This window comes from Capra hircus, chromosome 24 (genome assembly GCF_001704415.2).
Source record: "Capra hircus breed San Clemente chromosome 24, ASM170441v1, whole genome shotgun sequence".
Lineage (NCBI taxonomy): Eukaryota > Metazoa > Chordata > Mammalia > Artiodactyla > Bovidae > Capra > Capra hircus.
The window spans coordinates 60,908,023-60,978,955 of NC_030831.1; the positions used below are offsets into that span (position 1 = coordinate 60,908,023).

General features: G+C 48.5%; 1 protein-coding gene and 1 pseudogene across 1 annotated transcript; both read left to right on the forward strand.

Annotated features, from left to right (window-relative positions):
- Window positions 14,335-54,089, forward strand: TNFRSF11A (TNF receptor superfamily member 11a). Its single transcript, XM_018039366.1, has 11 exons — window positions 14,335-14,476; window positions 15,019-15,080; window positions 16,203-16,284; window positions 17,848-17,973; window positions 24,627-24,770; window positions 28,147-28,240; window positions 30,150-30,241; window positions 31,701-31,814; window positions 34,477-34,529; window positions 36,261-36,984; window positions 51,486-54,089. The coding sequence occupies exons 1-11, from the start codon at window positions 14,335-14,337 to the stop codon at window positions 51,809-51,811; spliced, it is 1,959 nt and encodes a 652-aa protein (XP_017894855.1). The 3' UTR covers window positions 51,812-54,089.
- Window positions 19,244-20,063, forward strand: LOC106503554 (annotated as a pseudogene).

The window sequence follows — 70,933 nt, forward strand, 5'->3', positions numbered from 1 at the left end:
GTACATTTAAGCAGCAGGCCGGGGAGCTTCCCTGGAGGTCCAGTGGGGACTTCACCTCCCCGTGCAGGGGGTACAGGCTGACCCCTGCTCAGGAGGCTAAGATCCCGCACCCTGTGGTGGAAAACCCAAAACGGAAGGCAGAGACCACATTGCAACAAGCTCAAAAAACACTTTAAAATCTGTCCACATCAAAAAAAAAAAAAAGGTAAAACAGGAATTGTTTTTTAAAAAGGAAGCAGGCCAGGGCAGTCTAGCCCCTTCCCTGGCCCCTTTGGGAGCTAAAGGCCTTATTAGCCAGGTGCACTCCCACCATGGGCTTCCCTGGCGGCTCAGCTGGTAAAGAATCCGCCTGCAATGTGGGAGACCCAGGTTTGACCCCTGGTTCAGGAAGATCCCCTGCAGAAGGGAATGGCTACCACTCCAGTGCTCCTTCTGGGAGAATCCCATGGACAGAGGCTGCAGTCCACGCGGTCACAAAGAGTCAGACGTGACTGAGGACCGACACGTCACTTCCCTCAAAGAGCAGGGTGGAGCCGCGCCCGGCCCTGGGCGCCCAGCAGAGCAGAGCAGGGCTGAGCAGCACAGGGGTCAGTAACGGCTACTGCAGGGAAGAGGGGAAAGGAGCTCTCCTCTCAAATGAATCAAAGTTAAAACAAAAAATTCAAGAATGGCAAAGAAAAAAAACCCCTCCACACTGGGAGGATAAAGGGGGCATTCACAGGAGCCTGGGCGTGAGGACAAGTCACGGTCCTAGTCGCGCTGTTTAGGAAACAGCCCTTCCCGCTGTCTCAGGTAGCGCACAGCTGCAGACTTGCTTCACCCCTCATCTCCCAGAAGACAAAGACACTTGCAATTAAAGTTTTGAAATGCAAGGTTATTTCTTCATTTTCCCTCGGGCCATATGTTTTCTAGGAGCAGAGATAATACATGCATTGTGAGCAGAGTAAGAGAGATGAGCAGAAATCAATAGACCTTTGATATGCTCTTGTCTGAATAAGACTTTTTTTTTTTAATGAGCTTATCTGGAATCAAGGTGATGGGGGAAAGAAATGCTGATGAGGCCTAAAAGCCAACTTTCGAGACAGCTCATGAAGTTGCCTGTGCTGCCTGCTAGGTCGAAATGGTGACTATGCCAAGACTTCTGAAAGGCCACTGTTACTCTACATTTTTCCGGGGTTTTTTTTCCCCCGATTAAATTTGACCTGAGTCAGATTTTTGTTTCTGTGTGCAGTATCTATTTTTTAAAAATCTCATAGCAAAATGGTTAAGATAGTAAATTGTGTTATGAGTACTTTATCTCGTTTAAACTTTAAAATTAAAAAAAAACTTATGACAAATTATTTCCTCCCTGATGATAAAAACAGCATGAAGTGCTCATTATTTAAAGTGTTGCATCCACTGTGAACCTGCAGTCAGCGTCACAGAGCCCTGAAGCTGCAGGGACGTCTTAACTCAGGATGTGGATAAATCACGCCACCAGTTGTGTGAGTCTAGACGTCCCATTAGCCTGACTTGTCCCCTCACTTCATGCAGGTCTCCACTCAAAAGTCACCTTATCAGTGAGGCTCCCCTCATCATTCCATCGCCTTATCCTGTTTTACTTTTTGCGTCGTGATCATTCCAGCCAGATTCCGTTACATGTCTGCTTCCTGTCATTCCCCTCCCAAGGACCATCAGCAAGGACTCTCTCTGGCTAACATCTACCGTGTCCACAAAACTTAAAACTGTCTCTGGCACATAGGGTGTGTTCACTTAACATTTGGGGAGTAAATGAATGCAATTTTAATTCATTCCACTTTTAGGTTGTAAAGTGGCCAAGCACGTCTTACTTAAATGCTAAACCTCCTTGATTATTTTCTGGAGAACCATGCAGTGATGCTGTTTAGATTGGGAAAGTTTTTCTACAATAGGAAGATCATGGATTTCTTTCAAGATGGAGAAAATGAATCCAAGGGTCCTACAGCCCTCTGGTAACCATCCTGGTCCTATATAAAGAGTCAGTGCTGTTGACAGCTAAGTCTAGTCCTGTGCACAAGTCTGGGCAAAATGAAATCACCCCATAAGAATGGATAAAGGACTTGGGCAGACATTTCTCTAAAAGTGGCCGATAGGCGCATGAAATAGAGACTCAGCGTCACTCGTCGTTAGGGAAATGCAGCCACAGGCACGCGGAGTGGGCGGCGGCTAAGGCTCGGTGCTCCCGATGCAGGGGTCCCAGGTTCGGTCCCTGGTCAGGGAACTAGATCCCGCATGCCGCAACTGACAGCTGGTGCTGCAGATACCCAAGTTAATTAATTATAAAAAGCCACACTCGTTAGGATCACTATTACCGAAAGAAAGGAAAAATAACAAGTGTTGGCAAAGACGGGGAGAAATTGGAAGCCTCATGCGTTTCTGGTGAGAGTGCTAGTTGCTCCGTCGAGTCCATCTCGGTTTTGACCCCGTGGACTGTAGCCCTGCAGGCCCCTCAGTCCAAGGAGTTATCCAGGCAAGAACACTGGGGTGGGTGCCACTCCCTCCTCCAGGGGTCTCCCCGACCCAGGGATTGAAGCCTGTGTTTCCTGCGCTGCAGGCAGATTCTCTACCCGCTGAGCCACCAGGGAAGCTCTGGTGCGTTTCCGGTGGGAGTGGATTAAGGTGGTGCAGCAACCACGGGGGGAATGTCTGGTGGCTCCTCAAAGAGCTGAACGCAGAGTGACTGCGTGACTCAGGCGTGGACTCCGGAGAACTGGGAACAGGAGCCTCAGCAGCTTCTTGTGCGCCAGTATTCACTGCCGCTCACAGCAGCCCCGTTCACAGCAGGGGGACGGCGGAAGCAACCTCGCGTCCACCCACAGACGGACGGCTAAGCAAACTGACGCGTTCATACAGCCGGGCATCATTCTGCCGTCAGGGGGAACGAAGTTCCCACGTGCGCAACAACATGGACGAACCTTAAGACCATGCCAAGTGAGATAAGCCAGACGCAGAGACAAGCCCTGCACGACCCCACTTTCTCGGGCGCCTAGAACAGTCAGGCTCACAGAGACAGGAGGCAGGAAGAGGCTGCCAGGTGCTGGAGGAAGTAGGCACTGTTCTGTAACTCCAGGGTTCCCAGACAGCGCCGAGGAGTTACTGTGTAGTGCTTAAGAGAGTTTCTGTCTGGGGTGATAAGAATGTTCTGGTGAGGCCGTAGTGATGGCTGTACGACATCATGAGTCTAATTAACGCCACTAACCGTATACACTAAGAAACGGCTCAGATGGCAAATTATGTGTATATATACATGCTTTTTAAAACATATACATAAAATTTTTACTTTTCAAAGGGCTGACGTGAAAGAGCCAAATTCAGTGTTTCCAGATGGAGACAGCCCTTTCTCCCCTCCCTTAAAAAGAGCCTCTTTCTTTGCCCCCCTCCACGACCGAGATTCCCTGCCTCATGCACTCACACCTGCTCTTGGCCTGGCCGTTCCGTCCCTGAGACGCTGGTCATCCCCCCATCGGACACTGTGCATCCTCAGAAGGAGCGTGTGCCTTCTTCTCGGCCTTTCTCACGCCACCACTCTCTGCAGTGTGCTCCGAGTGTGAGCTGCTCAGGCGTGTCTGACTCTTTGTGCCCCCGTGGATGGCAGCCCACCAGGCTCCTCCGTCCATGAGATTCTCCAGGCCAGAATACTGGAGCGGGTTGCCATGCCCTCCTCCAGGGGATCTTCCCGACCCAGGGATCAAACCCTCGTCTCTTGCACTGGCAGGCGGATTCTTTACCGTCTGAGCCGCCAGGGAAGCCCCAGGGTGCTGCTAAAAAGGCCCCCTTGCTTCCGCAGCTGCTACGTCCTCCCGGCCCACTCCCTGGCCCCCCAGCCCCGGGGCCCACACCCCTTAGGGTCTCCCTCCTCCTCTCCTACGCCTGCCCAAACATCCTTGGCTCCTCTGCCCCTCGCCCCTGCCCCCCAGCCTTGGGGTCCTCCTGCTGAGACCCCTTCCCTGTATCCCAGGCCGGGTGCCCTCCCCTTCCTGTCCCTGTGACCAGTGAGGGCTGCGTCCAGGCACTTCCTGGAACCTGATCTTCGGCAGACCAGGCCCTGCGCCGTTGCAGGGTCCCCGCCTGCTAGTTCGCTCTCCTTGGTGCCTGTGGGGTCTGGCGCTACATGCTTTGAGACGGTGGGATGGGCCCACAGCCTTGTCCCACACAAGCCTGTCCCTTGCTCGGGCACGTGAGAGCTCAGGAAAGGTGTCCTTGAAGGTGTGATGATAGCAGTGCTTTTTAAGAGATGGGTGCTTTCTGTCATTAAACCCTAGACCAAGCTGAAATTCGCCTTCTGGTCATACCACATGAAAAGTCACTTTACAAGGTAAGGCAGATGACTCAGGCAGAGAAGTGACTGGCCTCACTCTGCTGTCTGCAAGTGAAGAGGTCAGCTCCCAACCCCTTTATGGGGAGTGGTCTGTATGGGGAGGGGGTGGATTCCTATTAGTGGTTTTCAGTGAGCCTAGTAGTTGACCAGCCCTGATGAATGCTTTCAAGCTGGAGTTTTGAATACTCTTTACCGCTGGAAACACATTCATAAAACGCACTTTAGAATGTCCTAAATCCCTCAGTAGCAGCTCAGTTATTAATACATTATCAATAGTAGTCACGATATCATCCTTTTCTTCACCTTCTTTTCAAACTAGACACATCTTTTCATGTACCAATCAGAGAATAGTTGAGCCTCAATTTTAGCAGCAGAATTTTTTTTTTTCAAGAGTCGTATGTAAAATATGTTTCTGTAAAGGCGACTCTGGCCTCCCTGGTGACCCTTCAGTAAAGAATCCACCTGCCAATGCAGGAGACGTGGATTCAGTCCCCAAGCTGGGAATATCCCTTGGAGAAGGGAGTGACTACACACTCCCATCTTCTTGCCTGGGAAATCCCCTGGACAGAGGAGCCTGGAGGGCACAGGGTCTCAAAGAGTCGGACACCACTTAGCCACTAAACGACAACAGCGAAGGGAACTGGAGTATTCTAGACGTCAGGGAGCTTTCTGCTTGAACCCCCTGATTCTCTGTGTTGCTTCACGACTTGGACCATGCACCTGGCTTGTATAGTGCGGGGTCTTCACACAACTCAGTGGTCTTCCAGGGAGTGCTTAGGGTGATCTGTTGGGGTGCACGGTTCAGTTTAGTCGCTCAGTTCAGTCGTGTCCGACTCTTGGCAACCCCATGGACTGCAGCATGCCAGGCTTCCCTGTCCATCACCAACTCCCTGAGTTTACTCAAACTCACATCCATCGAGTCAGTGATGCCATCCAACCATCTCATCCTCTGTCGTCCCCTTCTCTCCCGCCTTCAATCTTTCCCAGCATCAGGGTCTTTTCCAATGAGTCAGCTCTTCACATCAGGTGGCCAAAGCACTGGGGTGCACAGGAGATCCCCAGAGGCTGCCTGTTTATTTGCTTCGTCTCTTTCATCAGTAACATACCATCTTCATAGGTGCCTGTGTAATGTTCTGAAGTATGAAATGTGAAGCTTGGGTTTGTGCAAAGAAAAAGTGTGAGTTTTCCTCTGTAAACCGTGAGCTTGAAGTGCTGTCTGTTGAGTTTTTTAAAGTGGAAACGTCTAGCAGGGCGTTTGGACATCCCTCAGTTCTGTCCTGGTTGACAGCAATCCCTGCAGGATCTCGCAGCCCCTTTCTCAGCAGAAGCTTGGAGTCAGCTCACCCCGCACCCAGCTCCCACCGCCGTCACCGACTGAAGCCCCAGACAGAAACCACCGCAGTGGCCTCCCGCCACGATCTCAGGCCCACGAGAAAGCACTGCTTTATGTGAAGTCAAACAGGCTTTTCAAAAATGAACGTTTTCAATTAAAAACATGTTTTTTTCTGGGAATTCCCTGGCTGTCCAGTGGTTAGGTCTCTGCACCTCCCACTGCAGGGGGCGCAAGTTCGAGTCCTAGTGAGGGAACTAAGGTCCTGCATGTCTTGCAAAGAGGCCAAAACCCGCCCCCCCCCCGTTTCCCAGTCACCAGAAACACTCTGATGTCAGCTTTTGTGATCACAGGCAGGTTAAAACTAAACAGGAAGGTGCGTCCAGAAGCTGGCAGGGCTTCTGGATGTTCCTGCAAATCCCTACCCTTCTGCACCCTCTTTCCTTTTCCTGCCAACACTCCTTCCCCTCCGTTCCCCCATCAGGGCATGATCTGATAGAAGGAACCCAGGCTCCCTGATTCCGCCCAGGGGCGCAGTTAACCCTCCCTCCAGCGGCCGCCAGCCAGGGTGCGCAATCACTGACAGTAACTGCCCCACCTCAGTCCCCCAGCTACTGGCTGGAAAGGTCCTTGGCCTCAGCGGGAGGAAGCACAGGCTTCGTTCTCGCTTGCCATTGCTGCCTTGCCAGGCTTCCCTGGTGGCTCAGTTGGTAAAGAATCTGCCTGCAACATAGGAGACCTGAGTTCAACCCCTGGGTCTGGAAGACCCCCCCGGAGAAGGAAATGGCCACCCACTCCAGCATTCTGGCCTGGGGAAGTCCCAGAGACAGAGGAGTCTGGCAGGCTACAGTCCGCGGGGTCGCAAAGAGCCAGACACGACTGAGCAACTGAACCAGCACACGGCTACCTCATTTGCACAAGCTGCCCCATCGCGTCTTCACTGCGGTTCGCCCCGTTTTACAGGCGAGGAGACAGCGACTCAGAAGTGGCCTATCCCCACTTGTCCTCAGGGTGTAGAAAAGCAGACAGCCTTATTAAAGAAATGTAGACCGGCCTGGACGTTCGGTTCTGAGAGCTGCCCTGGAGGGAAGAGCCGGAAGGGGAAGCCCGCCCCGCCCTTCCTGGCCGGGGCAGCCACCTGGCCAGGCGGCGCCTCTGTCCTCACCGGCGCCCTGGTACCACTGCCCTTCCTTCTCAGGGGCTCTCCCCACCCGAGCCTCTGCTCTGCTAAATCCTTACATTCTGGCTCCTCAGACTCGACTTCAGCTAGTGTTTCATTTTTCTATGGAAACCTGCCTTATCTGATCGGCAAGCTTAAAATGACTCCTATGCATCCACTCCCAGGTCTGAACTGTTAACCAGGAAGTCTGATGGTGGATGCTTTCTTTCTGGTAACAGACATATACCTGTGCCATATTCGAGAATATAAAGCTGGATCAAAGAGAGGAGGGGCTGGAAGCTTCTAGAGAAAAGGGGATAAGAAAGGGACCAAACTAAGTAGGTCCCCCAGAACATCTCAGTTTCAAGGGTCTGTGTTTGGACTCACCAATTGAAATGTTTAGAGGGGAGGACTTAGGCCTTGTCTCTGGCCTGACTTCCCAGCCAGCGGAGCGAAGAAGTGGACAGGAAGGCGCCTTTGTCTCAGGTCTGTGGCTGAGCCTCTCCCGTGTTTGCTGTCTACTGGTCTCTGAAAACGAAAAGCTTCTCTCCGAAAGGCTTCAGAGGAAAAAAATTCCCTGGCATGAAATCCTCATAGTAAAGCCATTTTCTTGATGTTCTGGGGAACAGGGCTCTCTAGTAGTTGATTTCTGGGTGAGAGCACTTTCAATTTTGACTTTCTTTAAGGATATTTTTCTCAAGGGCTGTAAGACTATTGAGCGTCCTTTTCACGTTCAGTAGTTCCCTCTCTTAAGAAAAACCACCTCTTTCAGTTCGACTGTAACAATCAGAAATGTGATACGATCTTTGCTTAATTTACAGCCAGATTCTCGAGTACAGTCATGGACGAGATTTTATAAAATAAAACCTGTGGAAAATCCCTCATTTATTCTTCTAGGTTGAGTGCTTTTCTTCTTGACTTGACAGAAGGAGCCGAGCTTCCTTCTGTTTTGTTACATGTCAGCATGAATTTTCAGTAGAGCAGAAAAGTAATTTTAGGATTCATAATGCCTTTTGGTACAATTGGGTTGATTTAACTGCACGAAAAATAAATATTTAAGTCAATCTTCCCTGCAGGATTCCAAATACAGATCCTCCAATCTCTGCCACTCTGCTCAGAGAAATGTTTTGTTTCTTCAGCTTGGAGTTTTTCAGGATTAGACCCAACACGGCATTGCACTGGGAAACAAATCCAATAACTCCACAGAGCTTTTAAAGACAATTTTGATTTATAATTTATTATCTCCCAAAGCCTTGCATAGACTGTAGACATGCTTATTCCAGAAGAGTCTGTCAGCTATTAAAATTAAATACCAGCCTGTATGCCCTGAAACAAAAATCGACATGACACAAAACACAGAAGAAAGTGAGGCAGCAGATGGCCAATACGTTAGGTGTTTGTCTTAACTTCTTTTTTAATTTTAATTTTAACTTCTTTTTTTTAAGACTGTCCAAGGAATGTATATGGGCAGGGGAGAAGAAAGGGGGAAACAGAAAAGGTATTTGCTGTAAACAGACCTTAGGGTTCCTTCTCGGAGAAGGCGATGGCGCCCCACTCCAGTCCTCTTGTCTGGAAAATCCCATGGATGGAGGAGCCTAGTGGGCTACAGTCCATGGGGGCGCTAAGAGTCAGACTCGACTGAGTGACTTCCTTTCACTTCACTTTCGTGCATTGGAGAAGGAAATGGCCACCCACTCCAGTGTTCTTGGCTGGAGATTCCCAGGGACAGCGGAGCCTGGTGGGCTGCCTTCTCTGGGGTCGCACAGAGCCGGACACGACTGACGCGGCTCAGCAGCGGCAGCAGCGTCCCTTCTGCGCTCAGGAGCTGTCTGTTAGAAAGCAGAAGTTAGTCGATGTAAACTCTGCGGGCCAGATGTTATTTTTGTAGTTTATTTATTAAGACCTGTAGTAGGGCCCTGTCAGCACATGAGTGGTTTTTACAAGACTTCTAAGTACCCTGAATCAAAGCGCATTCCCCAAAACACAAGTGCTGCACCAGACCTGAGGCTGGATTTATGTGACCACACCTTTTATTCCATAAATAGTTTAGAAGTCGCTCTGCTTTATTTGTTTAATGAAAACAAGGAGGGGTCAAAAGCCCTGTTGCTTTAGAGGGAAACAAGTCGATTCTGAAGGCAAATGAGATAAAATGTAGATAACTAGATGTCTGTACTGCTCAAGTTACCAAAGGCCTCCTGTCACTCCGTTTTGGGCAGAGACGAGACTGGAGGTGGTTGAGAAAATCACCCCATTTACTGAAAACCTGCAGCCTTATGCTGAATCCCGGCTCCCACTGCTCGCCACCCCGCCCCCCCATTCCCTGGGAGACTGCTTCTGAAATACTTAACCAGGAGCGTGTTTTCATCTAATTTCTGCCTTCCGAGGACTGCTACCAATGATGAGAGCTGCCATCTTTGGTTCCAGGGGAAGACTGTTTTCTAGTCGCTGTGTCTGACTCTTTGTGACCCCATGGACTGCAGCACGCCAGGCTCCCCTGTCCTTCCCTGTCTCCCTGAGCTTGCTCAAACTCATGTCCGTTGAGTTGGTGGTGCTGTCTAACCATGTCATCCCTTGCCGCTTCCTTCTCCTTCTGCCTTCATTCTTTCCCAGCATCAGGGTCTTTTCCACTGAGTCCACTCCAATCAGGTGGCCAAAGTACTGGAGCTTCAGCATCAGGCTCACATTCTGAGCAGCGGGAGGAAAGGGCCCAAGGACCAGAAGGAGCTTGAGAGGCCTGAGGGCTCTCCCAGCGCTGGTGAGATGAGGGATGTCAGAACTAGAACCCGAAGGAAAAAGGAGGGGTTGGACTGGGAGGGGTTGAGGGCATCCACTCATTCACACCAGAGATGCCCTTCTGTGGATGTGGGCCATCAGGACAGAGGCTGGTATCCAAAAGATCCAGCTCTGGCTCACCGGAAACCAAGCCGAAGAAGGTGGGGTTTGGGGACGTGGGAGCAGGGAGGCCAGAGGCAGAGCTGGCCTGGCCTGCAGCATCAAGGGACAGGTCCCCAGGGGGTCAGCGAGAGCGACAGGCCAGGGCGTTCAGGGTCTAGATTTCCCACTGGTTACAAACGCGGGGACTGCAGGGCAGAGGGAGAGCCGAGGGGTCCCGGACTCGGAGCGTGGGACCGGAGTGAGACCAGCACAGAATGAAGCGAGTTTTACGTGCTGTGTGAGCCCCAGGGAGCCGCAAATCCTCTACTAAGAAGGTGCATCCTAGAGCTGCAAGTGGAGGAAAAGAAGCAGAGCTTCTTGGAGGCAAGGAGCAAAGAGCAAGGGTCAAGTGAGTTCAGTGGCTCAGTCGTGTCTGACTCAGTGCGTCCCCGTGGACGGCGGCACCCCAGGCCTGCCTGTCCATCTCCAACTCCTGGAGCTTACCCAAACCCATGTCCGTCGAGGCAGTGATGTCATCCAACCATCTCATCCTCTGTCGTCCCCTTCTCCAGCCCTCAATCTTTCCCAGCGTTAGGGTCTTTTCCAATGAGTCAGTTCTTCCATCAGGTGGCCCAAGTATTGGAGTTTCAGTTTATTCAGGACTGATCTCCTTCAGAATGGACTGGTTGGATCTCCTTGCAGTCCAAGGGACTCTCAAGAGTCTTCTCCAACACTGCCGGGGTCCAGCCCCAGTGGATCCAGGGAATTCGAAGGGTGGACAGAGTCAGCGAGGAAAAAACTTATTTATTTATTAATATAAGATTAGATTAGATTAGGAAGAAATAGTGTAGTAGGAAAATTAAGTGGAGAAAGAGGGCTGAATAACTTGGATTACATGGAAGACCAATAAAATTCCAGACAAGGAATTTGCACCATCTACATTGGGCCACCAGCGCTCGCTTGAATATCTAAGGGTGCCTCGCCTTAGGCTCCCTTTTGCACGGGTCTATACAGCCAGGGCAAGTAAGTAGACTTGGCGAGCCTCCACGCACCAGATGGGAATTCAGCCTGAAATTAAAGTAAAGAGGAGAGGGAGGGAAAGGGAGAAAAGGAGAGAGAGACACGGGGGAAACCAGTCCAGCGACTGGCTCCGTCCTCTATTGTTCAGAAGGCCTTTTACACTTTTGATAAAACATGGAGATCAATGGGTAACACAAAGTTATGCAGCGTTAGCAGTCCAGAATCTTATCAAAACCAGGCTTTTCTCTCTACATACCTAATTGTATACACAAGTCTTAGGTAATTTACATCATCTTCTGGCCAAAAAAGGGCCAATTAACATTTTACAGCCTTTTTTCTGATAAGGGTTTGTCAACCAGAAGACTTATTTGTGTTGATCTTTCCAAAGTCTGGTGCCACTCTCAGAAAGCACTAAATAAAGTTACATTCTTACATAGCAAGGACACAAGAGGAGTGCAAACAGAAGTAATTAACTCAAAAGTCTAGTGTTGCTAACATCAACACTACTATATATCTTTTTCCATATCCCGTTTACATTGATTAACATCCTCCCAGGTGCCTAAAAGATAAAGAATATGGAGACCTGGCAGCAGTCATTGAGTCAACAGTGAAAACCCTCCACCAATATAATTTTTAACTCTTTAGAAAAGGCTCTGTATCTTTAAGATGCTTTTAAGCTTTGTACCTCTCGCAGTTGTGGGGCTGTAAGCAATTCACAAGCTGTAAAAGGTCCAGGGGAACCTGTTAGGTAAGCTAGAGAGTTATCAGAGGGGGTTTAACTGAAACATCCCTTTCAAATGCAGAAGGCTAAAGCCCTGAGTTGACTTTTTCCAGAGAATATTAGAAGAGTGGAAAAGCAGGCAGATTCTTATTTTTGGGGGGGGTGGATGCTCAGGAAATTCCAGGGGGACCCCTGAAGTCTGATCATAACCTTGCGTATGTCAGCTTCCTTCCTCATGACCTTGTCACGGGCGGGATTCCTCACACTGGCTTCAGGCACAACACCAAAATTCAAAAGCATCAATTCTTCGGTGCTCAGCTTTCTTCACAGGCCAACTCTCACATCCACACATGACCACTGGAAAAACCATAGCCTTGACTAGACAGACCTTTGTTGGCAAAGTAATGTCTCTGCTTTGTAATATGCTGTCTAGGTTGGTCATAGCTTTTCTTTCAAGGAGCAAGCGTCTTTTAATTTCATGGCTGCAGTCACCATCTGCAGTGATTTTGGAGCCCAAGAAAATAAACTCTGTCACTGTTTCCATTGTTTCCCATCTATTTCCCATGAAGTGATGGGACCAGATGCCATGATCTTAGTTTTCTGAATGTTGAGCTTTAAGCCAACTTTTTCACTCTCCTCTTTCACTTTCATGAAGAGGCTTTTTAGTTCTTCACTTTCTGCCATAAGGGTGGTGTCATCTGCACACCTGAGGTTATTGATATTTCTCCTGGCAATCTTCATTCCAGCTTGTTCTTCATCCAGCCCAGCATTTCTCATGAGGTACTCTGCATAGAAGTTAAATAAGCAGTGTTGACATGCTCCTTTCCCGATTTGGAACCAGTCTGTTGTTCCATGTCCAGTTCTAACTGGACCTGCTACAGATTTCTCAGGAGACAGGTCAGGTGGTCTGGTATTCCCATGTCTTGAAGAATTTTCCATAGTTTGTTGTGATCCACACAGTCAAAGGCTTTGGCATAGTCAATAAAACAGAAGTAGATGTTTTTCTGGAACTCTCTTGCTTTTTTGATGATGCAACAGATGTTGGCAATTTGATCTCTGGTTCCTCTGCCTTTTCTAAATCCAGCTTGAACATCTGGAAGTTCACAGTTCACGTACTGTTGAAGCCTGGCTTGGAGAATTTTAAGCTTTACTTTGCTAGTGAGATGAGTGCAATTGTGTGGTAGTTTGAGTATTCTTTGGCATTGCCTTTCTTTGGGATCAGAATGAAAACTGACCTTTTCCAGTCCTGTGGCCACTGCTGAGTGTTCCAATGTTGCTGGCATATTGAGTGCAGCACGTTCACAGCATCATCCTTTAGGATAAGAAATAGCTCAGCTGGAATCCGTCACCTCCACTAGCAAGGGAGGAAAAAAAGAACAAGGGAGGGGAAAACAACAAAGACAACGTATATCTGGTCTTCTCCGGAAGGTGCAGGCCTCCTCCAGAGAGGTTTCTAGATTCTTTTTATTTGCCCTCAAAGCACATTTCCTTGGGGCTTCCCTGGTGGCTCAGATGGTAAAGAACCCGCCTGCAATGCGGGAGACCCGGGTTCGATCCCTCGGTCGGGAAGATCCCCTGGAGAAGAGATAGGCTACCCACTCCAGTATTCTTGCCTGGAGAACCTCATGGACAGAAGAGCCTGGTGGGCTACAGTCCTTGGGGTCATAAAGACTCAGACATCACAGAGAGACTCACACACACACACGTATTTCATTAACCATATCTATGTACGTATGTTGCCTTATAAGTTGTATGTTGACTGTCATTTTGAAAGTTTGAAGGTGTGCTGCAAAGTATCTAATGTAACTCAGGAATGAAGTAGGGATCAGTCTAAGTTCTACCTTAAATTAGATTAATACCAAAATTGTCTGCCTCACCACAGTCAGTTTTCCCAGTAGCAGAATTACTGATGTAACTTGAAAGACCGGTAATCCTATAGCATGTGAAACAAACATGTCAGTTCTCAGTGATGAAGATATTCTGGAATTAGACAGCAGTGCTGGTTGCATAACTTTTTGAATATACAAAAAAAAAAAAAAAGCCCACTGAATCATAACCTTTGAAAGGGGAAATTTCATGGTATGTGAATTATCTCTCAGCACTTTAAAAAGAAGACATGTCCAGGTGTAAAGTCACAATTAGCTTAGGAGACAGAGATAAATATTCAGGAATACTCTGTGAAAATCTGTTTAAGAGTTAGGACATCTGGTCACCTCTGGAATCACAGCTTCCCTGTTTTTGCCAGGGTTACACTCTTGGGCTAGAGGGCGAATGGACGGAATGAATCACAGCCGTGCGCCTAAATGTGTAAACAAACTGTCCACATATTCGGGCGGCTGATGCTTACCAGAGGCCAGGGTTTGGAGCCCAGCGCCCAGCCCACAGTGGCACGTGACAGAGCTTCCGGCTGCTGCTTCAGGAGGAGCCCTTTTAGCAAATTCCCCTAAAAAGAACCTGTGTACATGACCCAGACAAAGCCGGCGCCTGTCTTACAGAGGCGTGCAGTTTTCTTACCGGTCAGAAGCAATCGGCCTTGATCATCTGAAATACAGTCCAACCGCAGCTTTCTCCGGCTTGCTTTGTCATCACCATCGCAGGGGCGCTCACATGCCATCAGGCTTAAACAGACCCTTCCTGTGAAACAGAATTTGCCTTGACCGCGTCCAGCTTCACCGTTTGCCTCTGCGCCTCTCTCCTCTCTGTGCACACGTTTCGGTGCAGACGCAGAGACACGGGCTCCTATAAAAACAGGGAAAGACCCCAGAGAGCAGAGGCGGGGCGGTTTCTGTTAGGTCATATTTCCCAGTGTCCACGGGGCTCACTGACGGATCCTGTGAGTCTGTCCCGTGGTGGATGCTTGGGGAACGTCGGTCCCTTAACCCGGGTCCGCGGAGATGTCAGACGGCCTAGGAACCAAGTCCAGATACAGCCTTCCCGGCAGCCTGGCTCCAGAAACACGTTCGACGCTCTCATTGACCTCAGAGGAACTGTCCCTGGCCGCAGCCCCCCGGAAGCTCTTTGCCTGGCCCGGGGGAGGTCGGGGAGGCCCTTACTGGCTGCGTCCTGCACGCCCTACTTACTCTTTTCTTAATTTTTACTTTTTGGCCATGCCTCATGGCGTGTGGGATCTTTGTTTCCTGACCGGGGATCGAACCCGGCCCCCTGCGTTGGACGCACAGTTTTCACCACCGGACCACCCGGGAGGTCCCTCTTTTCCTGTTTTAAATTTATTTTTGGCTATGCTGGGTCTTCGTTGCGGCACGGGTTTTCTCTACTCGCAGCCCGCAGAGGCTGCCCCAACTGCGGTTCACCGGGCTCTCTTGCGGAGCGCAGGCTCCGCGTGCGGCTTTGGGAGCCGCGGTTCCCGGCTCTAAAGCGCAGGCTCAGTCGCTCTGGTCCACGGACTCAGCTGCTCCACGGCATGTGGATCTTCCCAGACCGGGGATCGAACCTGTGTCGCCGGCGTTGGGAGGAGGTTCTTCACCGCTGAGCCGCCCGGGAGCCCCGGCTGATCTCTGCCCTGTGAGCTGGTGCTCACTCACAGCCCTGAGGACACCCCCAGACCCCCGTGCACGCAGGGAGGGCCCGCTGCCCCCTTGCAGCCCACCCTGGAGAGCGGAAGCCCCTGGAGGGCAAGGTGGTGAGTGCGGACCCCCAGCCCAGCAAGGCCCTGCCCCTCGGCGTGTGCACGCGCCTTCTGTGCCGCTGACCCCGGGCTTCCGCGTCGCCCTTGGGTCTGTAACTCAACTGCCTGCCGTCAACAGGGGCGTGTGTTGTTTTTCTCTAACAGAGACAGCTGATAAGGGAAAGAGCTTTACTGTGGCAAACTGATAAGAATCTGAGTGGATGCAGGGTACTTGGCCTTTGTTTTGCTTCGCTTAGATGAGCAAATGTGGAAATTATTATTGGTGTTAGAATCATGTTAGAATCGGAGTTCAAGAAGCTGAAGCGGCACATGGATATCCCCTGAGCCGGCGGGCCGCGGTGCTCCGGGCTCCAGGTCACAGGCTCCCTATAACCCCTTGCTGTCCCACTTTTTAAAATTCTCTGCACGTTTAAAAATTTTTAAAGGCAAGCAGTATTAAGCATCTTTCTAAAATCAGAAATAGCTTGTCAGATCACATTTCCCCTGGTATAACATGCAGGCTTCCCAGGTGGCTCAGAGGTAAAGAATGTGCCTGTAAAAGTCAGCAGACGAAGAGACGCAGGTTTGATCCCTGGGTCAGGAAGATCCCCTGGAGCAGGGCATGGTAACCCACTCTAGTGTTCTTGCCTGGAGAATCCCATGGACGGGGAAGCAGGGATGCAGCCCAGAGGGTTGCAAAGAGCCTCACGCACGTATGAAGGGACCCCACTCTGTGCCTCTCCAGTTTTCACGGCCAAAGTGCACTGACCATACTGTCCACCACTGACCACACTGTGGCTGACACAGAAGTGGGGCCACTTTTGTACGTGGTTGGTCGAAAGCAGTTTTCAACCTTCTGGGTACCATTTATAAATTTCCCTTCAATCCATCCTGTTAACATGAGCATAACCAAAATATTTTTAAATACTTGACGCCAGTATCATTGGATCTTGATGCCAGTATCATTGGTTTTGTACATTCTCAGGGGGAAGAAATGGGCTAGAACAGGATAGTGATCCCTTTGGGACGGGGTTGGGGGAGGGGGTATCATGCCGAGCGGCGGCAGGACGGTTTCTGGTGGCTTCCTCTGGGAAGAACTTGTGTTTAATCTCTACCTGACGCACGTTTTCTCTTTAGGTGACTTTGCAGATCACCCCTCCGTGTACCAGCGAGAGGTATTACGAGCATCTTGGACAATGCTGTAAGAAATGTGAGCCAGGTTCGTGCTGCTGAACCTCCTTTTGTGGCCCTCCCAAAGCGGGTGGGGCTCTTTTTTGTTTTAACGTTAGTAAATACCTGATTCCATCTTGCCAGATGAGAAACGAAATCGGATGGGCTTCTTCTGGCAGTGGAGGTAGTAATGTCTGTCACTCTGAAGACAAAAATCTTACTCTCAATAGATGAAATAACCTAAAAATCAAGAGCAGTTTCAGGAACTGGAATTAAGCACTAGTTTTCCAAAACGCTATTTCTGGAGAAGGCAATTTTTTTTTTTTTAACTGTTTTAGAAGTTTATGATTCAAACTCTCAAAATATGCAATACAACTCTTATTTAAAAGTATTATTTGCAGTAGTTCCCTGGTTGTTCAGTGGTTTGGGCTCAGCTGTAGGCCAGGGTCAACCCCTGACGGGGAATTAAGATCCCACAAGCTGTGAGGTCAGGCCAAAAAAAAAGTATTAATTTCATAGAAATTCGCCAGGGGTGGGGATGGGGATGACTGTCTTTGAATCACTGCTAAAATTTGCCTAAATCCTGTTATAACTTCTCGCACAACATCTACTGAGGAGTAGGAGGTAGACCGGTCACCACTTCCCCAAAGTTGTTTTGACAAGGAGGTGGCCAGCTGCTTCTGTGGCCTCAGTGAGGCCCCAAGTCTAGAGGGTTCTCACTCACTCCCTGTTCTGGGGAAGGAAGAATAGCTTTGAGGAAAAGGAGCTTACCTGATTACAAATCCTTCAGATATTTCAGCTACAAATATTTTTGGGGTGCACAGAGTGAAGATCCATTGATTTTCATGCATATGTGTGTGTGTGTGTGTGTTTCTGAGTGTGTGTTACTCTGATCAAACGAAGTTAACCGTGAGCCCACAGTGTGCATAGGACAGAAGAAAGGAACTCTGTGGGTCAACGGTAAAGGGGTTTTGAAGATGGAGAGGTGAGGCAGGAGATGAAGTTTCTCTCGCTTAGTCCCCAGGGAACCCCTCGAGTTCTGCAGGCACCTGTTTGAAAACCATAGTTCTTTGCCTGAGTCAGCAGAGGCTGGGAGTGGAAAGGGCTAGGGTTTTACCTAGAAGGTCTAGAAGACTGTGGTGGCCACAGGCACAGCAAACCCCACCGAGGTTATCTGGGCCAGCTGGGAGGCCCGAGGAGCCCCTGCTGTCGGACATGACCTCTGTCTTTGGAGGACGCCCTGGGACCATGTTCATGTAAAGGGGTTGGTAGACTGGTGCTTTTGTTTTTTTCTGTGGCTACACTATAAGACTTGCAGGATCTCAGTTCCCCGCTGCTGCTGTTAAGTCGCTTCAGTCGTGTCCGACTCTGTGCGACCCTGTAGACGGCAGCCCACCAGGCTCCTCCGTCCCTGGGATTCTCCAGGCAAGAACACTGGAGTGGGGTGCCATCCATTTCCTTCCCCGACCAAGTATCGAACCTGGGTGCCCGGCACTGAAAATGCAGAGTCCTAACCACTGGACTGCCAGGGAATTCCCAGATTGACTCATTTTTGTTGATTTATTGGGAGGGAGCAGTTTTGATTGGCGCATGTTCCCCCTTCTAATTTAAGGAACGTACATGTCTTCCAAATGCACCACTACCTCTGAGAGCGTCTGTCTGCCCTGCGGCTTGGACGAATACCTGGACACCTGGAATGAAGAAGATAAATGCTTGCTGCACAAAGTCTGCGATCCAGGTGAGTCATCCCGGCAGGGGCAGTGTGGGTAAACGACATTGTCGGACACAGCGATGCTCTGCCTTTGGGGGCAAGGGAAGACGGTGCCCACAGACCCCCGAGGGTGTGCCTTGGATCCCAGGAGCACTGTGTTACGGCTTTTCATATAGAACTGCTGTTCTGGAATATATCTGTTCTGTCCTGTTTTTATTGAAGTGCAGTTGATGTACAGTGCTGCGCTTATTTCGGGGGGGGGGGTGGGTGTTCTTTTTCCGATTCTTTTCCCTTATAGGTTCTTACAAAGCATCGAGTGTAGCTTTCGGTGCTGTACAGGAATGAGCCTTGAGCCTTGATCCTTCATGCCTGTCTGTCTTACATACAGCAATGTGTATGTGTTATCCCAGACTCCTGATTTATCTCCCCTCCTACATTTCCTCTTTGCTAACCAGGTTTGTTTCCTATGTCTGTGGTTCTAATTCTGCTTTGTAAATAAGCTCATCTGTATCATTTTTTTAGATACCACATATAAGTGATAATGTATGACATTTGCGTGTTTAGCCCTAAAAGGTGTCTTACACTTGACAAAAGCTTCCACGCCACTTCCACATATGTTGTGTTACTTAATTCTCACAAAAAACCCTGTGAGAAAGCTACGATTATCCTACTGTAAAAATGAAGAAACTAAGAGGGAGTGAGTGATTTCTCCAAGGTTACAAGTGAGAAGCAGGACTCAAAACCAGACCTTCTAACTCCCAGGTCTCTTTCCTAAACTATCCACGTCTTCCTACCTCCATAGTCTGATCTCCTTATCATACTGCTATAGGGCTTTTGCCTCAGAGCTTTTAAAAATTAAAGCTTATTTATAAGAATAGGATCAGAATATGTCTCCTGAGTCCCAACCCAGAAGCTCCTTTCCTCCCCTTCTTTCCATCTTTCATGCAGTTCATCTGTTAAGGAGGCCACACCATTAGTCCTGTGGGGTTTCCACTGTCGGGGTTTGCTAGCTGCATTATCTCGGTCTTGTGAAACAATGTCTTCTGTCCCCTGTATTTCCTGTAAAGGGGTTATTAGATCTAGAAGGCTGATCAGAATCTGGTTTGGGTTTTTCTGCTTTGTTTTTTTGGCAAAACTCCTTCAAAAGGTGATGTCACGGGTCACCGTGTAGGTGCTTCTCTCTCTTCTGGGTGATATGAGCAGCTGTTGACCACCATGACCTAGGTCTGTTTTCATTTAGGGGCTGCAGAAAGGTGATGTTCTAACTCCATCATCCTGTCTTCATTTATTGGCTGGAATGCTTTCTAAACAGAAACTTCTCTCATCAACTGGTCGTTACCCTGAAGTGCAGTCTATACAGGAAAGGCAGAAGGAATGCTTAGAACTTTATTTTTCCACTTTTCAAAATAATGACCCCACCACCAGACTGTCTCCAGAGGATCTGTATGAACATAAAGAGCTAGCTTCCTTTCTGCTTCCTTTCTCGCTCCCTGTCATCTTGGCAGCTGCACTTGGTTGGAGGCATCCCACACCTAAGGCTGCAAAGAAGATGAAAAAGTCGCTGGAGCTGATCACCTCTAGGCTCCAGTTCGTTATGTAAAGTGGAAAGTGTGTGCTGGGGTGCAAGCAGACTCTGAAGATGATCAGACAAGGCAAAGTGAAACTGGTCGTCCTCGCTAAACTCTGCCCAGCCTTGAGGGAATCTGAAATCGAGTATTATGCTACAACGGCCGAAAGTGGTGTCCATCACCAGCACTCAGTCACTCAGTTGTATCCAGCTCTTTGCGACCCCATGGACTGTCACCGACCAGGCTCCTCTGTCCTTGGAATTTTCCAGGCAATATTTTGGAGCGGGTTGCCACTTCCTCCTCCAGGGGATCTTCCTGACCGAGGGATCGGACCTGCATTTCTTATATCTCCTGCATTAGCAGGCAGATTCTTTACCACCAGTGTCTTTCACTATGGTGGCAAAAATAGCATTGAACCGGGCACAGCGTGTGGAAAATCTTCCAGAGCCAGATAGGCTGGCTTCCTGAGCCAGGTGACTCTGGTATCATTAGAAGCATGCCAGGACAGCCTGGGGAAAGCAGACCACGCACGGCCTTTCTTTAATAAAACTGCTGCTGCTGCTAAGTCGCTTCAGTCGTGTCCAACTCTGTGCGACCCCATGGACTGCAGCCCACCAGGCTCCTCCGTCCATGGGATTTTCCAGGCAAGAGGACTGGAGCGGGTTGCCAAAACTAGCCAGAGCTTATTTTTTAGAAAAAGAACGCTGAGCTCACGCATGTGCACACTGCAGGCGTTCTCATCTGCTGCAGTTGCCAGTCTTTCTGGGGCTTCGATTCTCTCTCTCTCTCAAGTGACCCTCTTTTGATGCAGCCTTGGGTATCTTTAAGAGCGCTTTCTCCCAGGCTTATCTTGGACATCTCCTTTCCTGAAGCTGGCATCAGCCATTTTTCCAAGGATTTCTCATGGCTTCATTAGAACGTCTGATTTAGTGACTTCAATCTGGGTGCTCAGAAGGCTCATTGCTACAAGGATTGATCCTTCTATTGATATATAGGTGTTTTTTTTTTTCAACAGACAGAACAAAAATACTAGGAACTAAGTTTTTTTAAAAAGCCCTGTAATATTTCTAAAATTAGAGATAGCGGGCAGGTTTTGTCTGGAGAAGATAATGTGGAAACTCCACTGAGCAGAAGCATCTGATCAAGTCTTTTTTCTTTCCCATTGCTTAGTAATGAGTTTGACTCATCACTGTCTCTTGGAAAGAAAGATTCACTCTGTCTACTGCCAAAATTGATTAAGCCCCAAACCTGGTGCATTAAGATATTTAAAAATATGTCAAATCATCCACCACCACACAGGGTTATATGCACCTACTTTTGAGGGAGGGGAGGCCCTTCCCCGGTGGTTCAGCAGTAAAGAATCTGCCTTCCAAGCAGGAGTCAGGGGTCCGATCCCTGAGTCAGAAAGATCCCTGGAGAAGGAAGTGGCGACCCACTCCACTATTCTTGCTTAGGAAATCCCATGGATGGGGGAGCCTGGCAGGCTACAGTCCGTGGGGTCGCAAAAGATTCGGACACTCCTTAACAATAAACGACAACCACACATTTTGAGTGAGAGACTGGAATTCAAGTTTTCCAAGGAAAATGACTCTTGTCCATGTGTGTTCCAGACAGTATATCCATGTTTATGCAAGTTGGTCTTGGTGCTTCTCAGCTGACCTGGGCCTTGGAGAGTGGACCCAGAAGAGAGAGGGACCTCCCGGCCCCCAAGCTCTGGTCTGGAAGTGGGGTAGGAGACATTGCTTCCCTGCGGTTACAGCTGGAGACAGCGAACTGGGACGGGTTTCTGGCTGGCTTGTTTCCTCTTGCAGCTGTGTCCTGGGCAGTCCAGGCTGCTATCGCAGAATGCCACAGACTCGTGGCTTAAACAGCAGATACGTACTCCTCGCAGTGCTAAAGGCTGCAAGTCCGAGATCAGGGTGCCAGCATGCTCAGGCCCTTGGTGAGGGCCCTGTCCTCGGCTCCAGGACAGCCACGTCCTTGTGTCCTCATGTGGTGGGGAGCAGAGGGAGAGTGGAAGCACGTTCTCTGCTGTCTCTCATTAAAAAGGCACTAATCCCATTCAGCAGGGCTCCACCCTCATGACCTAATCACCTCCCAAGGCCCCACCTCCTAACGCCATCACATTGAAGGGGATTAGGATTTCAACAGAAGAATTTTCCGGGGACACAAACGTCAATCCATAGCTAACACTGATCAGCATTAAGGAGTACACAGCTCAAGGCTGTCTGGACAGTCGGATTTGGTGAGGCTGTACGCGGCAGGAGGCCTGTCTTAAGTTATGTTCTTGCGCTGTGTTGTGTGTGCGCAGCTGGCTCCTGTTATCCGTGGTGCATGCGTGCGTGCGTGCTAAGTCGCTCATCTGGTTCCAGCTCTCGGCAACCCCTTGGACTGTAGCCCACCAGTTCCTCTGTCCATGGAATTCTCCAGGCAAGAATGCTGGAGTGGGTTGCTATTCCCTTCTCTAAGGGATCTTCCAACCCAGGGACTGAACCCAGGGCTCCCCTACTGAAGGCAGATTCTTTTACCACCTGAACCACGAGGGAAGTCTGTTATCATGATAGTTTAGTTAAGCTCTATAAAGTCATCACAAACACTGAGTTAATAAATACTGCCCCTGGGTGCATAAATATGACCTAGATTTGTGCCTGTTTTTTGTGTAAAGGCACCTTATTTAAGAAATATTTTGATTCATTAACAATGTCACAATAAACAACACTGAGCGAAGTTTCTCTAACATATGGATTTTCTCTGAAAGACATATCACTGCCTTCTCCGAAACACTCGGCAACAGTTCAGCCCTAGGCTAGGGGGCCACTTTACAGAAGGAGCTCACCAACAAAAAAACACAAAAATTAGGCTCTAAACAGACCACAGGAAGGACTCTGATTTGCCGCGTGAGCTGAAACTGGAAGGACTACCTCCCCTGCCCTCGGCCGGGACACACCTGTCCAGCTGGTGGCTCAAAGGTTTTACTCTTCTGAGTGTTTCTGAGAATAACTGCAAAAGCGCCAGGAGTACGGATTTGGAGGATAGGGTTAGATTTTAAGGAGACGGGGAGATCGCAAGCATGAACCAGCAAATAGCGAGGATGAGCTGAGCATGTGAGCATTCACCTCTGTTGCACAAAGCCTGGAAAGGGCCAGGAGGTTGAGATAAGCAGAGAGCTCTCTGCTCTGTGTCATAAGAAGAGAGGACAAATGCCTAATTCTGAATTTGGGGGAGAGATTAATTTCCAAGTATGTCACCAGGCCCAAGCCTCTGTGCTTCTCCCGCTTATCTGCTCGCACAGGGAGGTAGGTCTGTGTTCAGGGCGGCCCTACGGGACCCCAGATGAACCCCCATCTCCAGAAACCGTATGGGTTTAGAGCCCATTAGCCCTGGTGTTAGGAATGCATCTCACATTCAGTTCAGTTCAGTTCAGTTCAGTCGCTCAGTTGTGTCCGACTCTTTGCGACCCCATGAATCGCAGCACTCCAGGCCTCCCTGTCCATCACCAACTCCCGGAGTTCACTCAGACTCATGTCCATGGAGTCAGTGATGCCATCCAGCCATCTCATCCTCTGTTGTCCCCTTCTCCTCCTGCCCCTAATCCCTCCCAGCATCAGAGTCTTTTCCAATGAGTAAACTCTTCTCATGAGGTAGCCAAAGTACTGGAGTTTCAGCTTTAGCATCATTCCTTCCAAAGAAATCCCAGGGCTGATCTCCTTCAGAATGGACTGGTTGGATCTCCTTGCAGTCCAAGGGACTCTCAAGAGTCTTCTCCAGCACCACAGTTCAAAAGCATCAATTCTTCGGCACTCAGCCTTCTTCACAGTCCAACTCTCACATCCATACATGACCACAGGAAAAACCATAGCCTTGACTAGACGGACCTTAGCCAGCAAAGTAATGTCTCTACTTTTGAATATGCTCTCTAGGTTGCTCATAACTTTTCTTCCAAGGAGTAAGCGTCTTTTAATTCATGGCTGCAGTCACCATCTGCAGTGATTTTCGAGCCCCAAAAAATAGTCTGACACTGTTTCCACTGTTTCCCCATCTATTTCCCATGAAGTGATGGGACCGGATGCCATGATCTTACTTTTCTGAATGTTGAGCTTTAAGCCAACTTTTTCACTCTCCACTTTCACTTTCATCAAGAGGCTTTTTAGCTCCTCTTTACTTTCTGCCATAAGGGTGGTGGCATCTGCATATCTGAGGTTACTGATATTTCTCCCGGCAATCTTGATTCCAGCTTGTGTTTCTTCCAGTCCAGCGTTTCTCATGATGTACTCTGCATAGAAGTTAAATAAGCAGGGTGACAATATACAGCCTTGACGTATTCCTTTTCCTATTTGGAACCAGTCTGTTGTTCCATGTCCAGTTAGAACTGTTGCTTCCTGGCCTGCATACAGATTTTTCAAGAGGCAGGTCAGGTGGTCTGGTATTCCGGTCTCTTTCAGAATTTTCCACAGTTTATCGTGATCCACACAGTCAAAGGCTTTGGCATAGTCAATAAAGCAGAAATAGATGTTTTTCTGGAACTCGCTTGCTTTTTCCATGATCCAGCAGATGTTGGCAATTTGATCTCTGGTTCCTCTGCCTTTTCTAAAACCAGCTTGAACATCTGGAAGTTCACGGTTCAGGTATTGCTGAAGCCTGGCCTGGAGAATTTTGAGCATTACTTTACTAGCATGTGAGATTAATGCAATTGTGCGGTAGTTTGAGCATTCTTTGGCATTGCCTTTCTTTGGGATTGGAATGAAAACTGAGCTTTTCCAGTCCTGTGGCCACTGCTGAGTTTAAGGAGCTGTGAAGTCCAGTTTTGCACGAGTCAGAATCGTCGGTGCTTAGCAACCCCCGGGCCTTAATCTTCCTACTGACATGAAAATTGACTTCTCAAAACGCACAGGTCTCCTAATTATTGAGAGAGAGAGAAAAACCAAAAACGAGCGGGATGTTTTGGTCCCAGCACTGCAGGTGCGCGGAGGCACCTGAGGGTTCCCGAATCCTGGCCTCCGTGACTCACCGCGCGCGCCCCGGGCGGGCCGGCTGGAGGCGTCCGAGGGGCCGGGGGCGGGGGCGGCGGGCGCGAATAGCACGAGGCGGACGCTGTGTCTTTCTCTCCCGCAGGCAAGGCCCTGAGGGCCGTGGAGCCCGGCAACCGGACGGCGCCGCGCCGCTGCGCCTGCACGGCCGGCTACCACTGGAGCGAGGACTGCCGCTGCTGCAGCCGGAACGCCGAGTGCGCGCGCGGCTTCGGCGCCCGGCGCCCCGGTACGCGCGGCCGGGCCGGGCCTCCCGGGGCGCTCCTCGCGGGGGCGCGGGAGGAGACGAGGGTGCCCGGAGGCCGAGCGCGGGGTGCGCGCCCGCAGGACGCGTGAGAGCTCGGCGCCCATCCCCAGGCTCCTCCTCCTGCGAAACCTTCCCACCCCCATTTAGGGGAAAACCGGGATCAGGCAGCGGTCCCCAAACTTTTTGCAGGGGCGGGGGTTCCCAAACTTGTGTGCCCTCTTAGAATTTTGCAAAGCCATGTGCCTCCAGCCAGAATTTTAAATCGACATCTAAGCATTTTTATTACAAATTTCAAGAGTTGCTAAGGATTTCGTTTCCAGGGAATTAGCCCGTAACACTTTCTAAAATTTTCAGTGGGTTCTGAACTCCGTAGCAATTGGATACCCATCATCATCCATGTAAAAAGCTATCAGAGGCCTTCCCTGGAGGTGCAGTGGTTAAAACTCCACGCTCCAGAGCAGGGGACGCGGGCTTGACCCCTGGTCGGGGAATTAAGGTCCCGCATGTCCCAAGGTGTGGCTCTTTTCTCTCCTTTGATTTGTATCCATTTCACCTTCCCCACAGAGTTTCATCGTAATATATTTTTAGGCTCAGAGGGTTTTTACTAATTACCTTTTCATACTCTCACATTTTAAAAATGCACCCATTTGAAATTTAAATTTTCTTTTCTTTTTGGTTGCACCAGGCACCTTGCAGGATCTTGGTTCCCCCACCAGGAAGGAAACCCCCTATCCTTCACCCGCTCCACCCCCACCCCGAGTTCCAACCAATCACTAGACCGCCAGGGAATGCCATGAAATTTTAATTTTTAAAAACTTCTTGTGACTCAAGCTTTTAAGGTTAAAAACATTTCTTCTGAACTGATTTGTTCTACAGTGATTATTACACAGTTGGTCCAAAAGATGAATGACTGTATTTTGCTATCCTGTAGTTATAAAAGTAAAGCCTGAGGTTGGGAGAATTAAAACATTATTCATTTCATTTCATATTGAGGAAAATCTGCATCACAGAGTCTGACTAAGTCAGCCTTTGTTATCAGATTATCAGTGAAACTAGACAGGCTTTCTCTTGGGAAAAGTCGGACTTGATTTTCTGTTTACTAAAGCAAATCTCATGACAGCCTACTCCTTTCTGAATCCTGGTTCTAAGATGTAGGCAAGCCCCAGCGCCTTTCATATAGTTTGTTAAACTGCATGAAAGGAGGTGCTGGTCGCTTTCTGCTTTTTTCTCTTTTCGTTTCTGGCCCATGTCTTCTCTGCTTTGCCCCTTTGGGAATGCACTGGCTGAAGGGTCGAGAGGGTGACAAGGATGCATGAAAATCTCACCCCTGCAGTACAGTATATTTGAACTCAAAGCAGGCCAGCCTGGTGCCAGTCACCCCTTTTATGTTGTTGCGCCCTTGCCCTAATGGATATCAGTCGCTCGGTCATGTCCGACTCTCTGTGACCCCATGCACTGTAGCCTGCCAGGCTCCTCTGTCCATGGAATTCTCTAGGCAAGAATACTGGAGTGAATAGCCATTCCCTTCTCCAGGGAATCTTCCTGACCCAGGGATAGAACCGGGATCTCCTGCACTGCCCGTGATTTCTTTATGTTTGAGCCGTGGGGGGACGCCCTCATAGATGGACAGGGAGAGACAGAAGCTATTCTGAGGTGCTCTGAACAAAGCAGCTTTCTGTCACCGATCCTTCGACTTGTTGCTTTGTTTGGCGCCTGAGAAGTTTGGCTCTGCGGGAGGATTTGGAGTAGGTATGAAGTGTGCCTTCTTTTGTAAGTGGGAGTAGTGTGATTGTGAAAGAGGAAAAAAAAGGAGAAAGCGCAGATGCCCCCAGCAGGTCGGAGCAGACGTGAGAGTCCAATGTATGGAAGGCAGCACCTCTCAAGCTCTCTGTGCCTTGCAGCCCCTGAGGAAGTCATTTTGTTTTTAAGGGCTACTCTAGAGTGTGACCAATCATTTTAAAAGCTGTTTGAATTCATCTGAGTGACTAGATGCTAACTGTACATTTGCTGATATCATTTCAAGGCAAATCTTGTTGCTAGAGTAAGGAATGAGACCACCACTTACTGGGGCTTCCCCGGGGGCTCACACGGTGAAGAATCTGCCTGCAACGCGGGGGATCCAGGTTTGATCCCTGGGTCGGGAAGATCCCCTGGAGGAGGGCTTGGCAACCCACTCCACTACTCTTGCCTAGAGAATCCCACGGACAGAGGAGCCTGGCCGGCTACAGTCCACGGGGTCTCAAAGAGTCAGAGACGACTGAAATAGCTTGGCACACATGCACACCCGCTTGTGCAGTTGGGTTCAACACACCCATTGTATTGAACAATTGCAAAAACCAAGAGTGTACTTCCCACTTGACTTTGGACAGAGAAAATGTGATTCCTTATTTTTGCATTTTATTCATGAAGATAAACCACAGAAGCGCTACTAATTTCAAGACTAATTTGTGGTTTTGGTACAAGACAATGGTTTATTATGACAGCACATGGTGGCCAATGTCCTTCTTTCTTGGAATTACCAAAGGGTCATCGTGTGCCGGCTGCAGTAAAGGAACAGACAGAGGAAATCGGAGACATTTCCTAGTTTGATAATATAGTTTATGAGGACTATGAGAGAGGCAAAGACAGCTTCCTCACCAGGATTAATTCCTGCTTTGAGTGCTGTGGCTTAAGGCAGGGGTCCAAAATCCATCCCACCACTTGCACTTCTGTAAATAGGGTTCTATTGGAACGCAGCCAATGTGTTTTTATACGTTGTCTATGACAGCTTTCATGCTGCAAGTATTTGCAGAGACCAGAGGGCCTCCAAAGCTGAAGATATTCATCATATGGCCCTTCATAGAAACAACTGTTCCTGCCACCCCTTAGTTTAAGAGAAGGAGACCCATAGTGTAGCGTGGGTTTTGTTTTTGAACTTTGTCAATACTCTGATACTCAGATTGGTAAGATTATTGATCAGAAGGTGTCAGGGCAAGAAGTTTCCTTTCCAAGTGGTTAATGGGCTATCATTCTCTGTACCGAAGCCTGGTGAGGGAGACAGGAGGGAACAGAGTTGGTTGAAAGGAGACAGACAGCAGCTCCCTGGCCCAAAACGAAGGGCGGGCGCCTGGCCGTGGACCGGGAGCCGGGCCAGCTTCAGGCCTGGCCTCCACGTCCTGACCCTGCGCCCGGGAGCCCCTGGACCTGCTGCTGCCTCGAGCCGCGGGATCTCGGGCCCCCTGAAGCCTGGGGTGGGGGGGCTGCCGCCAGCAGCTGCAGGGGGCCCAGGGCCAGGGCGGGCAGAGGCTGGGGCCCCTCCTGGCCGATCTCTAAGTGTCCGTCTGTCCCGTGTTCTCTTGTCTGTCGGTCTTTCTGACAGTGCAGCTCAACAAGGACACAGTGTGTGAGCCCTGCCCCGCAGGCTACTTCTCCGACACTGTTTCCGCCACAGAGACGTGCAGACCCTGGACCAAGTAAGTGACAACGCGGGAATCGAGAGCTGCTTGATTTGGAAGAACTCCACCTCCGCTGTCTGTGTCTGTTGTGAAAACAGAGTGACGAAATCTGGGGAGGCTTCCTCTGGAAGCTAGTTTCACAACAGACACAGTCTGTCAGCTGGTGTGAGGGAGAGAAGCGCCTGCAGCCAGTCCCCCCGGACAGGGGGCAGGAGCCGGGTATCACTGCAGACTCAGTCTGACTGAATTTTGGTTTACAGCTGCAGCTGCTTTCCCCCTTCTGTAACTTTATTTAGTTGCTTATGATGCTTATTATCGCTCACCAGTCTGTTTTCCCAGCTTCCCAGCATCACTGGCTTATTTGTACAAAGACGTGTGTGTGTGTGTGTGTGTGTGTGTGTGTGTGTGTGTGTGTGTGCGCATTGTATAGGTGCATATAGAAGCCTCCTGCTTAAATAAATGTTTACACACTTGGGTTTTTTCCCACGTAATATATCCTGAAGGAAGCTCACTCCGCACTAACTGGCTTACATCTGTGTGGCTTTTTCTAACCACCTGGTGCCACCACAGAGATGTGCCATAAGCCATTTAACAAGGTCCCTTGTTGCTTTTCAGTTGCACGTTCATGTCAGACTTTGCAACCCCATGGACTGCAACACATCAGGCTTCACTGTCTCCTGGAGCTTGCTCAAATTTATATCCACTGAGTAGATGATGCCATCCAACCATCTCGTCCTCTGTCGCCCCCTTCTCCTCCTGCCTTCAATCTTTCCCAGCATCAGGGTCTTTTCCAATGAGTCAGTTCTTTGCATCAGGTGGCCAAAGTACTGGAGCTTCAGCTTCAGCGTTAGTCCTTCCAATGAATATTCAGGGTTGATTTCCTTTAGAATTGACTGATATGATCTCCTTGCAGTCCAAGGGACTCGAGTCTTTTCCAGCACCACAGTTTGAAAGCATCAATTCTTCAGCCCTCAGCCTTCTTTATGGTCCAACTCTCACAAGCTCCCTGCTACTGCGGCTGCTGAGTCGCTTCAGTTGTGTCTGACTCTGTGCGACCCCATAGACGGCAGCCCACCAGGCTCCCCCGTCCCTGGGATTCTCCAGGCAAGAACACTGGAGTGGGCTGCCATTTCCTTCTCCAATGCATGAAAGTGAAGAGTGAAAGTGAAGTCGCTCAGTCGTGTCCGACTCTTAGCTACCCCTTGGACTGCAGCCCACCAGGCTCCTCCATCCATGGGATTTTTCCAGGCAAGAGTACTCGAGTGGGGTGCCATTGCCTTCTCCGCACAAGCGCCCTATTGATAGTCGTCTAAGTGATTTCCAGTCTTTTCCAGAGATAGATAAAGCTGTAATGCGCCGTCTCGCCTGTGCACTGCCTCACGCTTATGTGAGCAAAGTCGTGGTGAGACTCCTGTGAGCAAAGTCGTGGTGAGACTCCTGTGAGCAAAGTCGTGGTGAGGCTCCTGGACGCTTTCACTGCAGGCCTGTTGTTGAAAGCTCAGCATCAACGTCATGATTCTTTCACTTCCCGATAAATTGATTCTCATTAAATAGTCATTGTCTGATCCACCTATCCAGGTTTTATTTTCAAAAAGATTTTCTGTATTTTCAACTTCAAAGGGTATTCATCTGTAGTTTATCACTTAGCCATGATAATTGGATTCGGAATCTTCTTTACTAAGCGCGCCGGTCTGCTCTCTCAGACCACACTCAGAGCAGATGTTAGCCGTGGCAGGAGTCACTTCCACTTGTCTTTCTGTCCACCTTAGTGTCTGTGGACAGGCACTGGGGGGGCAGACGTCCAGGAAGACCATGGTTCCTCTCCTGAAGGAGCTTGCAGTCTAATGGGGTAGAATCTTTTATAGCTTTCTTTTTTCTTTAAATAAGGATATGAAACCAAAGGACTTACGTGCCTTCCCCTTCACAGCTGTACCATTCTTGGACGGACAGAAGTGCATCACGGAACTGATAAATCAGATGTGGTTTGTAGTCGTCCCCTACCTGCAAGTTCACCGAATGGTATGTTTAATAGGAAAGATTGGGTGGGTGGGTGTGCCTCAGTCTAGTCAGCGCTTGTAGGTTTCTCTCAAATTACATGCTGTATCCAAGGCAACCGTCTCTCCCTTTTCATCTCATCCTATCAATGGTCCCTGGAGGAGGGCATAGCAACCCATTCCAGTATCCTTGCCCGGAAACTCCCATGGACAGAGGAGCCTGGCGGGCTACAGTGCACGGGGTCGCAAAGAGTCAGACACGACTGAGCGCCTTCACTATCCATGGTCAGCTCAGCATTTCATTTAATCAGTGTTGTAATTCCAGATAGGCTGTTTAGGTGATGATTTTCTACTGTGGAATGGGTAACCAACACTTTATTCATATGTACCCCCCAAAAAAGAAAGAAAATTGAGGTGCAAATATAAATTAAAATGCCCAAATATGGTAAGGTAGTGGTTATCACAGCAGGATATCTATGGGAGATTTTGGTCACCAAACAGAGTCAGCAACTTGCTAGAATACAATTACCATTATTTCTGGAACATCTGGAGGATCCAGGCAACCTTAAGGACCGTTTTAGTGACTGACAGAAAGCGGGCAGGTAGTGTGCAAGCTGCTTGCCCAGGTGAGTAAGATGCTGTGGAGGTGGGTCCAGGCATCTCAGCGCAGGAGGAGCTTCCTAATGAGGCAGGAGCACCTTGGCTGCAGAGCTATGTCGGCGAACCCGGACTAAGAAAAGCAAGGCTGTAGCTTGGACATTTTGGCAAACAGGAGGGCATCAAAGGTTCCGGATAAGAAATTACATAGAGCAGCATTTTGAAGAGACCGTTCTGAAGAGGACATTAAAGATAACCAAGGGAATTAAAAACTGTCTTTATTAAAAAAGACAGAAGGAAAAGCAAGGCCAGAGTCCCAGAAACCAGGCCATGTAAACCAAGAGTTTATAGTGAAAAGGCAGGAGCATCTCCGTCATCGGGCGGGATGAGCAGAATGGTTGAGTCCACGTTGTGTTGTAGGTGAAGGGCCTGAGGCACTTGGCAGGATGGCTGTGGTTCTGTTCGCAGGACCAGCAAAGCCCTGGCACCATGTGGTTATTTGGAAGGAGCTATGATAGGGGCTTCCTCTTGCCTCCGGAGCCCATCCACCTGGAGAGAGTGAAGTGTTCTGTAGCTGAGCTAAGAGGGAGCCGGATGGTGCGGTGAAGCCGATTAGAGTTGTTCTCAAGTGCAAGCATTTAAAGCTGGTCCTGGGCTGGTCTCTCTCTGAGCAAAGGCGGTCAGCAGGCTTGGGCTACGTTGTTGATTTCACCCTTTCAAATGGGAGCTTCCTCGACAAACCCACAGCCGCGTTGGGCCCCTTCCTGCTGCTTTCATTCCATTCCAACAGCCTTGATTCCAGGATTTAATTGAAAGGGTTATGCTTTTGAGAAACAGTGAAAATGAACAGTAGTTAATGCCGTTTTTCTCATTTTCTTCCAACACAGAACCGCAGATTTACTTGCCCAGTCTAATCATCCTGCTCCTCTTCATGTCTGTGGTTTTAGTAGCTGCCGTCATCTTTGGTGTTTACTATAGGAAAAAAGGGAAAGCACTAACAGGTATCGTGTCCATGGTGGGCTTTGAATATGAGTCTTAAAGCAAACGGATGCATTTCTAGGTGTATGCTTTGAAGATACATATATTGCCCTCTGACTGCCTCTTTTGATCTGTTTAAGGTGAAACACGGTTTATATCTAATTCATTGTTCTCTAGCAAAACAAACAAAAATTGTTTATGAATAAGAAATATACTTATTTATCCTAGGTGCAGGAAACTGATAAATATTGTAAAGATTATGCATATCAGATATATAGGGGTTGCATGTAACCTAGAATACATTTTAAATTACATAATTAAGTAAAACAAAAACAATATGTTCAGGTAAATGGCAGATGGACAGTTTTGACTGGGGGGTTACCTTGATAGGTGAATTTAAGATTCTGAAAATAGATTGTCTTCTATTCAGTAAGATGCAGTTGCTCATTCTTGGATGAATAATCAAATGTCATCTTGTTTATTGGGAATAGTTTTCCACCAAAAAATCATTTGATAGTATCTTTTAACATCACATCCTGTCTGACTTTTGTACTCCAAAGCTAAAACAGTATAATTTTTAAGAAAGGGTTCAAGACATCACTAGGTTTCCTAAACCTAGTGCCCCTGATTTGTTTAACTTTTGGTTTTATACTGGAGAACAGCCGATTAACAATGTTGTGATAATTACCGGTGGGCAGCAAAGGGGCTCAGCCATACGTGTACATGTAACGTGCTGTCTTTTGAAGCACCTGCGGTCTCGCCGTCCTTCCCCGTTTTCAGCTGCTTGCTTGTTTATCGCATCCGCCTTTGCTGTGGTTCCATCTGTTCTCCCACAGTCACATCCGTGGACTTCACAAAACCCTGCATATCTATTTCCATTAACATTCCAATACCTAATGTAGCCATTAGGTACATTGGGCAATCAAAAGACTAACAGAAGAGGGAAAATGGTGATGGAAGATGCCAAGCATTGAGCAGAAAGCGAAGGGGAAAAGTTGGACTTCCCTGTTTTACAAGTCTCTTCGCTGTTGACTGTTGTTACTCAATGCAGCTTCACCTCCCCAGCATTGGAAGTGGAGATTTGAATAATGCGTGTTCAGAGATGCTGATGGACTGCTGGCTCATCCAGTCATGTTATCACGAGATAAACAGGCTTCTGATGTTCTATTCTTTAGCTTTTGTCTCTTCATAATCTCTGCTGGCTATATCTTACGAATGCCAAGGGCAGTGGGCTGCCAAACAGTGAGTCGGGATGTATGACTGTCTGCTTCCTCTTCATCCCTTCATTCAATACGCGTTTATTAGTCACCAGGGGCTGGACAGGCACTGGGGTGTCAATACCAAACAACACAAACAGAGCCCGTGTCCTTACGGAGGAGGCTCCTCAGTGGGCAAGGCAGGTGTTTTGCCCAGAGTGAGGCTGAGTGTGGAAAGGGAGGTACAGGGCCTCAGGTGGCAGAGCTGTTTGTCCAGCTTTGTGGCCAGCCAGGGCCTCCCAGGGGAGCTAAGGTCTGAAGGACAGGTGGGATTGCACTAGCCCAAGGGGAGACGAAAACTACATCTTCAGGGCGAGCAGGGTGAGCTGGGGGATTGGGAAGTTAGTGCAGCTGGGGCAGAGAGTGAGAACCAGGGTGAAATGAACCTGGAAAGGGAGGCATGTCCTGGTGGCGCAGCCTTGCAGGTGCGAAGAAGCCTGCTCCCATCCTGAGCAGAGGGAAGGAAACCAGTCCTGTGGGGTTAGTACTTGGCTGTTTGACTAATTAAACAAATTTAGGGGTACAGTAGGCCTGGATTCAGACCCACCAGTAAGGAGGGCTTTTGTAATCCTCCAAGAGAGAGATTATTATAGGAGTTATCAGTAATCACTGCAGATGGTGATTGCAGTCATGAAATTAAAAGATGCTTATTCCTTGGAAGGAAAGTTATGACCAACCTAGACAGCATATTAAAAAGCAGAGACATTACTTTGCCAACAAAGGTCTGTCTAGTCAAGGCTATGGTTTTTCCAGTGGTCATGTATGGATGTGAGAGTTGGACTGTGAAGAAGGCTGAGCACCAAAGAATTGATGCTTTTGAACTGTGGTGTTGGAGAAGACTCTTGAGAGTCCCTTGGACTGCAAGGAGATTCAACCAGTCCATCCTAAGGGAGATCAGTCCTGGGTATTCATTGGAAGGACTGATGTTGAAGCTGAAACTCCAATACTTTGGCCACCTGATGCGAAGAGCTGACTCATTGGAAAAGACCCTGATGATGGGAAAGATTGAAGGCAGGAGGAGAAGGGGACGACAGAGGATGAGATGGTTGGATGGCATCACCGACTCAATGGACATGAATTTGAGTAAACTGGCAGTTGGTGATGGGCAGGGAGGCCTGGCCTGCTGCAGTCTGTGGGGTTGCAAAGAGTTGGACACGACTGAGTGACTGAACCGAACTGAAAACTGAACGAAATTTCTGGCCAACCCAATGTTCGGCTTTATAGATCAACAAGTTCCTTTTTGATAAGAGGAGGAAGATGCCTTCATAGTCTTTAAATTGATTCAGTATTTTCACTCTCGGGATCTTTTACTCACAGATTTGCAGATGACTGTTTAAAGATAGTATTGAACTGACATAGAGGTCAATAATACTGAATTAGAAATAGGAAATAATAATATGAAGGCCTTATCTTTACTTTGTTTTTCTAGCTAATTTGTGGCACTGGGTCAATGAGGCTTGCGGCCGCCTAAATGGAAATAAGGTAAATTTAGAAGTCTAAAGTGCCTCCCTTAAGTGCTGTTAACAATTTGGGGAAATTCTCTGGAGGTCCAGCTGTTGGGACTCTGTGCTTCCACTGCAGGAAGCTTGGGGTCGATCCCTGGGTGGGGAATTAAGAGCCTACCCGTGGAGTGCGCAGGTGGCTATAGCTATCATTAGTCAAATATTGAGCCAAATGGTGAACGAGTAAGGGGGTGGGGCCTCGCATCCCAGGACCGATCCCGATCCTGAATGCTGTTTTCTTCGCATCTCATTCTGTCTTGGTCATCTCTGTGCCCTTGTATTGTCTACATTATTATTTTAGTACCAACCTCTGTGCTGACTGCCCGGGACAGACCCCTAGGAGAGAAGAGCAGTCACATTCCTTTCCTTTGTAGTTATTTCGGTGGCTTTTAATTGGAGTATGACTTCAGCATTGTAGGAGAGACGTGAGAGTAGTGTAAAAAACTTCCACGTGCCCTCCACTCAGATCCAGCAGCTGCTTGTCTGTTCACAGCACTTTATTATTTGCTCTCCATATGTGTGTCTGGGCTGCCCAGGCGCTGATAGTGGTAAAGACCCCGCCCCAGTGCAGGAGGCTTAGGAGATGCGGGTTAGATCTCTGGGTCAGGAAGATCCCCTGGAGGAGGGCATGGCAACCCGCTGCCGTATTCTTGCCTGGAGAATCCCGTGGACAGAGGAGCCTGGCGGGCCACAGTCCATGGGGTCGCAGAGGGTCAGACGCGACTGAGCGGCTGAGCACAGCAGCATGTGTGTCTCTGCGCAGGTATATTTTTTCTCTGGAATCTTTTAAGAGGCAAACACCATGCGCCACCATCCTTAAGTACGCCCATGAGAGTTTCATCGGAACAAGGACATTCTCTTATGTAATCATAGTACATTTATCACAATCAAAAAACTTAGTAGTGGTACAATACTATTATATAATTTACGTTTGATCTTAAGATTTCAGTAATTATCCCATTATATCCTTTTCAGATCTAGTTTCTTAGGTATTCCGTTGTGTTAGTCGCTCAGTCACGTAACCAGCCAGGTTTCTCTGTCCATGGGTTCTCCAGGCAAGAGTACTGGAGCGGGTTGCCATTCCCTTCTCCAGGGGATCTTCCCAAACTCGGGTCTCCTGCATTGCTGGTGGATTCTTTACTACCTGAGCCACCACCTAGAGTTCATACTGATTTCTCTAATTCTGGTCCCAGCACTACAGAGTTCATTGTAGTCTTTCCTTATCTGTGCTTGAATCTTCCCTTCTTCCTAAGCAGGAAACCCTGTTATTCTCAATATATTTACTCATTTACTCAATTCCAGAATACACAGACAATAGTTTCAGAATTACTAAGCCATACCACAGCAAAAAGCAAAGCTACTAACTAGAATTCAGTATTTGTTTATGGGTTGTTGTTTTTTTAATTGAGATTGAGAGCATGGGCAGATCCAGTGTTCTGAAATTACTTGGGTTAGCTCCCCCCCTTGCTTGGATGTAAACACGCTGCCCCCTTGGAAATGCAGTTCGATTCATCTGTTTCTGGTTGGGCTCTATTTGAGGGTTCCCCCACCCCCTAATCTTCAATAACCCAAATAAAGCGCAGCAGTGAGCATTCCATCTGTACTTGTTATGGTGGAAATGATTACCATAAACGCCGTTTTCAGCCGCGTTTCGCAGAACCACGTTCTAACGCTGGTATTAACGCTCTGCCTTCTGAATTTAAATCAGCAGGAGTCCGCAGGCAACAGTTTCAGCTGCACTCACGTGGAGGCCGCCACCGCCCGCGAAGTCTGTGAGGGTGTCTTCCTGCTGACCCTGGAACAGAAGGTGTTTTCTGAAGACACGTGCTGTCCGGAGGCGGGGGGCGCGTGCGCAGCGGCCTGTCCCCCCCGGGGAGACGCCGAGATGCTCTCCTTGGTCAGCGAGATCGAGGGGGACCCCTGCCGGCCGGTGCCCACGGAGGACGAATACACGGACAGGCCCCCCCGGACCGCAGACTCCGTGGTGGTCCTCACCCCGCCTGGAGGCCGGTCGCCCTTCCCCGAGCCCCTGGAGGTGGGCGAGAACGACAGCTTCAGCCAGTGCTTCACGGGGACGGACAGCCTGGGGGGCTCCGAGAGCCCCCGCCTCCCCGCGCCCCCCTGCAGGACTGCGTGGAGGCCCGCGTCCCCCAAGAAGTCCTTGCACGGAGAAGCGGGGGGCGGCCGGTGCCCGCACTGGGCAGCCGGCGCCCGCTCTGCAGTCGGCTGTGCAGGCTGCAGGGACCTGACTGCGGGGGACCCGGCGCCCGGCCTGGAGACCCCCCCGAGTGGACCCTTGCCCCAGTGCGCCTACGGCATGGGCCTCCCGCCCGCAGCAGACCGGGCCGAGGCGGGGGGCCAGCCCCCGGACGGGGCTGCAGCCGAGCTTCCCGGCCCCGCGAGGGGGGCCCCCGGTGACCAGCCGCCTGCCTCAGGTAAGTGACTGCGGGCTCTCCCTCCGGCACAAAGGCCTGGGCTCGGTCCAGGGTCTGCGCGCGAGTCACCCGCCTCCCGGTGAGCAGGGATGCGCAGAGGGAAACAGCGCCCCTGTTTTCTCCTGGGAAGCCTCTTTGCTGGGTGGGTTTCCGTTCAGTCCGCACGACAGGTTTGTGGGCTGTACCCTCTCTCTCTGCGGACTCTCTCTCTTGATTTACACGTGTCTCGTGCCCTTTTGCCTTCAGGCTCCTCACGACGGGGTTAGGCCTCAAATCCCAGCATGGAGCCCTGAAGACTGTCAACATTGACCTCAGGACTGGCTGAAGTCAAGGCATTCCCTCAGATTTCTGGATCTGGGTGTTTGTTTTTTCCTAAAGCAACCTAGGCTTCAAATCCCACCCCACAAAACTCATAAATTTCAGGACAACAAACAAAATTGTCTAGTTAATCCTTGAGGAATTAGTGTTTATTGAGGGTAGTTTGTTGATTCGGGACTAAATTCATGAGGCAGTGGCTTGCCTGGAGAATCCCAGGGTCGGGGGAGCCTGGTGGGCTGCCGACTATAGGGTCGCAGAGTCAGGCACGACTAAAGCGACTTAGCAGCAGCAGCAGCAGCTGTCCTTTGATACTTTTTACAAGAAGCCTCTTTTGTAGTCACTGCATAGGATGCATTTATGGAACCAGGAGGATGGTTTTACAATTTAAAATCATGACCGAGATTTATTGCTGCACCACTGCTTGAGCACAAATGACCCACCAATGGTAACATTATAGCTTCTTTCTGCGAAGGTAAGACACCCTCTGTTTTATTGTGCAGTTACAAGGAACTTTGTCACTGATGCTGAGGGCTTCTTCTGGCTCTGGAGATTATTTGCTGTATTATGGGAAGCAGGGAGGTCAGGGATCTCTTCCAGAAATTTCTGAAAGCTCTAGACACTCTTGCCAGAAAAATAAATATATGCAAAGTGAAGTGAAAGTGTTATTTGCTCAGTCCTGTCTGACCCTTTGCAACCCTATGGACTGTAGTCCTCCAGGCTCCTCTGTCTGTGGAATTCTCCAGGCAAGAATATTGGAGTGGGTTGCTGTTTCCTTCTTCAGGGGATCTTCCCAACCCAGGGATCAAACCCAGGTCTCTCGCATTGCAGGCAGATTCTTTATCATCTGCACCACGAGGGAAGCCCTATGAATATATGAAAGTGTTAGTTGCTCAGTCCTGTCCAACTCTTTGTGACCCCATGGACTGTAGCCTCCCAGGCTCCTCTGTCCATGGGACCCTCCAGGCAAGGATGCTGGAGTGGGTTGCCATGCCCTCCTCCAGGGGACCTTCCCAGAACATCGCAGGCAGACTGCTCACCGTCTGAGCCATGTGCACACGTCCTATTTAAAGGGCCTCACAGCCTCCTCCCCTCTGCACAACCACAAAGCCTAGTCAGGGACACCTTTATTCTGGGATGCTTTTGCTTTCCTGCCTCTTGGTTTAGACCGCCGGCAGCTCTAGCAGCTGATCTCAGAGTTGCTTTATAACCATGAGGCGGCTCCATCGGGCCCCGAGTGGGGACCGCTTTGTCTCATGCTGGTGATGACACCTAGCTTATTGAGTAGAAGGGTGAATTTGAATCTGTTTTCCAAGCTTTGCGGTTTGGCTGTACCTACACAGATTCACTGTTGTGTCAATGCTCGATCAGCTCTCAGTCAAACTGAAAGAGGGAGATAAGCTGGGGGCTATTTTTCAAAGAATCCTGATGTCTTTTTCCTTCCAAAGACCTCAGCTTTCTTTTTTCAAAGATTTTAAGTGATTTCCATATCTAAAAGTTTGGCTCTGTGGTTCGTTTGTGTGGTTCTCTTTCCTTTCTGGAGATGACTTTTCTTTCCACTGGTTGAACATACACACAAAGCGCGTGGGGCAGGGGCCGAGTCCCTGACACTGCTGGGACAGAGCGCTTTCTCAGTTGCTGACGTCACGAAGGTGACGTTGCTGCCGTGTGAAAAACGGACGCAGTTCTAGGAAGAGCAATGTTGGCCAAAGAGAAAGAGATCGTTTTTTTCTTCCTTAGTGTCATGACACCAAAATGGCAGATTTGAACTGTCCTGTGAAGAGTTAAAACTGCCCATCTCTGCTTTTATCCTTTATTTCTCTCCAGCACTAAACATCTAAGCATGGAAAAAAAAAAAATGTGTACCATCCACTAAGTGGTGTTAATTTGCAAGAAGTTTACACTGCTTTTTCTGTCTAAATCTGGTGCTCAGCCATATAAAACATCCGTAGAGCGTTGCCAGCAAGCGGGCCAGATCCATGTTCGCCTGAGGAGCAGCCAGACTGAGTTTTGAGGCTGTGCTGTCGCCTCTATAATTACTTCTACACGAATGGCCTCCCGGTACCTGGTCCAGATAGCGCTTTCTCATTCTTGCTTTTTTTCTCCTGGCTGTGCCAGGCCTTAGCTGTGGAATGCGGGATCTTTAGCTGTGTCGTTAGTTGGGCCCCCTCCACCGAGATCATGGAGCCTTAGCCGCTAAACCACCAGGAAGGTCCTCACCAGTGCTGTGCTGTGCTTGGTCATCGCTCAGTCGTGTCCAGCTCTTTGTGGCCCCAAGGACTGTAGCCCACCAGGCTCCTCTGTCCATGGGGATTCTCCAGGCAAAAACACTGGTATGGGTTGCCATGCCCTCCTCCCGGGGATCTTCCCGACCCAGGGACCAAAGCCAGGTCTCCCACATTGCAGGTGGGTTCTTTACTGTCTGAGCCACCAGAGAAGCCCATTATTACTTTAAAAAAAAAAAGAAAGAAAGAAAATTCACTTGCCTGTTCCAGGTCTTAGTTGTGGCTTGTGGGATCTAGCTCCTTAACCATGGATCAAACTTGGGCCCCCCACATTGGGAGCAAGGCGTCTTAGCCATTGGACCACCAGGGAGGTGCTTCTTTACTGCTTTTTAAAAATTGTCATGATTTATGTTCTATAAAAATGTGTGAAAGAGGATGATGCTTGGGTAAAAGTTATGAGTGGGCTTAATCCTAAAAGGCACCATCTTCCCAGGACTTGAGGGAGGTGACCTTTTTATTGGCTTTTGGATTTATATGTGTGAGTATTTAAAATGAAAAAAAAAAAACAAACAAACAAAAACTTGCAACCAAATCAAGTGGTTTGTGCAGAAATGACAGGCCTGGACACTTCCTCAGTAGGAAAAGTACCTTCTTGGCACCCAACTTTTGCAGACGATGATAGCTCTTCAAATAGCTCCATAAGCATACCTTTCAAAAATAACACCCGAAAAAAAAAAAAAAAAACACCCGATGGTAAGTCTATTGTAGTCATGTTACGACTCTTAAAGAGCAGGGAGGATTATCAGCCAAAACCAATGGAGGGGGAAAAGACACTGGGGTCGCAGTTTATGTAACCATGCCCTAATTTACGCCTTAAAGTCTCCTGATGACGTGATGCTGGTTACCTTGCTGACAAGCTCTTTCACCTGAGTTTGGAGGATTCTGTCTAGAAAATCATTCCATGTGCAAGAAAGAACGGCTTCTGGTGATGCAGGTGTTGCCAGTTGGCCAGTGATTTGATTCTGGCTCCTGAGGTGACATAATTGGTTCAGACACTTCTGAGCTGGAGAGAGGTGTTTCTTCACGGGGCTCACAACAATTCTTCATGAGCACACTTAACGATTCTTCATAAGCACCAGCTACACGATTCTTTATCGAGTCTTCACTGAGGTTCTGCTGAGACATGGAGACTTGGAAAAGCTGGGAAGTAGGGATGGGCGCCAGGGAGTGGAGAACACGAAAAGAATCAGTAATCTGAGAAAGCGCGGGCCCCTCTCTAGCGGGCACCCCGCGGGCCCCTTTGCCGGCTCGCCCACCTCCACCTGGCCCCTTTGGCAGGAACCTCTCCCCTTCCTGCTTGTGCCCACACGCTTCCCTTCGTGTGGCCGCCTCATCCCTGCCCTGTCCCCTTTCCAGAGCACCCAGTGCCTCCTGACCCTGAAGTCCCTGCTCAGGTTGTGTCTGACTCTTTGTGACCCCATGGACTGTAGCCCCCTGGCTCCTCTGTCCAGGGTTTTCCCGGCAAGAAGACCGGACTGGGTTGCCATTTCCTCCTCCAGGGAATCTTCCAGACCCAAGGACTGAACTCAAATCTCTCACACCTCCTGCATTGCAGGCAGATTCTTTAGCACTGAGCCACCGGGGAAGCTCAAATGCTGCTTCCTAAACAAGGGAAACTCCCCATCTGTGCCCCCAGCAGCCCCTGGTAACAACCCCTGGCACCCTTCTCACCGAGCCCAGGATACCCACATCTCTAACAACAGCCATCTCGAGGCAGCCACGGCCAGTTAGGTGGTAGAAGTTGCCGTGACCGTCACCACGCCTGGCCTTCCTGGTCTCTCCCAAGGCAGCTTACTCATTGTATAAATGAATACCTCTCCATAAGCTCACTCACTCACTTGTCCAGTCGTGAATAACTAGAGGGATGAGAACCGTAGCTCGTTTGTCCCCTGACTTCCTCTCAGCCCCCCACATCTCCCGTCTGCCCTGGGGCTTGGGGGCTAGGCAGGGGATGGCAGGACTGCCACTAGCTGTCCTGGGCAGGCTCGGGTGTCCTGGCAGAGGAGGCAGACGTGGCAGAAGTAAGGATGCTGGTCCATCCGAGCGGCACAGACACCCCCAGGCCTGGAAGCCCGGGACACAGGAGGGTGAGGGCCCCGCCCTACTCCTGGTCCCCCTTCCAGGCCTCCCATCCCTGGGCCCACCCTGTCCTGAAACGACTGTTTTTGACCATCCACTTCCATCCTGTGAGACAGATAAGGTCTTTTTACCCCAATTTTCTTCCCATTTCTCCCCTCCCCTCAAGCAAAGAACAGTCCTCTGTTTCTGGCGTGCTTCTCTTTCCTGCTGAAATGCCATCCACTGACTTGTATTGATGTTGGAAAGTGAAAAGTGTTAGTCACTCAGTCGTGTCCAACTTTTTTGCGACCCTATGGACTGCAGCCCACCAAGCTCCTCTGTCCATGGAATTGTCCAGGCAAGAATACTGGAGTGGGTTGCCACTCCCTTCTCCAGGGGACCTTCCCCACCTGGGCACTGAACCTGGGTCTCCTGCACTGCAGGCAGAGTCTTTGCTGTCCGAGCACCAGGGAAACTTTGTTTGCCTGAGCCACATGTTTGACATTTAGCTAAGTGTTATAGGAGCAGGCATTAGCTCAAGGACTCTATAAGTTAAAAATACTTGATAGTTCAGTTATTTGGTAATAAAATTCAGCATTCACTGGTGCTAAAAGTCAATGCATTATTTCAAAATTTATGAAAATTTTGTTCACTATATTTCATTTAGCCCTGCTTACCTTCTTTCTGTTCTAATGGGGCTCATTTTGGAAAAGGTTTCATTTATAAGCCATTCTAAGTAATTTTCAAGCATGATTCAGAATGGAACTATTAAATCCTGCTTCCCTTCCCGTATCATCATAGACCCAGTTTCTCCCAAATGCCTGAAACAGATCTTGCATTTCCATAAAAAGGAAAATCACATGAGAAGCATATGGGTTAAATATAAAATATGTTTTTAAAAAATTCCAGAAGAACCCAATATAGCTTGGGTAATTTGAGTGTATTTGTGTATATTTTTAGTTCTTTTCCTTGGAAGAAAATCTACATGACAATTAGGTGATAATATTTGCTATAGTTCTTGTGATTTAATATTCATACATCATGCATTTTAAACAACATAATAAGCCTTTGAGGAGACAAGTGTGCATTACCTTGCTTTAAAATGTAAATTCTGTCAGGGATTGGGTTCTTACAAGGAAGTTTATTCTCTCTGCCTGAGAAATAGTGATTCCATGGAGCTTGCTATGCAAGACAGGGGGTTCACAAAGTATAGAATCTTTCTGGTCGTGATAAGACTCTTCATTTCTTCATTGTTTCTGTTGACTTAAAATGCTATTTTTAACTTTCTCAAGTGACCTGAAATCTTTTCTAGCTAAGTCACATTAAATATTAACGTTAAGCCAACCAACCCATTTTAAATGTTAGAAACTTCAGATTTTCTAATTCAATGAATGCCCTCAAGACTTCCCTGGGTAGTCCAGTGGTTAAGACTCCATGCTTCCAATGCAGGGGGCTGGGGCTCAATCCCTGGTCAGGGAGCTGCACACCACATGCTACAACAAAGACCAGGTGCAGCCAAGTAAATAAATAAATACCCAGAAAATAAAAAAGTCAGAACTCTCATGTCATGCTAGTGTTCAAAGCATCCTTTTAGATCGCCTTCACATAGAGGTCTAACAATCGCCTTGTGTTAAGAGACATATTAAGACTGTTCTGACATCCTGAAGGTTGTATTTTTATCAGTGATATCAGAGGTATGAGAGTTGGACCATAAAGAAGGCTGAGCGCCAAAGAATTGATGCTTTTGAATTGTGATGCTGGAAAAGACTCTGGAGAGTCCCTTGGACAGCAAGGAGATCAAACCAGTCAATCCTAAAGGAAATCCAACCCTGACTGGAAGGACTGATGCTGAAAGTGAAGCTCCAATACTTTGGTCGCCTGATGTGAAGAGCCAACTCATTGGAAAAGACCCTGATGCTGGGAGAGATTGAGAGCAAGAGGAGAAGGGGACGACAGAGGAGGAGATGTTGGATGCCATCATCGGCTCAATGGAGATGAATTTGAGCAAACTGGGAAACAATGGAGAACAGAGGAGCCTGGCGTGCTGCAGTCCACGGGGTTGCAAAGAATTGGAAGTGACTTAGCAACTGAATGACAAAGTCAGAGGTTTGCGTTACCAGATGCTGGCTAAGTTTGGCTTCCCTGGTGGCTCAGACAGTAAAGAATCTGTCTGTAAAGTGGGAGCCCCCGGTTCGATCCCTGGGTTGGGAAGATCCCCTGGGGAACGGAATGGCAACCCACTCCAGTATTCTTGCCTGGAGAATTCCATAGACAGAGGAGCCTGGAGGCTTATAGTCCATGGGGTCGCTGAGAGTTGGAACCGGATGAGCAACTAATGCTTACCTTCTTACTTCCTCATAGAAATCCTATGGGCACATTCCTCACCCAGGAACACACAGCAAGTCAGCAATGAAACCACAACTCACACAGCTGATTCTGAAGCCTGTGCCTTGAACCATGGCACTGTCTCCCTATAAATCAGTGCCAGTGATCCTGTTTTCATTTGTTTATCGTGCACTGGAGAATCCTCAGTGAGCCACAGAATACACGCAAACTTGGGCCAGGATCACTGGCTACTCAGGCTGAGCGAGGGGCGGTGGCCAGGCCAGGCCAGGCCCAGAAGTGTCCGTGGGGAGAGATGCTAGTGTCTGTGCAAAGAGGTGATGGCTCCCCTGGCCTGAGTCCCCTCTGTTGCAGTTACCGCTTCTTTGGTGAGGAAAGCTCTTTCTTCCACATCTTCCAACCTCATCCTGTTTTGCAAGTAAAATAAAGTTAAAATAAATGCCAGGGGCAGCTTTGATTGGGGAAAAGCTGGCAGAAAGGCAGCTTCAGACAGTGAGGAAGAGGGACGTGACTGGCCTGGTTTAGCTTGTATTCCCAGAGGTCTGTGGCTTGTTCGTGTGTGCTCAGCCGCTCCGGTCGAGTTCCGCTCTTTGTGACCCCATGGACTGTAGCCTACCAGGCTCCTTTGTCCGTGGGATTTCCCGGGCCCCTCCTCCAGGGGATCTTCCTGACCCAGGGATCAAACCGTCTCCTGCTACTCTTGCATTGCAGGTGGATTCTTTACCTGCTGAGCCACTGAGGATACCCCTGTGGACAGCTGGGGCCTATAAAGACCTCAAGTCTTCCTAAGGCCTCTTGGACAAGCCTCATGCACCCCCTTCCTTCTTCACAGTACCCCCTTACCAGCCAGAACATCCTGCTGCGTCCTTGGTTCTCAGTGGAGAGAGCTACCCCTCCCAGGGCCTGCGCCAACTGCAGAAACCATGCAGCCATGGGGCACCCACCGTGTGGACGTGCAGCCCTACCGCCTCGCCGCCCCAGGCCTCGGCCTATCAGGTCCGTTCGCACGACCATGTAAAACGCACTGAATGGTAGAAAGCAGATCTTAGGGAATGATTAGTTGTAGGCAAGGACAATTCTGGACTGAGGCATAACACAAAACAAGGATATCACCAACTCACTCAAAACCTTGACCTACTCTCGGACTTCCTTGGTGGCCCAATGGTTAAGACTCTGAGTTTCCAGTGCAGGCGCCGCAGGTTCAATCCCTGGTCCGAGAACTAAGACCCCATATGCTGCTTGGTCCAGCCAAAGAGAGAAAGAGACCTTGACCTTCTCTAGTGCTACACCCAGCTCACAGCTGACCTGCATGATGAAAAACGAGGCCGTGGGAGAATCCGTGTAGAATTACTCAGATGAGGGTTCAAACCAGAGATGGTTAGAACAATGGACCACTTCAGCCAAGAAAACAAAAGTTGGTTAGATATCTAGAGGTAAGTGCCCTTTCAGTCTTCAAGATCAGTTGAAATCCTTCAACAGTGGAAAAATAGCATGACTGCTCGAGACCTTTTCCAGTTGGGAAGCGTCACGAGCACAGCTGTTAGATTCTGGGAGTAGTAATGCCAGCCTTGCACCTGTGAAAAATTCTTTGTTACTTCCCAAGCGTTTTGCAAGCCGCCACCTCATCCGACCCTACGCCATCCTGCCAGGTATTCACGCAATCCTGTGTTCATTCATTTCACATTTATCATATGCCTGCTCTGGCGGCTGCACCTGCCGGGCTAGATGGGCTTGAATGCTGATGCTCGTTTCATAAAGGAGCAGACCACACTGTAGGTGGTTTGTCCAATTCCACAGCGAGTCGAGGCCAAGCCTGGGGAGGACCAGGGCTTCCAGAGCCTGTCTGCTCCTCCGTCCCAGCCCCGTTTCTGGCCCTCCTGGACTCGGGCAGCCACTGAAACCAGCGCCCCGCTAGTCACCGTCATGCGCTTTCTGCTCTTCAGGGAGTGAGACACCACTCTAAGCAGCCAAAATCTTTTTGCTATTGAAGTTGAGACGGTGGAGACTAGCACGCCATTGAAGTTAGTAGATTACTTGCAGGTGAGTCTGCCTGTGACAAGGCTGGGAAAGAAGGGTGTTAGTTTTCATTGCTGAAGCCACGTCAGTCAGTCCAGGGGGGAAAGAAACAAGCCTGGGGCGCTCAGGTGCAGAGTAAGGGCAGGCTGGTGTGATAATCCCGCCCGTCTGGCGTAGCGGGGACGCGCAGTGAGGTCTGGACACGGGCGTTGCACCACCGTTACTGCTTCCCCAGTGGCACTGGTGGTAAATAACCTTCAGGAGACATGAGGGGCGAGGGTTCGATCCCTGGGTCGGGAAGATCCCCTGGAGGAGAGCATGGCAACCCACTCCAGTATTCTTGCCTGGAGAATCCCATGGACAGGAGCCTGGCGGGCTACAGTCCACGGGGTCGCGAAGAGTCGCACTCGACTGAGCACACAGTCACATCACTGTTATCACTGCAATAGTGACCCAGCTTAATCTCAATCTAGCTGCACTTTAGCACAGAGGAACCCGCATTCTCCTAGCCTCTGCAGAGGAGCTGATGGAAGCCGACAGCACACTGACGGATGACTCACAGCTAGTGGGTCACTCTAGGCTGCAACGCCTAGGACCTGCGGCTCCTCCCCAGTGAGTGGCCAAGCTTACTAAAATCCATGGGTCATCCCAGTCCCATGAGTGTGAGCTGATCCTGTTGTAATTTAAAACTTTAACTGAACATTAACTGGTTTAAAAAAATGAATTTGATAAGCATGAGAATTATTTCTATGAAAATGATGAAGTGCTTCAGGACAATTCAAAGAATGAGCTGCTAAAATCCTTCTGCTACTGAAGGTGGGATTGGTGAGACTATCCAAGATTGGGGGATAAAACTCTAGAAGGAGTCTGCACTTAGACCACTTGGCAGCTGACTGAGTGCTCATTGTACTTTTTAAAATATAACCTAAATTTTTTAAATTATTTATTTGTCTGCTCTGGGTTTTGTCTGCAGCACGTGGGATCTTTAGCTGGGGCCTGCGAACCCTTAGTTGTGCAGCCCGTGGGATCTAGTTCCCTAGCCTGGGATAAAACCTGAGCTCCCCGCACTGGGAGTGCGGAGTCTTAGCCACTGGACCGCCAGGGAAGTCTCCTCCTTTCACTTTAAATGAACCAAAACAAGATCAGAGGCAAACCCTTCCGGGAATCATTGATAAGTGAGCAGACCTTTTCTCAAAGGGACAAGTCTCAGTAATTCTGCATCGGAAAGTGGGTGTTGAAAGTTTTACAGCAAGTGACATGTGACTTGAACACCAAGGAAACATATCATATAATCTGTGTTTTAGGGGCACTGGTGGATAGCCTCTGCAACTCAAGAGTTTTTAAAAACTTAAGTTCTTTCTTAATAGAGAAAATTAGATCGGCAGACAGGTCTGCAATATTGAAACATGTCCCATATCTAAAATGTTACCTCCCCAAAGAGTGACACTAAGTTAGAGCATCAGTGAGGGGGAGAACACAGAGCAGGACTTCTGAGGGCTGCCTGTCACCAGCTGTCAAGTTTCCAGAGGCCAGGGAAATGAAACTATGAAGCCCCTTGTGCAAATCTTAGTAAGAGCTTCAAGATGCTGGCAGCAACATTAAACAAGCCTGGGGCCCTTCTGAGCACAGGGTCCTGGGTGCCTGCACTGGTCACATGCCCCTGAACATGGCTCCATTGCCACTGACTGCTACTGGCAAGTAAGTAGAACTTCGTTAAGAAGTCTCGTTTGTACCAGTTTATTACTCATAAAAAGTCAGTGTGAATGGAACAGACTTGGACTTGATCAAAGATGGTCTTTATCATTAATTGTACTTCTGACAAGGAAATACATGAAGAATAAAATTGAGACTCTCATACTCTTTCTAGGTGGCTGGTCTTTACATCCTAATTGTCAGGAATTTAAAGGTTTGTTTGTTTTTTTTTTTGGTCCTCTCCCCTCTACTTTACCTCCCCCTCCCAAGAATAATATTCTTGATCCAATCTATGGATCAAAGAATTCTGAAATGTTTAAATATATCTCTCATGCAAAAGGGTTTGAGTTCTATTTTGGAAAAAATTAGAAAATAAAAATATAGACCCCTAAATAGAGTAAATCAAAGATATGTTGGCCATGAGGCAAAGGCATGGAATGAAATTCTTAAGAAAAGTTTAACAAAATCTTGACGTGTAAGAGGATGGTTTAAAAAACTGTTTTTCAATCTGAGTTCAGACAAACTGAAGATCTGACAAGGAATAAGGTTTAACAGCAGTGGAGTCATGATGACAATTTGTTGGAAAACGAAACTTTAAAGGATGGAGAAATTATATATATCATGACAAAAACAGATAAATCAATACGAAGAGGATGAAGAGGATATTTAATTCAAGACCATAAATCAGTCATACTGTGGTGAGCATTGCCCTGTGTGTAGGTTTATATTATTTTGAAAAATGACAGAATCAGCAGTCGATGTTGAAATAATAAAAAGCTGGAAGAAATATACCAAGAAAAAAAAATCACACTTTAAAGCCACTTACAATTGCTGCTCTTACTAAATAAACATAGTATCTTTTATCTTTTATTGTTAAACATGGTATATTTTAAATTGGAATGGAATGTTTATGGTATACACATATCGCTTTTGGTTTCTCACTTTGACTTTTGTGTTAAACTAACTAGTGATCCCTCAAACTAGGAAGACTTCTCTTACTTATGGTCACTCATTCTGCTGCTGCTGTGGCAGGAGCTCTTGTGTCAGGCGTGGTTGGTTGCTGAGTTACTTGAAAAAGTCATTTACAAGTTCATATCTTAAACATCTTTAACTCAAAACATATAACATACAGTCACACATTGACTTTGTTTAGTACAGGGACGTATGTGTTGGTTGGTTAGAGTTTCCTGAGCCTTTTTCACATTAACCACACCACCATAACTCCCAATTTCTGTTTCTTTAGCGGGGAATGAGAAATTATAGATCTGTGCAGAACAAATTTGAGTGTAAACTCCTTCTGCATTTTTAAAGACCCCTTTTCTTTTTTTAACAGAGGCCTTGGCCAGTTCAGCAGCTTGTTGATGTCTTTTGTGTTCAGTGGCTCACATTTATTTGGGTCATTGCAAAGCATTCACTTTAGTTTTCTTAGAAACATTTGCCTTTTTTCACACTTACATTTCACAACTTTACACAAAGCAGGTTCAGTTCCAGACCACCACAATAAAGCACACATCATAGTAAAGTGAGTCACATGAACCTCTTGGTTTCCCAGTGCATATGAAGTTGTGTTTACACCATACGCTGTCTATTAAGTGTGATAGCATGTCTAAAAAACAATGTAGATGCCTTAAAAATACTTTATTGCTAAGAACTGCTGACATTATCTGACATCGCAGGGTTGCCACAAACCTTCAATTTATACAAAACCCAGTGTGTTCAAAGCACAATAAACTCAAGCAAGAAAACAAGGTATGCTATGCTTGTATTTAATTAAATTTCGTGAGTTCAACTAATTAAAAACAGACCTGAGAACTTGGTAACTGGTGGGAGCAGAAAGACATCAGCATACTGGAGAGTAGACCCCTAGCTTAGGGTGTGCGGGGTTATAAGAACATCTGTATACTTTTTAATTTTTATTTCATATTGGAGTTTAATTTACAATGTTTTAGTTTCAGGTGGACAGCAAAGTGATTCAGTTATATGCATACCTATTCTTTTTCAAATTCTTTTCCCGTTTAGGTTATTACAGAATATTGAGTAGAGTTCTGTATCTGTTTTAAATACAGCAGTATTATATATCAATTCCAAGTTCTCAACTTACGCCCTCTTTCATTTTTCGCCTTTGGTAACTATAAGTTGTTTTCTGTGAGTCTGCTTCTATCTGTAAATAGGTTCATTTGTTTTGTTCTTTTAAGATTCCTCATATAAGTGGTATCATATATTTGTCTTTCTCCGTCTGACTTGCTTACTATGATCACCTCTAGGTCCATCCGTGTTGCTGCAGATCACATCATTTCATCTTTCCGAATGGCTGAGTAACACACCGCTGTATATATGTCCCACTTTCTTTATTTACTCCTCTGTTGGTGGACATGTAGGTTGCTCCCGTGTTTTGGTTATTGTAAACAGCGCTGCAGTGAACACTGGGCTGCGTTATCCTTTCAAATTACAGTTTTCTCTGGATATTTTCCCAGGAGTGGGATTGCTAGGTCATTTTTTAGAGGGAATGGAGAACGTGTTGGTGAGTGGAATACTAGCTGGCCTTGCCTAAGTTGCTTGGGGAATTAATAAATCAATCCCCGCCAACACCCACCTAGGGGCACACCCAACACAGCTACCTACCGGGAGAACAGCATGAGTTATAAATCCTCAATTATGACTTCCAATTTGTGGCTCATATTTGAAATGTTTTCACTGAAATCCCTGTAGTGGGCCACGGGGCCTGTCTCAGCATCTCTGCAGGTGCCCTTTGGGTGGACAGAAGGCTCCTGGGATTCCCTGGATGCTGTTGTTTCTTCAGTCAGACCATCCAAAATATGCCCTCCATATTGGAGGAAATCTCTTCGTGGAGAGTAATGACAAAAACAGTTTTACTTGTGTAAAGTTTTATTAAGCTTTGTCATAACAGAGAAGGAACAAAAAAGATGACGTTAATAGTGAGGCACTGTTTGGCTGCTCACCTTCGCTGGTCAGACTGAGATTCTGCTTGCGTTGCTGATGGTTGGGGCTTTTCTGCTTCTGCTTGGTATCTGGCACTGATTTTTGCCCGGGGTCATTTCTAGAGCAATCAGTCTTTAAAACAGGAGAATAAGAGGCGGTAGTTGTTCTAACGTTCTTGAACTTTCTATTTGGTTTTCAAAAGGCCCACTAATTAAAGACTGGCTAAATCCAGTCACCCACAAAAGGTCTTGATAGAACACCCTGGGGACAAAACCCCCCACCTCAGGGTTCAGAAGGGAACAGTGATTTGTAAGATTGTTTTTGAGTTTTTTTTTCTTCTTTTCATGTTAGTCTTATGAATCTCGTTTTCTAGGAGTTAAAAAAAAAAATGTTAAGGAAGTTAATTTCGGCTAGCTACTGGGCCCACGTGGCCCCAGGGCCGTCCAGGGCTGAGCTCAGGGGCCTCTCCAGGGAGGGTAAAAAGACGGGAGTCCGCTGAGCGAGGAGGCTGGGCTGAAGTGGGCCCCAGGTCGGGTCAGGCGGCAGCCGTCCCTCCAGCCCCTGCGTCTTTGCTGACACGCGGTCCCCCACTGCGCCCTCGGCCGTGTTTGCGGCGCATCCGTCACACGCGCGCGCCCGTCGGCACTCCTGAACCATCTGAGGGTCTGCGAGCCTGCCCGCGTGTCGCCCATGCGGCCAGCGACGAGGCCCGAGGCGTCTCCTTTGCGCCCTTCCTCCCCTCTGGGTCAGGCCGGGTGAGGCGACGGAGCCCGCGTCCGGAGCCGGGGTGGGTCCACCGGCCTCCCGCCCAGATCCTGACTCACCGCGCTTCCCTCTTCCTCTCCCCTGCAGGCAGTGTGACTGGAAACAGTAACTCCACGTTTATTTCCAGCGGGCAGGTGATGAACTTCAAGGGCGACATCATCGTGGTCTACGTCAGTCAGAACTCGCAGGAGGGCCCGGCGGGGCCGGGCGGCGGCGCGGGGGAGCCGGCGGGACGCCCGGTGCAGGAGGAGAGCCCGCCGAGCCGCGACTCGTTCGCCGGCCTCGGGCCGCGCTTCCCGGACGCGTGCCCCGGCCTCGACGTGGGCCCAGGACTGCAGGAGCGCGGCGCCCCGGCGCCCGACAAGGCCTCGCGGCCGGTGCAGGAGCAGGGGCCGGCCGAGACGCGGCGCTGAGCCGGGACCACCATCCGCAGTTCTCGGCGCCCCTCGGGGCCGCGGGGCCTCCGCACGCGCGCCACGCACGTCGGAAGCCGCGTCGCCGCCTGGCGGCGGGGCGGGGCGGGGCCGTGGGGCGTGGTCTCTGGTGGGCGGGGCCATTGTCCAGCGTCTGCGCCTTCACGCCCCTGCACAGCTGCGTGAAAATGACCCGGCGTCCTTCGTCCACCTGCTTACATGGAATCGAGGACTTGGGAGGGGGGGAAATGTACGTTTGTTATTACTACTCTGGCGTCCACAGTCAAGTGTCAATGCATTGCACAGGTACACGCTGCTGTCTTCAGTCGCTCCACTTTTTACCTCTTTCTAGTTTTTCTTCTCCTTTGACCTCCCGTTATTAGCTCATCAGTAGTTTGCCTCTTCTTGGCATCTGTTTCTACAGCTGTCCCGTTCCATTTGGGTCTGTACCCCCCACCCTTTCTCCATACTTGATATTTGTATTTCACTGTCTTTCATGACGTTTTTCTGGATACTGTCTCCTCACCCCACCCCGTTTCTTTTTACTATTTAACGATTTTCTTGAAAATTCTGCAGGTGACAGTCTTCTTTATATTTCTTTCACCCCTTCTCACAAGCAGGTGTCTGTGTGTAGTGATGGAAGGTGAGGGGGCGAGGAGTCTGTATTAAGCACTTTGGGAAAAGGCTATAGAAATGTGAAACCTGGCGGGAAGCTTGGGAAACAAGAGGAGAGACTGAGCTTTTGAAAACTTTTCTGAGTTCTCAGTTTTCTCAAGGAAGGGAGAATCCCCCTAAATATTTTTAGGTGTGTGTCAACTTCTAGGCAGCCCAAAGCTGCAATTTGTGTCTTTCTCCTTTAATCCATCTCAAAATGGTTCATCCCCATCCATGCTGAGATGAATGTGCGTACCCATCCTGACAGAGACAGCAGAACTCGGGTATCTAAGTCTCTAAGAATCTCCACATTGCTGCACTCGGCATGCTCATTTCTCAAGAATGGGGAAAACGTGGAATGAGCAGGATATGGGATGATGGCCTGCACACTCAGTGAAAAAAAAAAGAGGTGCTGGGAAAGTTCAAGAAAGGAAGAATAAAGATGTTAATATGCATTGTTTCTTTCTAAACATGAATAGCATGAATGTGTTTAAGCGATAGGCCCCGTTTTCTTCCTAATGTGTGTCTGTGGTTTAGCCTTGCAGAAGTGGAAAACATTCCTGTTACTTTCCATGCATCTGAATTAAAAACCAAATCCTTATATTGTGAACTTAAGAAACTTTATCATAGAGATGCTTTCTCTTAGCATCAGTGCCCTTGTGAGGAACACACAGTGTGAGCAAGTTGAAAGGAGTGACCCGGCGGGTTTCATCTGTTGCGGCCAGTTAGCATTTGTTTTCCTCAGGTACTGAAGTTACAATGCCTGGGCACATTAAAATTGATTTTGTGGATCTGGTAGGTTTTGAAAGTGCTAATAGTAGTCACTGTCCAGACTTGAATCACCTCAAACAGGGGTTTCTCCCTGTTGGTTGCAGGTCTGTTGGAAATGCTAGAATAGTAGCTGTCAATTATTATTTTTAACGGAGAAGCAGAGGTGGCTCTATAATTTCTGTGGCTCCTTAGCAGACATGAAAAGTGGCAGGAAATACGCTTATTGCCAGAATGATCCTTTGGTGAGAATTTACTGTCTGCACTGCCCTTTTAGATAACATCCATCCAAAGACAAATGCTATAGAAATGGAAGTAACTATTATGCCTTTTGTCATATCACAGTTCACTGAGGAGAAGGCAGAGCTGAGGACCCAAGTTTCTACTGTGACTGTCACATCTCACTGATACTTTACCTTTCTCTGCTTCCTTTTTTTAAAGTTTTCCTACAAAAAGGCACTAATGGTCATTTTTGACACTTTCCCTACTTGGAAATAACAAAAGAATGCTACAGTGAATGTTAAAGTACCTTGAGCTCCTTAAATAAAAGGTGCTAAATAAACACGTAAGAATCTACTGTCAGAAGAAGCTAGTATTCTGTTCCCATGCTGATCCCTGCTAATTCTATATTGATCCAAAGACAGTTAAATGATGGAAGATGGATAGCAAATATAGCTCTGTGTCTGTGTAGTATAGAGTTGTGTATGACAAATGTAAACAGGATGAAATGAAGACAGTAATGAAAAACTGGGGAATGTGATAAAGAGATTATTAAACTTATATTTGACAACACACTGTTTTTCATGGCTTGTTTAAACAAATCTTTTTGTGAAATAATGACCTGACTTCTTTCTGATCTCTGTGGCGTGCTGTGGTGTATCAGATGTTGGTTGTATTCTGTCATTGGTGGAAACCTTGGCAAGAGCTGGGACATGAAGTGTCTTGTTTTAATAATATAGCCACCGTAGATCTCACCAGTCAAACTCTTTTAAAGTGCGGGTTGCTGTGTGGTGGAGGGGTTGAAGGAAAATGGAGTCTGGTGTTTTCTACCCCCACCTAGTTCAATTCTCAGAAATAGAAAGAATTAATTTCTTCGCTCTCCTTGTAAGGAAAAGAGCAGTTTGAGTGTGAGATATTGGGACCTTCATAGGGCAAGAGGAGAGAGGGCTCTGCATGTGTAACAAGGTACCCTAAAACTCAGTGGTTTAAAACAACCATCATTGACTTAGCTCCCACCTCTGTGGGTTGGCTCAACTTGGTTGGTTCACTAGGCCAGGGTGAGCCTCGCCGGACTTGCTGAGCCACGTGCAGATTGCTGGCTGGTTGGCTGGGGGTTGGCCGGCTGGATGCTGGACTGAACCCTCTCCCTGCGGCCCCCTCATTCTCCCAGCAGGCTGCCCTGGCCTGCCTGTCCTGGTGATGGCTGAGTTCCCAGAGAGCAAGCAAAACCGTCCCATGCTTTTGAGACCTAAGCTTGAACCGGCAGGCTGACACTACTGCCTCATTCTTTGAGCAGAGCAAGACATGGGCAGGACCGCTCAGATTGAAGGGGAGGGCACGCAGAGCTGCAGGGTACCCTGGGGGATTGGTAGACAGCGAAGGGGGCATGGGGCCCTTTTGCCATCTCTCTACCATAGGCACGTTGTTGGTTATCAGATGATGTGGGGAGGGTGCATCGGGAGCCAGGGAGGAGCATTTCCCAGCCCTGATCAGGGCTTCCTTCTCCGGTGAGCAGGTTCCCTTGCTGCAGACGACAGTGAATTCCTGCAAGTGAGAGACTTGCATTCATATTTCAGTATGAAATTCCTTCCAAAGCCAGATGCCCGTGATGACCGCACTGGGTCTACAGTACTGTTGCATGCCATTGGCACAGATCGTGGAAAAGTGATAATTTATAGAACCAGGGAAATTGGTGAGATCCTTTGGGTAGAGGAACCTGTTCACAAACAGATAAACGATGTTGTGTTCACTGTTCAGGCTGATGTAATGAACAGACTCTTGATGGCGAGGTGCTGGGCAGAAGGGTGACCTGAGCCGAAGTGCTGCTCGGGTGGAAGAGGTATAATTTTGAAGTTTTTTCTCTTTGACAGTCTCTGATGGCATGTGACTCCCTTTGGCCATCTGCTTTGGGGGGCTCTGGGTATGAGCTGCATAACGTCCTTTTGTGAGAAAGGATAAATCATTCAAAGGCCCAAACGTTTGGTTGGTGAGTCTGAATCATTTCTATTCAGTGTGCTTTTGATGCCTGGGCCATGAGCATCCCTGGAAAAGAGGATGAGGATAACTAGAGGGTCCCAGGGAGTCCAGGGGTGTTCTAGATTGCTGGGGAGGACTGTAAACATTGCTCTGCTGCAGTGCTGGGAAGGGGTTGTCTGTGCAGTTTCTGACTCCCCAGGGCTATGCTGGTGAACGGACCACCTTGCACCTACTGCAGCCTTGCTGAAAACAGGTGGGGGTTGGGGGCCTGAAACTGGGCCTTGGTGGAGCCAGCAGGGGGCACAAGCACGACAGGTGGTGTCACAGGAAGGAATCAGCAAAGGTGCCAGGGGGGCACGGAGGCTGGAAAGCCTGGACCAGCACTTGCTGGTGGCCCCTGCTGAGGAACTGCCTCCCTTGGTGGAACAGCCCCATGTGGCCCGAGGGTTGAAGTGTATGGAGGGACCCCTAAGGGATTCTGATGCGGCCTCTGCGACTCGCTGCACCGTGGTCTCTCACAGCTCCTGGGAGTCTGATTTTATGTCTGTCTGTCCACCTCACCACTCCGGTTATCTTGACCCCAGGGTGAGGTTGACACTCATGCTTAGCCAGTATCTCTTCTCCCCATTCCCTTAGTGTTAATAAAAATGGCATGTACACTTTCCAAAAAAAAATCTTCATTGAAGAATAAGATGTCTAATAGCATCAAAGTTAAAAAGCCAAATTCCAGATCTGATCTGGTAACTTCATTCCACCCCGAGGGGCTGATGAAGTTACCCTCCTCCCGTATCTGATGGAACAAGGAGAAGGTTTGCAATCAGACCTGGAGTCAAAACTCAGCCCCACCACCAGCTGACCTGCCTTGTGCAGTCACTTCATTTCTGAGCCTTATTTCCACCTGGGTGAACGGAAGGAACATTAGTTTCTAGGGCTGCTGTGAGGGTGAAGAGGGGTGAGGAGCTTCCGGGCACCAGCGGCGCTCCTGAAGGGTCCCCGCGGTGGAGACCCAACTTGTTCGTCACCCTCCCCTCTGCCTCTTACTCCGTCCATTTCTGGACACAGAAGTGGTCTCAGGCATCATGTTTTCTTCCTGTCAACAGACCGCATGGCCCTAAAAGCAGCTCTGCCGCCGCCCTCAGACACCTTCCTGCTTGCTGAAGCTAGCTCAGGGACGCGCCTTCTCCACAGGCAACTGACGAGACTGCCGTCGATCCGAAGGTGTCATCAGCTGGCGTCACGCGGTGAGGGAGGTGGGCTGTGCCCTCGCGTCCCTGCCTCACGGGGCCGCACAGCTAGAGCGGGCCTGGTGGGCCCCTCATAGCTCCGACACTTGGGCAGAGTGAAGGGCGCTGCAGTGTGTGGGTTGGAATGCCACGTTTGTCTTTCTCCTAGAGTCCTGGCTTTCTCTCCCAGTGTGGGGAGGACAATAAACTGGCCGCCAGCACAGAAGAGGTTGTGATATAGGCCCAAACCCCTCTGGGCAGGAAGTGGAGCCCAGCGAAATCTTTCACTGTGACCAAGGTGCTTGATTTCTCACAAGAAGGGGCAGCCCTGGAACAAGGCTACACGGACTGTAGAATCACAAGGAGAACTGCATTCTTAGGCTGGGACTCCTATGAGGCACCTTAGTCCAGGCAGGGGCAGTGAGTCATCCCCGTGAAACGGAAAAGCAGGCTCATTTTTACTGGCTTTTACGGCCTCTCTATTCCAATGGCAAAGAAACCTGAAGAAAGATGCATATTTAAAGCTCTTAGAAGAGCTTTTCAAAAATACTTCCTATATCATGGGGAAAAAGCAAGTTTTTGTTTACATCAGGTTTTTTGACTTTGTAATTTATATCCGATACAGTTCACTCTCTTTAGGTATACAGTTTTATGAGTTTTGACAAAAATATGTGGTTGCGTAACCGCTGCTGCAGTCAGGACGTGGGCTATATTTAGTGCCCCCTACAGCTCCCATTTCTCTTTGTGGTCAGTTTCCTCCTTACTTCCCTTCAGATTCCTGGTAATCACCATCTATTCTCTGTCTCCGTGCTGTTACCTTTTACAGAAAGTCGTCCAAATGGAATCGTACAGTAGGTAGCCATTTGAGTTTATCTTCTTTCAGCATAATACCCTTGAGAGCCATCTAAGTCGTTGGGTACATCGGTGATTAGTTCATTCTTCATTGCTGAGTAGTATTCCATTGTATGGATGTACCACCATTTACTCGCCTATACTTGTATTTTTTCCAGCTTGGGGCAATTACAGATAAAGTTGCTGTAATAATTTGAGTGGCCATATGCTTTCATTTCTCCTGGGTGAATACCCAGGCGTGGAATTGTGGGATCATAGTGAAAGTGAAAGTCGCTCAGCCATGTCCGACTCTTTGTGACCCCATGGACTATACAGTCCATGGAATTCTCCAGGCCAGAATACTGGAACAGGTAGCCTTTCCATTATCCAGGGGATCTTCCCAACCCAGGGATCGAACCCAAGTCTCCCTCATTGCAGGGGCATTCTTTACCAGCTGAGCCACAAGGGAAGTCCAAGAATGCTTCAGTGGGTAGCCTATCCCTTCTGCAGGGGATCTTCCCGACCCAGGAATTGAACTGGGGCCTCCTGCATCGCAGGCGGATTGTGTACCAACTGAGCTGTCAGGGAACCCGTGGGATCATATGGTGAATGTATATATTTAACGCTGTAAGAAGCTGTGAAATTGTTTCCTAAACAATGCCTGTACCATTTCGCATCCCCAGCTGCTCCATATCCTCACCAGCACTCATTAGTGTCAGTTGTTTGTTTAGTTTTAGCCATTCTAAAAGATGCGATTGTGGCCTTTATCTAACCGACATTTGCAGCCCGTGACTGAGCATCGTCTCCTGTGTTCGTTTGGCCATCTCAGTCTCTTATTTGGTGAAGTGTGTCTTCATATTTTTTGCCTATTTTTTAATCGGTTTATTTTCTCATTGTGTTTTGCAAATTCTTTATATATTCTGGATATGAGAATATACAGGATTTTAGGCCTTTTATTTCAGTGACAAAGAAACCATGGAAAAACACATATTTAAAGCTTTTAGAGCATTCTTTATTTACTATTAGTGAAAAAAAAGACAATTTTTCATTTTATAATAAAATTAAGTTTCAGGATATATAAACCAGCAGCGGAGAAGGCAATGGCAACCCACTCCAATACTCTTGCCTGGAAAGTCCAATGGACGGAGGAGCCTGGTGGGCTGCAGTCCATGGGGTCGCTAAGAGTCGGACACGACTGAGTGACTTCACTTTCACTTTTCACTTTCATGCATTGAAAAAGGAAATGACAACCCACTCCAGTGTTCTTGCCTGGAGAATCCCAGGGACGGGGAAGCCTGGTGGGCTGCTGTCTATGGGGTCACACAGAGTTGGACACGACTGAAGCAGCTTAGCAGCAGCAGCAGCAGCAGCATTTATTCAGAGTAAATGGGTCTACAATAGGACCTCTTTTCACAGTGGGACTCCCAGTGGCAGGGCCCTGAGCTGTTGCTTGCTCTATGGGCTGCTCTGGCCTCTGAGATGTTGTGGAATGCTGCAGTCTGGCTTCTAGAGAGCACGTTCACCCATGAAAACTGAGTTTTGTGTTTTACTTGTTGGCATAAATGTCTTTATTTGGTTAGAAACATGGAATGTTTTCTATCAATATTTTCTGTTTTCATTATTTTATGTATTAATAATACTATTGGGCTTCTCAGGTGGCTCAGCGGTAGAGAATCCACCTGCAATGCAGAAGACCCAAGACGCGGGTTCAATCCCTGAGTCAGGAAGATCCCCCGGAGAAGGAAATGGCAACCCACTCCAGTATTCTTGCCTGGAAAATCCCATGGACAGAGGAGCCTGGCAGGCTCCCGTCTGTGGGTTTGCAAGAGTCATACACGACTTGGCAACTAAGCCGCAAAACAACAACAAAAATAATATTATAATAAAGAGGTGCTGGGAGAGGGAAACCATGAAAATAAACTCCAAATGCCACGATCACCGGTGTCTGGAAACAAGCAGAGCTGGTAGCCTTGAGGTAGATTTTGTTATCACGGGAAAGGTTTTTCAGTCACACGAAGGTAAGGCCAGTTGGTGTCTGTTGGCTGGAGATTCATTATAACAGGATCCTTCGTGCCCTGACAAAATCGCTCCACGGTTGCCCTTGGTCTGCAGAGCTGGTGTTGGGGGACAGGGCAGGCTGGGCTGCATGGAGGCGCAGCACCCTCGGGAGCTTCGGGAAGGATTGGGGGCATCCATGAGAGGCCCAGTAGGAGAAAGGCGCCGCGGATTCCCAGTTGGGCTGGCGCTGAAGAGCTGCTGCTAACCGGTGGACGCTCCCCAGGCCGGCCGCTTCCACCTCGGCTCTGGGGACAGTGGCTGAGCGTGAGCCAGGGAAGTGCAGCATCATTCCCGAAGGCTCCCCTCCCCGAAGCAGCACACAAGTGTCTGCCGTAAATAACGGGAGGGGCAACAGCAGTGACCGCCGCCAGTCCTGTCACAGGAGGGCAAGAGTGTGGGCTGGGCCCAAGGGGAAGAGAGAGCCTCACCTCCCGTGGGCTGTGAACAACACTTGGGCAAACAGCTACTATTTGTTGAAAGTGAAAGTGTTAGTTGCTCAGTCGTGTCCAGTTCTTTGTGGCCCCGTGGAGAGTGGCCCGCCAGGCTCCTCTGTCCATGGTGACTCTCCAGGCAAGAATGCTGCAGCAGGTTGCCCCAGTCCAGTGGGGTTAGCTTCCCCACCCAGGGATTGGACTTGGACCTCCTGTATTGCAGGCGGATTCTTTACCATCTGAGGCACCTGGGAAGCGTTGGTTGAAGCAGCCTGCAAAGTTCTTCACATACATGTTATCCCATTTAATCATCACAGCAAATACATCGAGTGACATTTGTTGTCTTTACAGAAGAGAGAATAGGGTCAGCGGGGTTAATGAACTTCACAAGCTCACAAAGCTGCTGTGTGGGTTTTGCACCTAAGTCCTCAGGCTTGCATGCCTGCCCTCTGTTAGACTTTGCAGATGGTGGTCATGATTGTATCCACCATGTTTTGCTTCCACTAAAGTATCATGAGGTATTCTGTTTGGGGGCTATAGCAAAGTAGTGTACACTAAAGTTGAAGTGACATGGGTGGAATAAATCAATGATGGAAATATTTTTTTAAAGCCCCAAACCCTCTTAAAATCAAACTTAGAATCTCCCAGATTCAGTAGTGAGCCCTAAAACTTCGCATTAGACACTTTATATCCTAAGCATACAATCTGTTGGCCCTCTGTCCCCAAAGAGATTCCATTCTCTGAGTTAAGATGATGCTGGTCATTATCATCTTAATTATCATCTGGTTATCATTAGAACAAGAGTAGATTCACGTTCAGTGCCAGAAGGATGAGCCCCTCCACTCACGGCTGCTCCTGGACACTGGTCTGCACTTGCGTCTGCTGGGTGAAGGCTGCAGGGCTCTAGATTCCTTTCCATGACTGTGTATTCATTAGAGCATTTATGAGAAATAATGGAACAGCCTCCACAGCCTCCACATCCATTTACCAGTTGAGTGACATTTGGGGTATTTCCAGTTTGGGGTAATTATGAATAAAGCTGCTGTAAATCTTTACATACAGGTTTTTGCGGGGACACAGGTTTCATTTCTCTTGAGTGAATGCCTAGGAGTGGGGTTGCTGGACTGCCTGGAAAGTGTGTGTGTGCAACACCGCCAAGCACTAGGGCCAGTTGCCCCCGCCCTCCTCACCAGCGCTTGATATTGTCCAGAAACTGACTCCAAACGCAGTTTAAAACAGTTACTGATGATGAGCAGAGTTTGTTTTGTTTTCTGAAAGCAAGGCTTCTGTGGGCTTTAGATCTATCCAAAGAAGTTAATAATGAGATAAATTCTTCTGGGTAATTGCACTCTTAAATTATGGCTTTTCCCCTCTTATTGTGTAATTAAAACTTTGCAGCCAACATCTTCAATCCTGAAGCAGTAAGTAGGCTAGCAACTGATCCCGTGCTCAAGGGGCATTTTTAAACATTGAAATGAGGTTATATTTTCATTAAAAGGAAACTTCCAACTTCCTTAATGTTGTTTTGAAAAGAATGTGCGGATTCCTGTGCTCTGGGGAAAACCGAAACCAAAATGAGAACAACGGTAACCTCGGAGTGCTCTGGGTGCTCGTGTAGGAGATGGTGGACTTTTAAAGCTAGCTCTCTACAGGGTGCATGTGATTGTCTGCTTCCAGTTTAGAATGCACCCTGAGTTTGCCATCGTCTCCTGCAAGTCCACACTGCCGGCTCCAGCGCCCTGTACCCTCAGGGGGCCTTCTCCCTTCGCCCTCAGCCTGGCTCCATGCTGCCTGGCCTGTGACCCCCACCCACTCCCTCACATCTGCTTCTCCCACCTCCACCCCAAGCAGAGGAAGGCACTGGAGCCATCTTTGCTCTACCTAGAATCCAGGCTCCTCCACTTCCCCTAAAACAATCTGCAGGTTGGCGAAGACAGATTTTTACACTATCATAGAAGTCCTTTCATCTTGAGCTGCTCTTTTCAGGGGGCTTCCCAGGTGGCGCTAGTGGTAAAGAGCCCGCCTGCCAATGCAGGAGACGAGGCGCGGGTTCGATCCCTGGGTCAGGAAGATCCCCGGGAGGAGAGCATGGCAACCCACTCCAGTATTCTTGTCTGGAGAGTCCCATGGACAGAAGAGCCTGGTGGGCATAGGGTCGCAGAGTCGGACACGACTGAAGTGACTCAGCACGCATGCGCCCTTTTCCAGTACGGGATGTTTGTTTCACTTTGCACAAACGGGCAATCAATGTAATTTTCCCAAAGCAAAAGAATCATCTGCCCCCAAAGACGACTTCTGGCCCCCAGCTGGAAGTCAGCACAATGGAGAGCCACTGAAGCTTTGGAGTTTGGGGGTTACTTTCCCCCTCTAGTATATCAGGGACAAGAGAACCCATTTTAGATGGATACCTGAGTCTTTGACTTAGGGATCTAACTTCCCTGGTGGCTCAGACGGTAGAGCGTCTGTCTACAATGTGGGAGACCCGGGTTTGATCCCTGGGTCGGGAAGATCCCCTGGAGAAGGAAATGGCAATTCACTCCAGTACTGTTGCCTGGAAAACTGCATGAACAGAAGAGCCTGGTAGGCTACAGTCCATGGGGTCGCAAACACTCTAACACAACTGCGCGACTTCACTTACTCACTGGAAGAAAGACATTTCCCATATAGGTGGGTCATCGGGGTGTTGTCCCCCCGCCCCCGAAAATATTGAAGTCCTAACCCCTGAAACCTGTAAATGTGATCTTATTTGAGGAGTGGGAGGTTCCTGCCTCCTGCCTTAACTGCCGTGGACGGCGTTGCTCCCGAGAATTTAGAAGCCTGCACAGAACTACACAGATCCCTCTGCATAATCAACCCCTGGGTAGTTCTGTCCTCGTCTTACCTTTTCCCCACCTCCTTTTTTAAGACTTCTTTTTTTAAAAATGATTAATTTATGTATTTTTAGCTGCACTGAGTCTGCTGCCACACAGGGCCGTTCTCTGGTTGCCGCGCGTGGGTCTCCCTCCCTGCGGTGGCTCTTCCTGTTGGGAGCACGGGCTCCGGAACACAGGCTCCGCAGTTAGGGCGCACAGGCTGAGCTGCTTCACCGCACGTGGAATCTTCCCAGACAAGGGGTCGAACCCGTGTCTCCTGCATTGGCAGGTGGGTTCTCATCCTCTGTGCCACCAGGAAAGGCCGTCTTTACGTATCCTTGGTGTGTAACGCACGCACGTGAACTCACCTCCACTCCATAGACTTGTGGTCAGCCACGGACAGCCCTCGTCACCCTCCAGCCCGCCAGTGCCTCCCAGATAAATCTCTCCCCAAATGCGGCCGCAGAGTTCTGCGCCTCTCAGGATATGAAATAGTTTACCTCAGAAAGTCTTCATTCTATCTGTTGGTTGTTGTCTCAGCAGATGTTATATAAATATTTGATTATTAAAGATATTCTCAATTTGCATAAATCTTTATATCATGTTAAAGATGAGAAGGGAAGTGCTATAGTTGCTGCAAACTAATTGTACTAATTACTCAGAGCACGACGTGACCAGCGGTTCCAACTGAATGGAGAGAGAGAATGCCCTGGCGGCCCAGTGGGTAGGACTCCGAGATGTCCTTAGATTCCGGATTCCCGTAGGTCAGAGAAGTAGGGTCCCACAAGACATGCAGGTGGCTAAAAATAAAGAAAGAGCAGAGAGAAGCCCTGAGTGCTGAGTACTGAGGATTCAGTGCTGAGTGCTGAGAATTTGGGGTGCACCAGGCGCCAGACACGGGGTGTTGTGAGGTGGGGAGCAGTTGTACCCTCGTCAATGAACTCAGGACCTGGGGGCGCGGCTGAGATGCCGGTGGTCCCAGCTCCCAGGCCACCCCCTCAGCATAGCTTCCAGCCCATCCCACAGAGGTCCCTGTGCCCAGCTGGACGGCTGGGCCCGCAGCGCCCAGATCCTGCGCTGGCCTCAGCTTAGAGGAGGTCGTCCAGAAGCTATCAGCTCTTTCCATTTGTTGCATTTGAGTTGTTTTTCAATTGCTCAGTCATGTCCAACTCTTTGTGACCCCATGGACTGCAGCACACCAGGCTTCCCTGTCCTTCACCATCTCCCAGAATTTGCTCAGATTCATGTCCATTGAGTCGGTGATACCATCCAACCATCTCATCCTCTGTCGTCCCCTTCTCCTGCCTTCAATCTTTCCCAGCATCAGGGTCTTTTCTGATGAGTCAGTTCTTCGCATCAGGTGGCCAAAGTATTGGAGCTTCAGCTTCAGTATCAGTCCTTCCAGTGAACATTCAGGACTGATTTCCTTTAGGATGGACTGGTTGGATCTCCTTGCAGTCCAAGGGACTCTCAAGAGTCTTCTTCAACACCACAGTTCAAAAGCATCAATTCTTCGGCACTCAGCCTTCTTTATGGTCCGACTCTCACATCCACACATGACTACCAGAAATACCATGGCTTTCACTATCCAGACCTTTGTCAACAGAGCGATGTCTCTGCTTTTTAATATGCTGTTTAGGTTTGTCATGCCAGGAGGCTTGGCTCAGAGGTTAAAGTGTCTGCCTGCAATGCGGGAGACCTGGGTTCAATCCCTCGGTCAGGAAGATCCCCTGGAGAAGGAAATGGCAACCCACTCCAGTATTCTTGCCTGGAGAATCCCATGGACAGAGGAGCCTGGTGGGCTACAGTCCACGGGGTCGCAAAAAGTCGGACATGGCTGAGTGACCTCACTGTAACTGTAGGTTTGTCATAGCTTTTCTTCCAAGAATCAAGCATCTTTTAATTTCACTGCTGCAGTCTCTGTCCCCAGTGATTTTGGAACCCAAGGAAATAAATTCTGTCACTGTTTCAATTTTAGTATTATGTCTCTAGTCCCTTTTATTCTATTATAGACTTTTTTTTTAACGCCATTGATTTGTTTGAAAATGGGTCATTTATCCTGCAGAATGTTGCACCTGCTGGTTTTATCTGATTCCTTCTGCAAGCTGTCATTTAACTAGCTCTTCCTACTGCTTCTTCTGTAAAACAATGTTTATGTCAAGACTCACAATTAGATTCAGGTTCAGTTATTTTAGGCAAAAAGCTTCCTGGGTGTCATGTCCTACTTGTTCCCTCTTGTCATGAGGTCCGTTTGTCTGACAGTCTCCCGTCTGCTAACGCCTGTGTCCTGAATGGACACAGTGGATTCAACTGGCCTGACGATCACTCCATTAGAAAGTTCTATTTTTATTTTTGTTTTATGGGAATGTTTCATTATTTTTTCATTCTAGTCAGCAACAAATACTCCAAAGGAGGTAAATACCTCGAAGAAGGTGTTTTACTTTTTCCTTTTTTTTGTATTTTCCTTTTCGCAACTCTTAAGTACTCTGTGATCTTTTTACTATTTTTTTATTGAAGTGCAGTTGATGTACAACATTGTATGTTACAGGAGTGCAGTATAGTGACTCGTAATTCTTAGAGGTGATACTCCATGTATAGATTTTGTAACATCTTGTCCGTGTCCCCCATGCTGCACACTGTCCCCTTGTGGCTTGTTTTATCCCGGCCAGTCTGTTCCTCTTCTCCCCTCCCCCTGCGTCGCCCCTCCCTCCGTCCTCTCTCCACTTTGATCTCTGTATCTGTGAGCCTGCTGCTTTTTGTTATATTCACTGATCGGTTGCCTTTTTAGATCCCATACATAGGTGATATGACAGTATCTGCATTTTTCTGACTTGGTTCATTTTCATCCATGTGGTTGCAGATGGCAAGATTCCATTCTTTTCTGTGGCTAAGTAGTATCCCATTCTACGCATATACCTGCACCTTCTTTACCCATTCCTCTGTTAACCGGCACTTACGTTGCTCCCCTGTATTGGCAGTTGTAAACAAGGCTGCTGAGCACTGGGCCTGTGCACCTTTCCAAATCAGGGTCTTTGTGAGCACTGGGGCCTGTGCACCTTTCCAAATCAGGGTCTTTGTGAGCACTGGGGCCTGTGCACCTTTCCAAATCAGGGTCTTTGTGAGCACTGGGCCTGTGCACCTTTCCAAATCAGGGTCTTTGTGAGCACTGGGGCCTGTGCACCTTTCCAAATCAGGGTCTTTGTGAGCACTGGGGCCTGTGCACCTTTCCAAATCAGGGTCTTTGTGAGCACTGGGCCTGTGCACCTTTCCAAATCAGGGTCTTTGTGAGCACTGGGGCCTGTGCACCTTTCCAAATCAGGGTCTTTGTGAGCACTGGGGCCTGTGCACCTTTCCAAATCAGGGTCTTTGTGAGCACTGGGGCCTGTGCACCTTTCCAAATCAGGGTCTTTGTGAGCACTGGGGCCTGTGCACCTTTCCAAATCAGGGTCTTTGTGAGCACTGGGGCCTGTGCACCTTTCCAAATCAGGGTCTTTGTGAGCACTGGGGCCTGTGCACCTTTCCAAATCAGGGTCTTTGTGAGCACTGGGGCCTGTGCACCTTTCCAAATCAGGGTCTTTGTGAGCACTGGGGCCTGTGCACCTTTCCAAATCAGGGTCTTTGTGAGCACTGGGGCCTGTGCACCTTTCCAAATCAGGGTCTTTGTGTTTAGAAAGTTTTTATCTTCATGAAGTTCTTTGCTAGGAGTGCCATCTCTCCCTTCCCCCAAAGGCTCACCTGATGGTTGCAGCCTCCACCAGTGAGTACTCTTTTCTCTCAAAGTGGTGAGATGGCAGATCCCAGGGTCGGGAAGGTCCCCTGGAAAAGGGAATGGCAACCCACTCCAGTATCCTTGCCTGGAGAACCCCATGGACAGAGGAGCCTGGTGGGCTACAGTCCACGGGGTCGCAGAGAGTCGGACACTGCTGAGCGGCTAAGTACACACACATGTTCCCTCTACCGATGTTGGCTGGAAGTCTTTTGTTTAAACCAAAACCAAAAGCTCCCCTCATCACCTCTTGGGCAGGAACCTATTTCATTGCTGTGGTTACGTGTGTGATGTTCAGTCACGCCCAAGTCTTTACGACCCCGTGGACTGTAGTCCGCCAGGCTTCTTTGTCCACGGGATTTTCCAGGCAGCCATATTGGAGTGGGTTGCCATTTTCTACTCCAGAAGTGTGTGATATTGCTTGTTTAATGTTTACCAAGGTTCCCCTAAAGAAAGGCACGATTTAAGCATCCCGAGTGGCAGAGCTTGGGGAGAACCTGGTCTCTGAGACTATCTGTGGCTCTTCCACCAGGTCTTTCTGAGGTTACGTCAGTCGCTCAGTCGTGTCCGACTCTTTGCAACCCCAGGGACTGCAGCACGCCAGGCTTCCCTGTCCATCACCAACTCCCGGAGCCTGCTCAGACTCCTGTCCTTCGAGTGGGTGATGCTAAGCTCCGAGGTTAATGCTTTGACCCTCATTTCCTGCTGCATCACCGTGGACCTTGCTAGAGCAGTTGTACTATTTGAGCTTTGTCTTTAAACCCGGTCTTGATAGTTTCTGTCCTCTGCCTAAAAATGTGCAATAGTTTTCCCTTTTCTGGGGGAAAAAAATCTTCTCTTACACCATAGCGCCGGAATTCATCAGCCTGGTGTGTGGATTCCTTCCGACCTGAGCGTACCCGTGTCTCCAGCATGGCCACCCTTCAGAATCTCCTTACACCCAAGGCTTGGCCCAAACAAATCCTATTATCCTCCCCAAATGGCCTGTGCATTCTTTCCATAGCTCTTTTATTTACACCTCCTTCTGCCAATAACGTTCTTCCCCGTGTTTGTCAAGCCCGACCTGTCCCCAGAGGCTCCGTTCAGATGCCATGTCTTCATGAAACCATTCTTGGTGATCCTGCAGAAGAAAGATATCCTGGCTTCAGTCGTCCCAAGAAGTAGGCGCCTCTTCAGGTATAATCTATTAAACTTTTAAGAGAACCAACTAAGTAAAAAAAAAAAAAAAGGATTCAAAGAAACAATAATAGATGTACACCAAATGTGATGAAATAGGAAATAAAGATGAAGAAATGAAGAGAATGTAAGCAGACCAACTGTTCTGGTGAACTGAGTTGCCGTGTCTGGGTTATGGATCCACTTCCGAGCTTCCTAATAGCTTGGGAAATTGAGGGAAATGCTTAAATTATGTGCATTTACAAATGAAAACAAACTTTTCAGATGGCTTTACATGAATGGAGTAGTGGAGAATATTTTATGGCAGCTGCAGAAGTAAGTTGCGTATGGCCATTTCTTGTAGCAACATTTGAGAAAAGCTAAGGCAATCGGGTCTCCCAGGTGTCTTCGTGGTAAAGAATCTGCTTGCCAAAGCAAGAGACTCAGGTTTGATCCGTGGGTTAGGAAGATCCCCTGGAGAAGAAAGTGGCAACCCGCTTCCGTATTCTCGCTTGGAAAATCCCGTGGACAGAGGAGCCTGGTGGGCTGCCGTCCAGAGGGTCACAAAGAGCCGGACCCGACTTAGTGACTGAGCACGGCACGCAGGCCTCCAGTTTTCAACTCTGAATTTTGGAGAGTATCTAACAAAGATGGTTTACTTGCTTTAATTTATTTAAAAAGGTTTTTTTTAAGGTACCCAAATGTAGAGCTAATATAACAAACTCCTAGTTTCAACAATTATCTACATTTTGTTTTTAATTACAACAGTATTAAGCACACATAAAAAATCAGAGAATACCAAAAGACATTAAATTCAAAATCCCTTCTACCTTTTACCCCAGATAACCGCTTTCACAGTTTCTTGAGAATCCTTTCAGAAATGTTCTGTGTACCTATTATGAACATTTGTCCTTTGAAAGTGCGATCATACTGTTTCTGTATGTTTTTCCTACATACCGTTTTTCACCTTTAAAGTTAGTAATATATCTTGGAGAGTCATATCTTCATTTATAAATGCACTTCATAATTTTATTAATAAGAGCAGTCACTCTTATATACACCTAACTATGTTCCTGCAATTCCTCATCTTTCTTTACAAATAATAACTTTTTTAATCCTCCCAACAGTTCTACCTGGATTAACCTGTTATCCCGTTTCACAGGTGGGGACACTAAGGGGGAGGTAAAGTAACGCGCCTGGAGTTACACAGCGGCTGAGTGTCAGGATCCGTGTTCTTCGCCACCACACTCGCCTGCCTCTGCAGCACAGTGCTGCGTAGCTGTGTGGTATCCACTGCGTGGACCTGTTTTATTTCTGTGGGTGGATGTTTAGGTTTCCAATTTATCTTGCTGTCGTAAGCCATGCTGCTGTGACTTCTATTTAAACACAGAGATTTGAACTTGCATCTATTGTCTCTCTCTCTGAAACCTACCATGGTGACAATAAAAGTATGTGTGCTTACACGCACACACACACACACACACACACACACACACACACACACCAGGCGAGGCAGAGGAAGGCATCAACATTCAGAAGCCGAGAAGCATCTGACTGGCTGCAGACGGTAGGTCACTGGTAGCGCATCAGAAACGCTGAGACCTTTGTTGGTAGTGGGGGAACCAAGAGGCAGGTCTGTTGGTGTTTGGGAATCTCAGAAAAGCCCAGGCACTGCAAAATCTAAGGATTTGGGTAATCTCAGAGGTCCTGGAACCGATCCCCCCAGGGATTCTGAGGGATGACTACATTGTCCTGACTGTAGGGAAGGGTTTCATAAGGAAGATACAAAAGGCATTAATCATTTTTTTTTTAATGGCAAATTCAACCACACTGAAAGAACATCTCTTCATCAAAAGACATCATAAAGAGAGTTCAAACGAAAACCAGATGGGAAAAAAATATTTGAAATACATGTAGCTAATGAAAAACTAGTATTCAAAATATGGGTAGGATTTCTGGCAATAAGAAAAAAAATCTAGTAAACAAAACAGGTACTTTAAAAGGAGAAAATCCAAAGAGTTGATAAATATGTGAAAAGTGACCCAAAGTTACTTTTCATCAAGAAAACACTAAAGTGGGAGGTCGTTACATACCCAACAGGTGGGCAGAATTTGAACAGTTCTAACACTCAGTTGTAGACAACACAGAGGTACGGGTACTTTTTACGCTGTGCTGGGGACGGGAGTCAGGGACCCCCACCAAGGAGAGCAGTTTGCCGTCAGGACAAAGCTCAAGGGGTGATTCCCCAGGACCCAGAGTTCACCATCAGCTGTCCACCTAGAGAACTTTGCAGACCTGCACCAGGACACACAGGCAAAGAGGCTCCAAGCACCGTTCCCCAAAGCAGCCCCAAAGTGCAAACACCCAAATGTCCATTAACAACAAAGGGCTGGCATCGTCCTTCCGTGGGACACTGTGACAGTGAAATTGAACATGCACTTCATACAATAATATGGGTGAACTGCAGAAAGGGGTTAAACAAAAGAAACAAGACACAAAAGTGCAATATGATGCCACACAGATTTTAAAACAGCTGATAAGAGCTGAAAAATATCCTGGTAACTTGTTTTTATCTAGTTGAGCAGACTCCTAGATGTGAGTTTGCACTAACTCCAGGAGATAGTGAAGGATAGGGGAGCCTGGAGTCCCACAGTCCCTGGGGTAGCAAAGAGTCAGACACAGCCTAGAATCTAAAGAACAAGCTGAGCAAAACGCAAAATCCAGAAGTCCATCGAGGAAATACTGCAAAACACGGCGCCCAAGCTGCTCGGTGGGTTCCATGGGCCTTTCCCAGCTCTTTGGCTGCTTCCCAGAGCTCTTCTCATCTCTCCACGCCACAGCCCGGGGCAGGGGCCCAGTGGGCTTTCACTGTCCAGCCCCTCCCAAAAGAAACCTCTCTGAAGCTGCGCGCCTGTGTGTCTGTGTGTGTCCAGGCACAAGTCCAGCCGGCCTGCTGCCATGCGGTTGGGTGGGTCGGAGAGTGGGTGGGAGGGTGGGCAGACCCCTGGTTCAGACTTGGGGTCATGGCGCTGTCACCCAAAGCCTTTGTGATCTTAACTCTTTAGCACTTGAATTGTCAGCCCCTGAACAAGCATATGAACAGAACGTACTGGCTGTCGTGAGAAGTAGGTGACGTAAACCACCTGGGGTGCCAGGCACAGCCCGTGACCCTAGTGTGCCTGCTGTCC

What these genes read in the sequence shown, in the direction of transcription:
- TNFRSF11A (XM_018039366.1), top strand. Translation starts at nt 14,335, where the DNA reads ATGTCAGACGGCCTAGGAACCAAGTCCAGATACAGCCTTCCCGGCAGC. An exon ending in CTTTGCCTGGCCCGGGGGAG is followed by an intron (nt 14,477 to 15,018) that starts GTCGGGGAGGCC and finishes CCGTGCACGCAG; the next exon opens with GGAGGGCCCGCTGCCCCCTT. An exon ending in ACCTGCAAGTTCACCGAATG is followed by an intron (nt 30,242 to 31,700) that starts GTATGTTTAATA and finishes CTTCCAACACAG; the next exon opens with AACCGCAGATTTACTTGCCC.